At 40.7% G+C, this 72,089-nt stretch overlaps 3 protein-coding genes across 3 annotated transcripts; 1 reads left to right on the top strand and 2 right to left on the bottom strand.

Annotated features, from left to right (window-relative positions):
- Nucleotides 1-19,181: 19,181 nt before the first annotated feature.
- On the bottom strand, nucleotides 19,182-21,880 carry LOC147867219 (staphylococcal-like nuclease CAN1). The gene is made up of 9 exons (XM_087315009.1): nucleotides 21,643-21,880; nucleotides 21,483-21,538; nucleotides 21,206-21,320; nucleotides 20,986-21,108; nucleotides 20,645-20,835; nucleotides 20,485-20,544; nucleotides 20,244-20,403; nucleotides 20,045-20,113; nucleotides 19,182-19,553 (listed from the first exon to the last, which is right to left on the bottom strand). Exons 1-9 carry the CDS (start codon nucleotides 21,763-21,765, stop codon nucleotides 19,455-19,457), a joined length of 996 nt encoding a protein of 331 aa, XP_087171135.1. The 5' UTR covers nucleotides 21,766-21,880; the 3' UTR covers nucleotides 19,182-19,454.
- A 32,287-nt stretch (nucleotides 21,881-54,167) lies between these two features.
- LOC147867218 (uncharacterized) lies at nucleotides 54,168-57,676 on the top strand. Its single transcript, XM_087315008.1, has 4 exons — nucleotides 54,168-54,283; nucleotides 55,213-55,339; nucleotides 56,240-56,440; nucleotides 56,511-57,676. Exons 1-4 carry the CDS (start codon nucleotides 54,171-54,173, stop codon nucleotides 57,330-57,332), a joined length of 1,263 nt encoding a protein of 420 aa, XP_087171134.1. The 5' UTR covers nucleotides 54,168-54,170; the 3' UTR covers nucleotides 57,333-57,676.
- A 4,163-nt stretch (nucleotides 57,677-61,839) lies between these two features.
- LOC147867217 (protein TUNICAMYCIN INDUCED 1-like) lies at nucleotides 61,840-67,048 on the bottom strand. Its single transcript, XM_087315007.1, has 3 exons — nucleotides 66,821-67,048; nucleotides 63,326-63,667; nucleotides 61,840-62,888 (listed from the first exon to the last, which is right to left on the bottom strand). The coding sequence occupies exons 1-3, from the start codon at nucleotides 66,953-66,955 to the stop codon at nucleotides 62,091-62,093; spliced, it is 1,275 nt and encodes a 424-aa protein (XP_087171133.1). The 5' UTR covers nucleotides 66,956-67,048; the 3' UTR covers nucleotides 61,840-62,090.
- Nucleotides 67,049-72,089: the final 5,041 nt, after the last annotated feature.

The raw sequence follows: 72,089 nt of genomic DNA, 5'->3' as shown, positions 1-72,089 counted from the left end.
GTACTTAATCGACTCCATCTGATCCAGTGCATGCTTTCCTTCCCATCCGGAGGGACCAATTTCCTAACAAACTTCCCCTTCACTTTGGCATAGAGTGCTTCGTCAATCCAATTCGTTTTTTGCACGCAGCTTCTCTGTTGACAACACCTTTGTCAGCATGTCCGATCCATTTTATACTATGTGGATCTTTATTAGAGCAAAATCCTTCTCTTCTACCCTCTCCTGGAGCCAATGGTATCTCCTTTGGATGTGCTTCCTCCTCAAGTGGTAGGCAACATGCTTCGCAAGGTGGATGACAGTTTGATTGTCACAGTAGAGTTGTAATTCTTTTTGCCGAATCCCCAACTCTCCGATGAACTCCTTCATCCAAATTATCTCCTTGCTGGCTTCTACAACAACCATGTACTCTGCTTCTATGGTCGACAATGCCACAACCTTTTGCAACCTCGATTGCCACGAGACGGCTCCCCTTGCATACATCATTATGTATTTGGACGTGGACCGGTTGGTATATCCACATAAGCCGAAATGTCTAAATCAATATAACCTTCCAATATGGGATTTTCTAAATTGAATTGGAGACACACGCTCGAGGTGCCTCTTAGGTATCGAAGTATCTACTTCACTACAACCCAATGCTCTCTGAACTGATTGCTCATGAATCGGCTGACGACTCTAAGTGCATATGTGATGTCCGGCCTGGTGCAAACTAGTGCATACATCAGGCTTCCAACTACTGAGGCATATGGGATCTTGTTCATCTTGGCCTTCTCCACTTTTGATTTTGGACATTGACTTTTGGATAACTTGTTGTTTGTCGGTAATGTTGAACCAACCGGTTTCGCATTCTACATGTTGAATCTCTAGAGCACCTTTGTCACGTATTTTTCTTGTGACAACTAGAGCAACTTCTTTGTCCGATCCCAGACAATGTGCATCCCTAGAATCTACTTTGCAGGACCCATATCCTTCGTGGCACAAGATTTGTTCAAAGCCTTTTTCAAGCTTCTAATTTTCTTCAGGTCTTGTCCAACAATTAGCATGTCATCAACATACAATAGGAGGATGAGAAAGTCTCCTCCATCATATTTCTTGACAAATACACAGTGATCAGCTTTCATCTTGTTGAAACCGTGATCTACCATGAAGTATTCGAATTTCTAAGAGGAATAGCGCGGAATACTACTCGGCCACAACCGAGACTTGAATCACTTCTATGAGAATGAAACACAGAAATGGGAAATGGAGAGTACACAAGGAAAATACACAGGATGTTTACGTGGAAAACCCTAATAGGGAAAAACCACGGGAGCCCACAAACTTCAACTATCACTATATGAGAGGAAATACAAAATGGAGGCACAGAGGCAACAACCTTGTGCTCGCGATCTTCGCCAGACGGTGGTTACAACAGAGAGTGCTCATAGCTACTCTCTCTCTCTCTTTCTCTCTCTCTCTCTGTCGCTCTCTGTACAACAATATGACAATAACAACAACCTTACAAAGTGATTGCCCTAAGTCATATTTATACTTATATGAACTTAGCTCTATTTACAAATATAGCCTCAATAGGCTTACTCAAAACATATTTACAAATTTGTCTTCTCTTCCGGATCTCACCGGCTCTCTTCCAGTTCTAACCGGGTCTCCTCCGGTTTCCAGATCTCTTCCGGTTCTCACCGGGTCCTCTTTATTCATCACCAGATCCCATCCGGAGAGAACGATTTCCCAACAATCTCCCCCTTCACTCTGGCATGGGATGTCTTGTCAGCCCGATCCGCTTTCGGCACGCGTCCAACTTGCCGGTTGTCAGCACCTTGGTCAGCATATTCGACCCATTCTCCTCCGTGTGGATCTTCATTAGCACGAACTCTTGATCTTCTACTCTCTCCCGGATCCAGTGGTACCTCCATTGGATATGTTTCGTCCGGGAATGGTAGGCCGTATTCTTTGCAAGGTGGATGGCACTTTGACTGTCGCAGTAGAGCCAATATTGCTCCTATTGGACTCCTTGCTCTCCGATGAAGTCCTGTATCCAGATTATCTCCTTGCCGGCTTCTACAACTGCCATGTATTCCGCCTCCGTGGTTGACAACGCAACCGTCTTCTACAGACCCGACTACAGGAAACAACTCCCCCTGCATAGGTCATGACATATCCGGATGTAGACCAGCTGGTATCCGCATCGGCCGACATATCCGAATCCGTGAATCCATCAAGTTGGGGATTATCGGAGCCAAACCAAAGACATGTACTCGAAGTGCCTTTCAAATACTAGAGTATCCACTTGACCGCATTACAATGCTCTCTTCCGGGATTGCTAATGAACCAGCTCACCACTCCGACTACATATCCGATATCTGGCCAAGTACATACCATCGCATACATCAAGCTCTCGACGGCAGAAGCATATGGTATCTTCATCATATACATCTTCTCTGCCTTTTTCCTCGGGCTTTGTTTCCCCGAGAGCTTGCAGTTTGCCGGAAGTGTCGATCCGACCGGTTTCGCCTCCGACATGTTGAACCTTTGAAGCACATTTGTCATGTACTTCTCTTGTGACAACCACAATAGCTTCCTCGATCGGTCCTGGATGATGTGCATTCCCAATATCTGTCTTGCCGGACCCAAGTCTTTCATTGAGAAGGTCCGGTTTTGAGCCTTTTTCAACATCCAAATCTTGCCTTGGTCTCGTCCGACGATCAACATATCATCCACATATAGGAGGAGTATCAGGAAATCTTCTCTATCAAATTTCTTCACAGACACACAGTGATCAGCCTACGTCTTCTAGTACCCTTGGTCGATCATGAAGGAGTCGAACTTCCGGTACCATTGTTAGGGAGCTTGCTTTAGTCCGTATAGGCTCTTCTTCAACCGGCACACCAGGTGCTCCTTCCCTTCCTTCTCAAATCCTTCCAGTTGATGCATGTAGATCTCCTCTTCGAGGTCACCATGGAGGAATGTCGTATTCACGTCCAATTGCTCTACCTCGAGGTCCATGCTTGCCGCTATGCCCAATACCGTCTGGATGGATGTCATCTTTACTACTAGGGCAAATATCTCATCGAAATCCACTCCTTTCTTTTGCTGGAAGCCCTTCACCACCATTCGGGCCTTATACCTGGGTGGATTTCCAGCATCTCCCAATTTCAACTTGTACACCCACTTGTTCCGGAGTGCTCTCTTCCTTTTTGGCAACTCCGTCAGTTCATATGTGTGGTTCTCATGCAAGGAATCCATCTCATCCTGCATGGCACTCAGCCACTTGTGGCTGTGGGTGTCTCTACTTGGTTCTTCGAAGCTTTCCGGCTTCTCCTCATCGGTTAGCAACACATGCTCTACATCCGGAAATCTCCGGGGGGCTCTTCTCTCTCGAAGAGGATATCTCCGTCCATGGTTTCTGACTACCGATTCCTCTATTTGTTCCTCATTCGGATCTGTTTCAGGATCTGGTCTGGTTCCGGTGTCTTCTTCTTCTTCGGTCGGTTCAGTTTCTTGTCCATATCTGACCGGTTCATCGAGTGTTATCCGGTTACCGACTAACATCCGGTTTTCAACTGGGTATATCCTTGTGTCCTCAAGCCGGTTTTCATTGGATGATCAGGAGTTCATCATCTTCTTCTCCGACTCCCAGTCGGCAATGGTCTTGTCTTCCATGAAGACCGTGTCCCAACTCCGGAACACCTTCTTGTCAACTAGATCCCACACCCGGTAACCGAACTCATCGTCGCCATATCCAAGGAATATGCATGGTCAGGACTTCGGATCCAGCTTTTCTCTCTTGTCCTTTGCGACATGCACATATGCGAGACACCTAAACACCTTCAGATGCCAGTAAGACACGTCCTTACTTTCTAAGGTGAGTCTCCTCCCAAGGGTATTGAGGGTGATCTGTTTATCACGTAGGTCGCCATCGTCAGCGCCTCAGCCCAAAACGTCGTGGGTAACTTGGCATGTGCAAGCATGCTCCAGACTCTCTCCATTATGGTCTGGTTCATCCTTTCAGCCAGCTCATTTAGTTCTGGCGCCTTTGGCACAGTAAACTTGAGCCCAATTCCCTTCGACCGGCAGTACTCCTCGAACTGCCCCCAGTATTCTCCTCCGTTATCTGTTCGAACCGCCTTCAGCTTCCGACCGATTTCTCTTTCCACTCTCGCGTGGAGCTCCTTGAAGACGGATAACACCTGAACCTTCATCTTCAATGGTGAGACCCACCGGTTGTGGTCATCTATGAACGTCACGAAGTACTGTGATCCGACATGTGACTTCGTGTCCACTTGACACACATCGGTATGCACCACTGGAGTTGGTGCATTCCGTCTCATCGATGGTCTTGACTGGAAGTAGGTTTGGTTTTGCTTGCTAGCCAAGCAATTAGTGCTCTTCTAAAGTTGCACATCCTTCACCAGAATGAGGTTGTCTTCGGCAAGCCTCTTCATTTCCTTCTCACTCATGTGACACAGTCTTTTGAGATGCCACTTCATGACCATTAGACCATACATTGTAATACATAGAATATTATTTTCATTTATGTTTTATTATAGAAAATTGATATATATTCCAGATTTCTCTATAACATTCTAGAAACTTCAGGCGTACTCCTAAAAACACTATAAAAGGAGGCACAAGGCATTATTTCGAACCAAATCGGTTCAATGCTAGTCTTAAGCCTCCTAGCTACTATTGTATACTCTCTTCACATAATATATATCATATCATCATTCTCTCTCACCCATTCTCTCTCTCTATCTCTCTCCCTCGCTCACTCTTTCCTTCTCTCGAGAGTTCTACATCTCTCTTAGTACTAATCCTCATCTTTTAGTACTAATTCCTTCTCTATCTTAGTACTGATCCTGACAATTTGAACCGATTTTGCTCCTCTTTTGTCTCCCTCCCTTCATACTAATCTCTTATTCCTCTTTCCTCTCATCCCATGGCCACTATTAGCGATGTCGTGCCTTTCGGCGCCAGATCGTTGCGTGAGTCGGGTGGGAACCACTAAGGTTTTGGACTAGGAGAAAGAAGAATTTGAGACGAGTTTGGTTATGACTAGATTATAAGAAAGAGATATAGAAATTTCGTGAATCCCACGAGTGTATTGTATTTGATTAATCAATATTTAGATAAGAATATGTATTTAGATTGAAAGAAAGAGATTAAAAAGAACTTGTGAATCCCACAAGTATAGATTATGTCGTAAATCCCACGAATATATTTTATTAATTGGTCAATCCTTCAAAAATAATCAACCCTTATTACATTGTGCTCCTCACCCTTATATAGTGATGAGAGAGTCTTAACAATCCATACTTTTTCTATAAATAGACTATATGCTTTATCTAAAGTGATCATGCTTTTTCTAACTTGTGCGTGTTTTTTTTTTATCGACTATAGCGTTCATGCACGCTAGATGTGCATGCGTAACTTTTTCTTTTTCTTATGCGTTTTTCTTTTAACTAAAGTTTATCCTAGGTGAACTTAAATTTCTATGCGGGACATTTACTTTTAACACTAATGAAATGCTAGTGTAATGGTAAGGTTTCGCATTATTAACATGGAGGTACAAGGTTCAAATCTTGCCCTATGCATGTAATATATATTTTTATACTTTCTTCTATTTACAAATATGTCTCTTCATCCGGTGAGAAACTCTCACCGGCCTTCTTTATCCGGTTCTCACCGGGTCCTCCTTACCGGTTCCTCCTTGCCGATTCCTCCTTCATCTGATTCCTTCCAGTTATCCTTACCGGGTCCTCCTTACTGGTTCCTCCTTGCTGATTCCTCTTTCATCTGATTCCTTCCGGTTATCCTTTTCACGTAGTGTACGAAATACACTACAACACTCGCCCCCTCCAAACCCGCACATCCTCCGGTATGTGCCGAAGTTGTCGGTGATTGTTAGTCTTGTCCGTCCAGTCTCCGCCCGGTTGGTTTTGTCTCCGGTCGTGCTTGGTTGCCGGCTCCTCCCGGTTTCCGGTTTTGTTCGGTTGCCAACTCTATCCAGTTTTCGGTTTTCAGTTGCTTGCTCCGCCCGGTTACCGATTGTCGGCTCTCGTATTTCTCCTTTACTCGCAATCCCCTCCATTTGTCTTGCTATGTCGACTTTGGCTCTCCATTTTGAGCACATCCAATCTTTCCACCCGAACCATTGTTGCCATCTGATCCACCATATTCTTCTTTCATTCTTTGAATTGCCATGATCAGTTGTCATGGCTCCTTGTGCTCTTCTTGTGCAGGTGACATGCTTTCCACTTCGTCCACCTTTGTCGTATAATCTCGCGTTAGAGTTGACAATCTTCATGTTAAAGCCCTCCTTTGTCAATATCTCATCCTTGGTAACACCCTTCAAATTTGCTTGGCCTGCTAGGTCCTTGTCATCCTTTGTAGTGCACCTACTTCGCCTCTTCCTTGTCTTTATCATCCTCGATCTCTCCGACCTCCGGTTGAGTCAGATTAGCTTCTTTCTAGATTGGTCTCGTCTGATCATCTTTCGGTTAGATCGGCTTCCATTCCAATTCATATTTGACCGAATTGGAATTGGTTGATCGGTTTTTACCGATTCGGCCCCCTTTCGGGTCGGTTTCAACAGATTGGTTTCTATCCGGATTTTCTTTCTTTTCTTTGTTTTCACCGGTCTCGACCGGTTTGACTTCCGAAACTTCTTTCCGGATCGGTCTCGTTCGATCAGCTTCCGGTTGGAATGATTTCCGTCCGCGTTGAACTCTCAGATTTTTCCCGAATCCACTTCCGCTTGCTTTAGCTTTCTTTTAGGCTGAAATTCCGGCTGGATCATCTTCCGTCCGGACCCACTTCCGGTTTTACATTCTTTACTCCCACCTCCCGTCTCTCCGGTCTCACGTTGGTTCTCGGACACAACCGCCGAAGTCTCTAGAATTAGTGGGTAGGAATCCTCAGTATTATCGTCCTTCGTCGTTTCACCCATAGCCACCTTCTCGGCTATCTCTCCGTCGTATGCATCGGCTTCGACCTTTGTTTTCTCTCCACCACCTTCCGTCTCTTCGGTCTCACGTTGCCTTTCAGACGCTACCACCGGAGTCTCTTCAATTAGTGATGGGAAAGTCTCGATATGCTCATCCGACATTGATTCGTCCATAGCCACCTCCGATTCGATGTAATCTTTTGCGGCAACCTCCTCAATCAAGTCCGCCTCGCACTCTTTATCTCCCTCGATAATGCAAGCATCGATTATGCTTACCCCTTTTTCAGCCGATGTTTCGGATACTTGTGTTCCGAAACCTTCTTCTGTTCTTGAAGTGGTGTTAGCCACTCTCAAGTCATCGACCTTATCATTGGTCGTCGTTCTTTTGCAAGAAGAGAGGGTGCCTTGTTCCACACCCTCTCCCGTGGTGTTGTCGACTTGTACTTCGGCCTTCGTATCAGCCACATCGTTTATCGTTAATCGATCATCCCTCATAGGCCATGTTGTTGCCAACAATATTCTCATCTTCCTCTTATCATGTCTTCGGCATACTCTTTCGACTTCAGCCCAATCCTCGGTAAGGCCATTTGCACCGTCATCATCTTCGAGTTCAATCCCGATGTCCATCCTTTCTTTCTGATCAATCAATCTTACGAACATTAAGACTTTATCCTCCCCTACCAATCCTTGTTCCCGCTCCAAGAGTCGAGCAAAACAATGCTCAAACTCTAGGAATCCTTGTGTTGCACTTTGGTGGGTCTTCTTTGATGCCACCCATTCATCAAACTCTCGCCAAACTCGTCCCTTCGATCTCTCATAGTCATATGCCTCTCATAAAGCTTCTTCAAAGGACCCCCATGTTGGGTTTTGTTGCTGTATCTTGTAGATTCTCTCTTGTAACCCATCCGTGCCTACCTGGCTAAAGGATATCACTTGCAATCTTTCCAGTATCCCACATCGCATCATCTCCGCCTTGTATTCACGTAGATAGCGTGACACATCATTTCCGTTGAATTGCTCGTTTCGTTGCACAAGTCGTTCTACTACCGACTTCATCTTCGACATCGCACGTTGCTCTTGTTGCATCTGCTCAATCATCATCATCATTATGCTCATCGCCTTTTGTTGATTCTCCATCTCCTTGCCACCCGCTTTCACGTCGGGTTCACCACTTGTGTCGTGCCTTTCGGCGCCAGATCGTTGCGTGAGTCAGGTGGGAACCACTAAGGTTTTGGACTAGGAGAAAGAAGAATTTGAGATGAGTTTGGTTATGAATAGATTATAAGAAAGAGATATAGAAATTTCGTGAATCCCACGAGTGTATTGTACTCGATTAATCAATATTTAGATAAGAATATGTATTTAGATTGAAAGAAAGAGATTAAAAAGAACTTGTGAATCCCACAAGTATAGATTATGTCGTGAATCCCACGAATATATTTTATTAATTGGTCAATCCTCCAAAAATAATCAACCCTTATTACATTGTGCTCCTCATCCTTATATAGTGATGAGAGAGTCTTAACAATCCATACTTTTTCTATAGATAGACTATATGCTTTATCTAAAGTGATCATGCTTTTTCTAACTTGTGTTTTTTTTTTTTTATCGACTATAGCGTTCATGCACGCTAGATGTGCGTGCATAACTTTTTCTTTTTCTTATGCGTTTTTCTTTTATCTAAAGTTTATCCTAGGTGAACTTAAATTTCTATGTGGGACATCTACTTTTTAACGCTAATGAAATGCTAGTGTAATGGTAAGGTTTCGCATTATTAACATGGAGGTACAAGGTTCAAATCTTGCCCTATGCATGTAATATATATTTTTATACTTTCTTCTATTTACAAATATATCTCTTCATCCGGTGAGAAACTCTCACCAGCCTTCTTCATCCGGTTCTCACTGGGTCCTCCTTACCGATTCCTACTTGCCGATTCCTCCTTCATCCGATTCCTTCCGGTTATCCTTACCGGGTCCTCCTTACTGGTTCCTCCTTGCCGATTCCTCTTTCATCCAATTCCTTCCGGTTATCCTTTTCAGGTAGTGTACGAAATACACTATGACAGCGCTCAAGAATATCAATCTGTTTTCTCGAAGTTGCAATGCTTGAAAGAGAAGTTCCTTGCTTTGGAACAAGAAAATCATCGGTTGTTGGGGGATCTTCAACAAATCTCCTTTGAAAAGTAGCAAATGCAACAACAACATGGGGAACTTGCGTTACGCGTGCAACAACTCGAAGCAACCATCGTAGCGATGCAACAACAAGGACCCGGAACACAAGGGAATCATAAAGAACCCAAGATCGGCCTTCCCATGAAATTCGATGGAACACGATCATAGTTTAGACGGTTCCTTAATCAGGTACAACTAGTTATTCAAATGCATCCTTCCCAATATCCCACCGATGCATCACAAGTGGGTTTAGTAGGCACGTTATTAAGTGGCTCAACGTTGGCATGGTTCGCTCCGCTGTTAGAAAAAGAATCTCCATTACTAAACAATTTTGAAGAGTTTATAAGTGAGTTTAAAGCTTGTTTTGGAGATACTGGTAGCATAAGGACAACAATCAACAAAATCCGACGACTACGTCAAGGTGATCGTCCAGCCTCCGCATACGCTGCAGATTTTCGTCTACTCGCCTTTGATATCCCCTAGGATGATCAAGCATTAATGGAGCAATTTCGTTATGGTCTACGTAACGATGTCAAAGATTTACTCTTGACCTTTCCCGAAGAACCAAAGTCATTAACAGAAGCAATCAGTTGCGCAATGAGATGCGACAATCGCCTCTTCGAACGACGTTCGGAACGTCAATTCAAGAGGCCAAGGGCAAGATCTGAGCCTACCTACGCCTCAACGGTAGTGAAACCTTTTCCGAGGGATTCATATAATGACCCTCCAGTTAGTACTCTAACTCCAATGGAAATTGACACCACACATCGTTGTGGACCGTTATTGGAAGAAGAAAAGAAATGACGCTGAGCAAACCGACTATGTCTTTATTGCGGTGGACCGGGGCATATCACGGTAAACTGTCCCCATAGGCCAAGAAGGCAGGTAAACCAAATAGTTGCTAGTTTTGATTGTACTAAACCCGATTCTATTTCAGTAGGGATATCTGATAGTCCTAATAGTACTAATAGCCCAAATCTAGCGAACAAATTTGATGTCCTTAGTCAGTTAGAAGAAGAGTTAAACGACTAAGTCCAGCCAAAATAGGAGTTGTTTAGTTGGACAGCCCTAGATCTGTGCAGCCCTTTAGTGGTTTCATTCCCTCTAAGCAAGTTAGCAATGTGTTCGTAGGCCAAGTAACAGTTAGTACTAAAAGTACCCCTCAAGTACATGTCTTAGCACTTCTATATTCCGGAGCTAATTCTTGCTTCATGGATAGAAACTTTTCCCAAGCTCATCAGATATCACTCAAAAAACTCCTGTGTCCAGCCTCTATAGTAGTCATTGATGGTCGTCCCATTGCTTCCGGAAATATCATAGAAGAGTCGGAGCCCGTTAATATTGTCCTAGATAATCTAGCATGTGTAGTATCATTTAATATAATTAGCATCCTAGAACACCCCATTATTTTAGGATTACCATGGTTCGAATTACATAACCCAGATATAGATTGGAGAACAAGAGAAATCCAGTATCAAAAAGCCTGAGGGTCTACTCAGGAGATTGCAACCATTTCGCTACATCAGTTGCGAGAAGAAGGACACAAGGAAGAAATGTTTCTCTTCGCAATATCAATAAAGCCCTCAGACACCATTAAAGAGGAGTCCACCGTTCAACTTCCAAAGAAGTGTCATCATTATGCCGATGTGTTCGATAAAGTACAAGCCAATATGCTTCCTCACCATCGACCGTATGATTGCCCCATCGATTTACAACCGGGGAAAGAGCCACCATGGGGAATGATCTACAATTTGTCACCAACCGAGCTAGAAGTCCTGCGAGCCTATATAGAGGAGAATTTGGAAAATGGTTTCATTCGGCATTCGAAATCTCCAGCAAGCGCACCCATTTTATTCGTCAAGAAAAAGGATGAATCACTTCATCTCGTTGTAGATTACCGTCGCTTGAATAAGGTTACAATCAGAAATAGGTATGCACTTCCCCTTATCTCAAGCCTTTCAGAACGGATCAATGGTGCAAGGTTCTTCACGAAGATTGACTTACGAGGAGCCTATAACCTCATATGGATCCGACTAGGAGATGAATGGAAGACCGCGTTTTGCACCAGATATGGGCACTTCGAGTATACGGTCATGCCGTTCGGCCTCACTAATGCGGCATTAGTCTTCCAGCACATGGCAAATGATATATTCTGAGATCTCTTGGATGTTTGTTTGATCATCTATTTGGATGATCTACTGGTTTATTCGAAGACCCAAGAAGAGCATGATTCTCATATACTATTAGTACTAAAATGACTTCGAGAACATGGTCTTTATGCAAAGCTGGAAAAATGTAGTTTTGGGTGCAACCAAGTGGAATTTCTGGGCTATGTCATTTCCTCGGAAGGCATCTCCATGGACCCAACTGAGGTCAAAACTATGGTAGAGTGGCAGACTGCACGTTCGGTGCGAGATGTGCAATTCTTCTTAAGCTTTGCCAATTTTTACTGGAAGTTCATACAGGATTACTCAAAGCTCGTTTTGCCTCTCACACAACTTACCAAGAAGGGACAATCATTTGTTTGGTCTGAAGAAACAGACATGGCTATTGAGAGTCTTAAAAAGGCATTTACATCGGCTCCAATTCTAGCGCATGTCGATCTGGAAAAATGATTCATTATCGAAGCAGATGCATCGGATTTCACATTGGGGAGCAATCTATCATAACAAGGTAATGATGAGAGGCTACATCCTGTGGCTTTTCACTCACGCAGGTTTGACGCCGCCGAAATCAACTATGAAATTTATGATAAGGAGATATTGGCAATAGTGGACTCTTTTACGCAATGGAGGCATTTTCTAGAGGGATCCTCTCATCAAGTCACCGTATTCAGTGACCACAAAAACCTTGCCTACTTTCAGGACGCTCGTGTGTTAAATCGACGTCAAGCTCGGTGGGCCCACTTCCTCACATGTTGTCGTGAAGTACGAAAGCTTCACATTAAAAGTCTAGAATAAGATAAATACGTGATGAAAATAAAATAAACCTTTATAATGTTAATAACATACTATGATAATATTATACATTATATGTAAAGACAAAGAAATATATATCTATTATATTACATGGGCAAGAGAGGATTTGAGCCAATAATCCCCCACCTTATGACACTCTAACCTTAACATTTAGCCTATACTAACAATTTACAAGAGATTATGGAGAGACGGGAGATGATGACGAGGAAGGTAAAGTCGAAAGACAGTTCGGATGGAAGATGATCAGTCCAAAATTTCGATCTAAATGAAAACACGACAACGCGGAGGTCGGGTCTACGACGGGAGAAGCGCATAATACGGAGCACGCACTACGATAGAATACGAAGCATGCACTACGGCGTAATACGACACATGCACTACGGCGAGAAATGAACTGTGCATTATAGGCGCACGAGGACCTAAGAGCGAGTGCATATTCGGAGGTCGACATCGACGCGTGGGTAAAGCCTACGGAAGGCAAGCGTGGAGCAGAGAGAGACAGCATGTCGAGATGCTCAGGACAATGGGACAATCGAGCCAAAGGAGGACCGAAGGTGGCAAGCAAGGGGCAGAATCCAACATGCGATCGGAGTGACTGGGAGCCCAATCGGAGGACCTACGCGGCGGACAACGGAAAGAAATGCCGAAGGTCAAACCAGTTGAGGTCGGTGAACACGAGGAAAAGAAAGCTAAACCAAACTGAAACCGATCAATCGAACCCGACCCGAAAGGGAACCGACTCGGTCAAAACCGATCAACCGAGTCTTATTCGGTCAAATACGAATCAGAATGGAAGTCGATCCAACCGAAAGACAATTGGACGAGATCAAATCGGAAAGAAGCTAATCCGACTCAACCAGAGATCCGAAAAGAAGTCGAGGTTGATGAAGACAAGATCGCAAGAAAAGACACTACCATGAATGGCAAGGACCAAGCAGATCAAGCGAATTTGAAGGGTGTTATTGAGGATTTGATATCAACAAGAAGGAGGGCTCTAACATGAAGATTGTCAACTCTAACGCAAGATTGTACGACGAAGTGCACTCACGCAGGTTTGACGCCGCTGAAATCAACTATGAAATTTATGATAAGGAGATATTGGCAATAGTGGACTCTTTTACGCAATGGAGGCATTTTCTAGAGGGATCCTCTCATCAAGTCACTGTATTCAGTGACCACAAAAACCTTGCCTACTTTCAGGACGCTCGTGTGTTAAATCGACGTCAAGCTCAGTGGGCCCACTTCCTCAAATGTTGTCGTGAAGTACGAAAGCTTCACATTAAAAGTCTAGAATAAGATAAATACGTGATGAAAATAAAATAAACCTTTATAATGTTAATAACATACTATGATAATATTATACATTATATGTAAAGACAAAGAAATATATATCTATTATATTACATGGGCAAGAGAGGATTTGAGCCAATAATCCCCCACCTTATGACACTCTAACCTTAACATTTAGCCTATACTAACAATTTACAAGAGATTATTTGCGTTGTTTTATTTGAAGTAGTATTTTATATTCTAAACCATGTAATACACCATTACATGGGCAAAAGGGGACTTGAACCAACAACCCCAACCTTACAGGCATTCAACCCTTACCATTTAGCCTATACTTGTGATGTATATAAAATATATGTGTTTTAGTATTGTATGGTTTAAACCATGAAATGTACCACATGTGCACCATATAGCACACATGCAAGAGCCTCTCTGCATGTGCACCATTTAGTAAACATGCAAGAGCCTCTCTACATGTGCGCCACATGGCCCACATGTAGAACCATCTCTTCCCTATAAAAGGAGAAGGGAGTATGATCACAAGGGATATTCGGGAATCGATCAATATCAAAAGAACTATATCAAATAGAGTTATGTTGTAAGTGATATCACAATAGAGAAAGAAGAAAAGAAGAACTAGCTTGATGGTGGTGGTCCTCAACTCACAACGGAAGGGCGGCGGTTCGAGTCTTCTACTTGTCGAGAGATTGAAGGGAAGACTATGGTCTACCATCAAGAAAGAGAAGAGTGATTACCTTGTGAGACAAAGCTCGAAGGATCAACGATGCTCGCAATCTTTTTGTAACTCATTCATCAAATAATTATAAGTTTCTTTCATTCCTTCAAATATCATTCTATATCCCATCTTGTCATATCTTGTTGATCTTTATTTACTCTACCTCTACTCTTTCGTCTCTTCCGTCCATAATCCTGATGATTCCTTCCTCACTTTCACGATATCTTCTGTCAACACAACGCTACGCTTCTAGGCGAGCCACGCCACGACAACGCTACAACAGATGAGGAGCTATTTGGCAATGTAGCTGAGAGTAAGAGTCATGCCCAAAAATCTCCTTCAGATCCAAGTCACCCTATTCTTGTGGAAGATTGTAGTGAATTGGGCAAGTCTGTGAAAAATAATGAAATTGGCAACCTAGCATGTATTAAATCTAAGGTGCATAATCATAGTGTTTTTGAACACTTGATGCAACAATTCTTCGTGTCCTAGAACCTTGAATAAACCCCACCAAGCCCAAAACATGATGATGTCGCAGCAGATCCCACTCTTCTTGATCAACTAGCGCAAGAAGCTGCTAACGCGCGATTGGAGGAGGCGATGGATAGGTTGTGGGAGGAGGACACACATGCTCAATGGGTGAAAGAAGCAAGGCAAAATGGGCAACCATCTAGGAAAAGACTGAAGAAGGGTGCTCAATCGAGGACAAGACCAATTACTCGGTCAAGGGGCTAGGGACACAATGTTTAGTGGAATAGATATGCAACTATTTTTTCTCGCGAAAATTAATATATGAGTGATGTATGGACAAGTAAAACCATTTTTGGTTGTTGCTTGATCCCCATCATGTAATGGAACTCTATGATGAATATTGAGATAAGGATATGTTTTTGTTGCTAAAAATTTTATGTTCATAATTTTGTTTTGTAAGACTATTAGCTACTTTGTGAGAGTGAATATGCTGGTTTTTTCTGATGTTGCAGAGACTAAAGGCTAGAAATCTCTTGTAGCAAAGGCCAATGGTAGTATGGAAACTGATGATGTTGTTGCGTGTTTTGAGGGGCCCATCTTGAGAGTAGATGTAGCAATTGACACAGATGATCTGGTCAATAAAGTAGATCAAGCATGTTGCACAGATGATCTGATTTTGTAGGTAGATGCAACAACCGATACAATTGGGCCCATCTCGACCGCAGACATCTCTACAAGCACAGAGGTGACGCCAAGCCAAGAAACAAAATGCAAGCAAAGGGCCTTGATTGTGCTAGAGCCAAACTGGGTGAAGCTAGACCCAAAGACACAACCAACCAGGGGTGTCAAGAGGAAAAGGACACCAATTTTACCAACAGAACCTGAGCTGATTGAAATTGATCGAGTGCTACCTAAGGTTGGTGTAACAGAGGCTGACTTGTAGGAATGGAAACCAAAAACCGTTAGAAGAAGAAAAAAAGAGTTTTGATTTTGGAGCTTGATAAAGTACTCATGAGTGTGCGATTCATGACAGCAAGGAGAGACGTGAATCAATTTCTTTCATGGGTTGTGCAATGGTTTGATTTGTTTATTTGGAGTGATAAACCACATGATGAAGTCTGGAAGTGTGTGGAGAGTATATTCCCAAGATGGAAACACCATTTTAAGGGTCAATGGACAAGGGAAAATTTGTGAGCTAAAGGATATTGTAAGGTTCAAGCAACTTTCTGATTTTTGAGCGTTGTGGCCAAAATACAATACCTTAATTGTGGATACAATGGTTGAGAATGTGTACGTGCAAAAGCATGATATGAACAATTTTGTTAAAGTCAATCAAATGAGAGAGAAAGTGTGAAGGTATGTTACATAAGAGTCACTTCCAAGAGAGGGTACGGTGTATGGACAATATATACACAATAGTGAGGATTATTCACAATCATCCATGGTCTTCAAGAATGGCATCATTACCTGCATCATTTATTTATAAGTATGTGCTTCAATCTTCTATTTGTCAAGTGAATATTGTTTAACTCGAGTAGTTGGTTGGTTACAAGCATTGTGAATTTCCAATGCACACTACTAGAGTATTTTGGTGGGTGGTTTTATTGTTACAGCCATAAATTGACATATTCGCATTCGTGGAGGTTACCAAACGAATCCATACGCGTATACGAATGCATGAAAAAATATTCGTTGAAAAAAAGAGTTCATAAAGTCCTTACTTTTTAGTTTCTTAGATATATGATTATATCATATATCATATAACAAAGAGGACTTTGACAATAAAAAGAGGATATTTTACTTCACATGAAAAAGTAGACTTAGACTAATAATATGTTTATAATGGATGTAAAACTTAAAAGTATTTGTTTTATTTTTAATAAAAAAATTAAAAAAATAAAAGGTTCATTAATTCCCCACTTTTTACTCTCCCACAAAGTTTGATATTTTTATTTGTCATTAAAAAAGGAACCTCACACTAATAATATTTTTATAATAGATATAAAACTTAAAAGTATTTGTTTTATTTTTTCATAAAACAATAAATAAATAAAAAGTTCATTGATTTCCCACCTTTTACTCTCCCACAAAATTTGATATTTTTATCTTACATTAAAAATGGAACCTCACACTAATAATATTTTTATAATTAATGTAAAACTTATAAGTATTTATTTTATTTTTAATATAAATACAGTTGGGACCCTTTGCAATGGACATGGTGTGATCCTTACGCAGGTCAAGGAAGCAAACCTATCCCTTTCTTTCAATTCACAACTAGATTGGGTCGTCATATTATAGCCGCTCAATCTGCTCGAGATCCGGCTGCTGCAAAGGTCTGGAAAACATATCATGTTCCTTACACTATTATCACCAAGTTTTGGCAGAAACTCTAGAAACAACAACACGCGAGGCGAATCACCACTTTCCAATGGCTATTAATACATAGGTCACTACCGGTTGGTGTATGGCAGCGTGGGAACCTCAGCTCTCCTAATTGTGTAGTGTGTCCAATTGTAGTAGAATCAATATGACACGCTCTATGGGATTGCCCAGAGTCCCATCGAATATGGCAAGGGGTTGGCCATTTATTGCAATTACGCCAGGTGCAAGGCTCAATCAAGTGGGAGAATGTATGTTGGCTATCATGGCAGGCCCCAGTTGACAGATATGAGCATCAGGAAGAGGGGATGACTTTGGTTATAAAAGCACAAGAGGTTTTTTTCTCCACAAATCGGCAATGTCCACTCAACTCCTATTAGTGCCAAATCTCAAGATATGTTGGACTTGGTCAGCCCAATAACTCTTTGGATTTTATGGAAACAACGGTGTAGACGGGTCTTCTCCAACCAAAGCGTGCAACCAATAATGTTAACGCAAGAGATATGGAGTGAAGCTGTAGCCACTCTAAAGAGCCAATATGATGGCCTCAAGGGCGACTCCGATAGAGTTGAAAGACAACGACTAGCCTTTATCCAACATGGTCGTCCTCTCCCTTTCTTGAGGCAGTGAGCATCCACATAAGATGGACCTATCGTGTCCATATAGGGATTTGTATATAATAATCTCATCTGTAAAATCTTTATAACTAATGGAAGGAGTTTTTTTTGGAAAAAAAATATAAATATAAATAATAAATAAAAGGTTCATTAATCCCCTACTTTTTACTCTCCCACAAAATTTGATATTTTTATCTGACATTAAAAAGGGGACCTCACACTAATAATATTTTTACAATTGATTCAAAAATATTTGTTTTTTTAAATAATAAATAATAAATGAATGGTTCTGTAATATTCTTGGGGTCATTTTGTATTCTCAAATATTACGGATGGAGAATACCACAAATATCACGCATTGGTCAATCTATGGTTACAACCCACACATGTCATGACTTTAGTTTATTAGTAGTGAATAAACTTATCAGTAACTTTATTGTCACAAAAATCATACTTACATATCAATGGCATGTATTTTGTGGACAATTGTAACATTTGTACAATTTCTCACACTCGTTGCTAATTATCTTCGAAGTTTACAAGTCATTTTCGTTGAGGTTTCAAACCATTAGGCAAGAATTTGCTAAGTGCGTTAACCATGCATTAGAATATATATACATAGTGCATTCATAGGTTAATGCCAAACAAATGAACTAGGAGGATTATTTGTCCCTACTATAGTCATATATAACAATGCAAAATATGTCTTACAATGTTCATGCAAAGCAAATGAATTGGGTGGATCATTTCCAACCTCAATCACTAATAGCATAGAGTGGGAAAAGGAAATTTCCAAAACATTGGGAAAGTCATTGAAGTTCGTAAGTTGTCATCCCAATGTCCACCTAGATCAAGATCGATGTAAAAACAGCACCTAAGAGAAGCATAGGATTGTTGCCTTTAAGGAAGGTGAACCATCTATGATCTCAAAGTTCATTATCATTCTTGGACTCGTATGTTATGATTATGATGTCCAACTAGATCAAGATCAATGTTAAAAAGGCACCCGTGATAAGCATAGAATTGGTACATTTGAGGAAGGTGAATTACCTATGACCTCAAAGTTCCTTATAATTCTTGAACTTCAAAGTTTAGCAAGGATCCCAAAATTTAAATGTGTTGTTGTCAACCATTTTCCAAGGAGTTCATTTCCTTATACTCTCTTGAATTTGGAAGCTGGTTGAAGTTGTAAGCAACTCTTTATATGATATAGCAAAGGTGAATGGACCATTAAATAGTATTGTTAAAATACTGATCATCTTTTCTTTGGTTCCATTGTGGGTTAAGTAAGATCCGTTCCATTGTCGCCACCAAAACTGATCATGCAAGAATTTCAAGCTTCTCTTTTCAATATATTTGACTAAACATCTCCATTTTCTTTAACTCTAGAAAGGATGCTGAAGATTTTTATAGCAATTTGTGAGTTGGTCATGTTGTGAACAATGCTAGATAAGCAAAGCTTTTAAGCAATCAAGTGTTCATATGCCATATCATCGATAGTATAAGCAAGCAACCATTTTCACCTAATATGTTTAAAAACTCAAAAGTGAGAACCTCCCTATGTTGTTTACATTGATGCTTAAAATCCTGTTAAGAATTTGATAGTTATTAACTTCCTCATTTGCTTCAAATCTGATTTGTATGGAATTCCCACAAGGATTTTTCATATGAGAGGTGTTATCAGTCTTATAGGCAGGGCTGAATTCTTGAAGTTGCTACATAAAATTACAAACAATTCAATTTTCTGAATAAATAGGGATCAACGTCAAATTCCACAAGTTCAAATGAATGCATTATTAAAATATACTATCATCAATATGTTCTAAATAGGGTTAAGAATTTGTTGTTGCTAGTTGGTAGCACTTATAATTTACATTTGTTTTCTTTCCGATACTCCCAAGGTTTTTGAGGATTTGGCATTTCCCAAAGTCCCAATCCTTTCAAACGCGCTTCTTCTTCCCACTATCATACAAGATAAACATCATATTTAATTCTCTCTCTCTCTCTCTCTCTCTCTCTCTCTCTCTCACAGAAAAACACACACACATATGTCAATAGATATATGCACGCATGTACGTGTAGATGCAATACAAAATGATCCTTTCAACCCAACTTCAGCATGACTACTCAATTGTTATCTGTATGATTAACAATATCAACGAACTCCTGAAACAAAAATAAACCAAGAGACCTTGCAACAAATACTCATATACTGATTTTTGAGTTGAGCCAGGAATCAGGATTATTTAAGCCATTTCATGCCACTAATGAATATAAACAACCTTCAATAGGGCACAATTGAAGGCCATAGACAAACATAAAACCTTTTCATGCATGTACTACCCCATTCACACTATGACATGAAAATTCCTATTTTTTGTTGGTACACATCTTCACCTAGAAATCCCTTTATGAATCACAACATAGTAGCATCAGCATCAAAAACAAGGTACCTTGGCAAGGTCTTCTCGTTTATCATAAGCATCATAATGCCAGCATGCTCCATTCTTCAACAGAATTTCCTAAAACAGTATTGACACATCGCAACCGTAGTAAGTGTTCAACATTATCTCAAAACAGCCATCCAGACTCTATTGCCGATCGAAGATAAAACAAACAAAATGAAGGTCTTCATAAAAGTGCATTTCTAACCTGTACAAATCCCTTCTTGCAATGGACATCAGCTACAAGACGACCATACATATCCACAGTGTATACGAGAAGACGTAATGGCTGTTTTTCCACCAAGCTTTGAAGCATAGCTTTTGCTTCTGGACCAAAGGGCATGCTACGCTCTGGCGCATCTATCCCTCTTCACCATCAAAATGAAGTTTTTTTCAACCAAATCTTTATTGATAAATTCTTTATCATGATATCAGTTTAGAGTGCTAACCTCAGCCTAACCTTATATTGATGAGCAATATATCCCTTGGTGTTGTTCGAATCCAAGAGCCTAATAATACCAAAGTTTAAGTATGATAATCAATTAATTTTACAGAATCCTCAGCTGACATTGTACATTTTAATGTGCTCGATGAAAGATAAGCCAATACTTGTATCCTGCTTTTTGGATCTCTTTTTGTATTGCTTTCACTGTTCTATCATCATGTCGTTGTTGAGCTATTCGCCACTTTGATAATGCCTCTTGAACAGGTAACGGTATTGTTGCCGATTCCCTTGCATTATTTCTTACATCCACCAAGACTGTAAGGGTATCACCATCAGTAGCACCATTTCCCTCCACCTTCTCATAATCACCACATTTAAAAATAGAACGTGGTAATAGGTAAGCACATTATAAGCAGGAGAAAAAATGCTCCTATGGATGCACAAGGGTGTTAATGGTGTGCAAGTTATTCTTAAGATAAGAAGAGATTTTAATTTGAAGGCATACAGGAAGAGTGCATAATTCATATTGTACTCCATGGGGCCAATTCTCGGTGGTGATCTTTTGGGCAGAGGGAATTTCTAAAGCTGATGATGAAGATGATGATAGGCCATAGAAAGATAGAAGACCCTGAAAAGTTACAAAACATTTTCTCTGATGAGAAAAAGGAGAAATGTTTCGGAACTAAACGAATGTATTGATGAAGCCTCATGATCCTGCATGTTACCTCAACATCGACTTTTTTATGGCCTCGGAGAGTTTGAATCACAAATTGAGAGATTTCTTCACCTTTTATCGGGGGAGATGGGCTCGCTTTCCATGCTGCAAGAAGCTTACCATACCTATGCAGGCCAGCCAGCAGTTAATGCATAATATAGATGCCATTTCCATGACAGGATTCAAATGGGCAATGAAATCAAACAAATGACTAGGATTTTTTAAGATTCATAGCTTAAAATCTCTAATTCTGAATATCTTTAAGGTACAGTATCTTCGAAACGTACCAATTCCTTTGTGCTGCTCTAGAGGATTGAACAAACCCATCCAACTCATCTGGAACCTTCAGGTTTTCTTCGTTTGTTTACAGATCAGTGTCAAATGTGAAGATTTTCTACATAAATATAAGCTCTCATGCTTAACAAATTCAATGTGAATTTAACATACCTGACCCGTTTGTTCGAATTCGGAGAGGTGCCGAGAAAGAGCTGAAAATTTCTCCTCTGTGCCACCACCATCACCACCGCAGGGGAACACGGAGCTGCAGATCTTCACCAGAATGTTGCCCATCGTTTCTCTTCCACAGATCAGGAGTATCTCTCAAGGTGCAGGAGGATGCGTATTCTTGTTGCGTACAAGTTCACCCCAATTCATGGGTTCTCTCAAAACAGGCAAAAAACACGCAGACACAGATTCGAATCTCTCTCCCCTGTGTTGAAATTGAATTCATTTTTCTGCAGAGAGAGGAAGGAGAAAGGTAGCGTGTAATTTCGCCCACTTTTGAAGAATTACTCGACTGCCCTCCCCTGCCCCTAAAGCATGTAATTTCGCCCACTTTTGAAGAATTACTCGACTGCCCTCCCCTGCCCCTAAAGCATGTAATTTCGCCCACTTTTGAAGAATTACTCGGATGCCCTCCCCTGCCCCCTATGCTTGGAGTATCAGTCCACACACACACACACACACACACCAACCTAACGTATTCCTTCAAAATCACCATTGAAGTGGAATGAATGTATTCTTTCAATTCCAAATTCAAACAATTTATGAGATTTCCTTGAGAAACCAGTACAATTCCACTTCAATGGTGATTCAACATATTTGCTTCACACTTCCTCATATTTAGAAATTCATCATCAGGCATGACCTTATCTTGGTCCTAGGATTATATTTTATAGTGATCACGGATTGAGAAATTGTGGGATGTGTAGTGATCGTATGTTTTTATTCTCTCCTCTATATACTGCAACCAACAATTTAAGTGAATGATAATAATAAGGTTTGAACTAAGAGCCCAAGGAAAGAAATTATGAACACATATATGTACATATTTATGTATGTTGCTTATGCATACAAAAGTGAGAGTTGTTTCTGGGCAGATGAATCACACCTCCTTGAAAGGGAAGGCCCGTGGCATTGATCCCCATTTCAAGATATAAACTTCAAAATGATACTTCCCCATGCTCGTAACCAAAGTCTAACAATACTATTTTACTACATATTTTATATCCCTCACAAAATAGTGTCTTTGAACATTTCCAAGACATAACGTTACTCCTTTAATTGAAACCCTACATCTAATCATTTCAATCTCAAGGCACACATAGTGATAGATTTCGCCCACCTTTTTTGTCTTGATATGGTGCAAGAAAGTGGCGTGTGGGGTGCATCCTCTCATATAGCATGGGGAGGTCGAATGATTGTTGCCACATCAATCCTTTTCTTTTCTTTTCTTTTCCTGTTGGGCTGCTAGCAATTGTCTAGCTTTTGCTACCAACTCCCCCATCAATCCGTCTAACTTTATTGTAGCCGATAAGTAGCATTAATCATCTTTATCGGTATGAGTTGCACACCTATAAGAGCAATCCAATGCTTATTGGTAATTGCAAGTGTGTTTTTATTATATAAGATGTATTCTCATCTAATCTGACTTGTTCACAATCACCATTGAAGTGGAATGAATGTATTCTTTCAATTCCAAATTCAAACAATTTATGAGATTTCCTTGAGAAACCAGTACAATTCCACTTCAATGGTGATTCAACATATTTGCTTCACACTTCCTCATATTTAGAAATTCATCATCTTTTGCAAATCAATTTCAAAATGATTGTTCCCATTTTAACATAGGTTTCCTTTAGCTTGAATGTAAAAGATGGTTTTGTGACTATTTAGCAATACCAACATGTTAAGAATCAAACACAACTTCCCCAATGCAATGGCTTTCACAAGAGCAACGAACAATCTAGGTTTAGGCTAGTTTTGTAAATAGTAGAAAGGGCAGTTGCCCTAAGTTAGTTGGTATTTAAACTAACTCTTTTGTGACTAAGTTGTTGTTGGATGTATTTTTTGTCGTAACTACTCTTCTTGCCAATATACAACTTCTTGTTCTCTGTCTCTAAGTTCTCTCTCTCCCTCTCTCTATTTGTCTACTCACACAGTCCTACACAAGATCACCCACATTCTCCATTTCATTACATGGTATCAAAGCGTGTGGTAGTCTGATCAGAACTCACTCAACTGTGTTGTGATAAACGTCAACGATCAAACAAAACCGGCCCACAATAGAGAAGAAAAACAACATTATGAACACATAGATGGGAAGTGCTCTTCCTACCATGAAACTTGATAGGTCGACCTTTGCATATTGGGAATACAAGATGCACCAATATCTTGTCGGCCAAGGTTATTGGTGTTACATCGATGGAGCGCAAGAAACACAACCCAACCCAACACATGCTGACTACCTAACATGGGAGCAAGTGGCAAACCGTGTGTTATATTGCCTTGTATCATGCATCCATGATCACATGCTTGGCTATATTCGAGAGACCAAAACGCCAAAGGAGGCATGGGGAAATCTCAAAAAGATATTCACGGTCAACACAACTGCACGAAAACTTCAACTCCGTCAAGAGTTGAATAGTATCCAACAGAGGGATATATCAATTGGCCTCTACACCTTGAAGATCAGGGAGTTGTGCGACTCCCTCGGGTCGATCAATGTTAACATTGAAGATGATGAAATCATGCAAATATGCCTCAGCGGCCTTGCACCTCGGTTCGGCACAATAACGTTGGCCATCCTTGCAAGGGAGAATCCTCCCTCCTTCGATCTCCAAATAATCCTATTGGTTGAAGAGAATCATGTCCGACCAAGGAGCAATGCGCCAGATGGTCAGGTGCTCTACTCCCAGTCAGACGAGGCCGGCATGGTAGGCCGACCCAAGAGCACAACATCTACTGCCAACAAGAGGCCCGAAACACCCCAAGGGAGTTCGGTAGAAGGGGGAGCCATCATGCCGGACCAAGTCACCAAAATAGCCTGATCAAATGCAAGTACTATCACGAAAAATTCAGCCACTACGAAGAGGAGTGCCAAAAGAAGAAATAAGAGTTGACTTCGACCAGCCGACAACTCATGAACTATGCCACAAATTCTTATTATGATGAGTATGGCGGAATGTTCGTGATGAGCCATAAAGCACATTCAATGTCGACATTAAATCCGACTAGCACCCCCGCTTCAAACGATGTGTAGTTTGCCAATTCTAGTGCGTCCAATCACACGACGTCCCATGAAGATTGGTTTCGTGAATAATGAAAGCCCGACAGACTCGGTTATGTAGAAACTATGGACGACACAATTCACCCCAATCAACATGTTGACAATGTCCCATTTGGGAATGACGGGAAACAAAACTACATCAAGAACGTATTGTATGTCTCGACCATCACAAAAAATATGGTTTTGGTCAGCCAGATTGTAGAACAAGGCATGCAAATACGATTCAATCTTGATGGGTGCTTTATTGAAAAAAGGTCGATTCATTGCTCGGAATCGAAGAGAAGGCCAAATGTTCATCCTTGAGTCGAACAAGGTAAATTCAGCCATGTTTGCAAGAAGTTCTAAAGCTGACATCGACTTAGAGTTGTAGCACAAGTGAATTGGTCACATCAATCTCTAGAAGCTCAAGGGCATGCAATCGAAAGGAGTCGTCATCAGACTCCTGACTTAGTCTTGGATGTAATACATTCAAATGTATGGGAACCAACCCAAACAACAACTTTCGGTAGATGTCGATACTATGTAACGAACGTTCATCGACAACTTCTCCAAGCACACCTAGATTTACCCAATGCAACAAAAGAGCGAAGTGTTCGGACACTTCCAAACTTTTAAAAATGATGTCGAAAAAGCAACAAGTTGGCATGTCCGGTGTCTTCGATCAAATGGTGGAAAAGAGTATTTCTCAAACAAATTTACAGCATATCTCCGAAAAAAAGGAATTCGACGGGAGTTTACCTGCTGACACACACCTCAACATAATGGAGTCGTTGAACAAAAGAATCGGCACATACTAGAGGTGGAAAGAACGATGATGAACGAAAAGAACCTACCAAAGTCTTACCAGGCAAAAGCAGTAAACACACCCGTCCACCTCATGAACGAGGACACAACATCCGGGGTACACGACGTTGTTGTGAAGATTTTCGACAACGGTGTGAAAATTGTGTGCAACGAATGAAATCAAGAGGTGCAATGTGCACGTGGCAAAGGGGTGAAGGCCACACACATATGCTAGCATGTTGTAAATAGGGATGAGAATTGTAAAGGAAAGCTGGATGTAAAGTTTATTGAGAGACAAGCTCAACATCGGCCGGATCGGCCGAAGAAGCCGAGGACCGGATCGGTTGGGACCGATCGGTTAGGCCGAATGCGTAAACCGGTACGCAGATCGGTGCGTAGGTAGGGCCGGATCGGTGCGTAAACCAGGAGGCCGTTAGGAAAGATATTCCGTGAGGAATATATTTGGGAGTTAGTGTAGGAGCTCTTAATGAGCATTGAAGTACTGTCAGTACTTCGGTCAGTCCTTCTAGGACTTGTATAAAAGTGTTCATTGAACACACATATGTATATAGTATGGTGAATAGAGATTGAGTATTGTTGTTGAATATAGTTCTTGTGTTTTCTCTCTCTCTCACTCTCTCTGTCTCTCCCGCGTATACTGTGTAAGCTCAAGCTCTCCATTAAACCTGAGTTTTCTTCCTTCTATTCCGTCTTTATACTTGCTTCCGCACTTTACTTTTTACATGGTATTAGAGCGCGAGGGTTGAGAACCTCTCTGCAGCCGACACAGTTTGACGAAGAAGAACAAGAAGAACGATGGATAGAGGCATGGCGAGCTCGCTTCCAACATAGAAGCTCGACAGAACCAACTACGCGTCTTGGTCCTACAAGATGCACCAGTACCTGCTCGGGCACGGCGACTGGAGTTATGTCGAAGGAGCTAATCATGCGGCACCCGAATCGACACACAGAGACTTCCCGTCGTGGGAGCAATCGGCGAGCAGGGTATTATACTGCTTTGCATCGTGTGTGGGCGAACAACTATTGAGCTATGTTCGGGATGCAAAGACGCCGAAGGGTGCGTGGGAAAATCTGAAGAAGATTTTCGCCGCGAGCACCATAGCCAAGAAGCTTCAGCTCCGACAGGAGTTGAGCAACCTACGACAACGCGACTTGTCGGTGGTGGACTATACCTCGAAGATCAAGGATATTTGCGACTCCCTCGCCTCCATAGAGGTGAACATCAAGGAGAGCGAGATGGTCTAGATCTGTCTCAGAGGTTTGGCGTCGAAGTTCGGAGCGTTCCGAACGGCTGTGTGTACCCGGGAGAATACGCCGTCCTTTTTCGACTTACAGTCAATGCTCCTGGTAGAGGAGAACCACGCAAGTGCATCTACAAGCACGCACAACGACAGCAGAATGTTGTACACGGAGGGAGATAGGCCCCGTGGACGTGGAGGACGAGGCGAATCGGCGCACAATGGAGGCGGCCGACGAGATCAAGGAAGAAGGCACCGAAGTGATGCCGACAGCAACTCCGGATCCTCCGGAAACAGGGGGAGTTGAAGCGACGAGAACCGGGAAGGGAAGGCCGTCGCGGAGTGTTGGTACTGTGGCAAGAAAGGCCACAAGGAAAGTGAGTGCTGGAAGAAGCGTGCCGATTCGGAGAGAACCGGTTCCGGAAACGGCTGCGGACATACCGACAAGGGAAATCGGCAGCGATCGCACTATGCCGAAGACTCCGGGAGAGCCGGAGAAGGGTCTGCCTTCGTGACGAGACATGAAGCAAACTCAATGAAACGGACCACCCCGAGATCGGACGAGGTGTGGTACGTAGACTCCGGCGCGTCAAACCACATGACGAGCCATAAGGAGTGGTTCTCGTACCTTGAAAAACCAATACAAGCTAGAGGAGTCGCAATTGTAGATGACACTCCGCATCCGATCGCAAATGTCGGAGAAGTTCCCCTTAGCCATGTCAGGCAGAAAGGGAAGCTCATGAACGTGCTGCACGTTCCGACAATCACGAAGAACTTGGTCTCGGTCGGACAGATCGTCGACCAAGGGATGGAGGTTCGGTTTACACACCTCGAGTGCTTCATTTAGGAAGAAGGCCGTGTGATTGCGCAAGGGCGCAAAGACGGGAGGATGTTCATCCTCAACTCCACTGACGGCGGCACCGCAATGTTCGTGAAGGGAGGAAAAACCGAGTCGGACATCGACTTGTGGCACAAGCGGATAGGCCACGTCAACTACCAGCGGCTTCAAGATCTGCAATCGAAACAGGTAGTGTTCGGATTGCCCAAATTTAGTGGCCGAAAGGCACAAATTTGTGAAGCCTGCCAGCTAGGGAAGCAACACCGACTTCCTTTCCCCAACGAGCGAAACCGGAGCCGGAACAAGCTCGACCTTATACACTCCGATGTATGGGGGCCGGCACAAAACGTTAGTCTTGGCGGGAGCCGATATTTCATCTCCTTCATCGACGACCACACTCGGCACACGTGGATCTACCTCATTGAGAGGAAGAGCGAAGTCTTCGACTATTTCCAGGACCTCAAAGGGTTCGTGGAAACGGAAACGGGACGAAAGATCAAGTGCCTGCGGTCGGATGGCGGGAAAGAGTACTTTTCTGGTCAATTTAACGGTTATCTACAACAAATGGGAATTCGGCGCGAATTCAGTTGTAGATACACACCGGAGCAGAACGGCGTGGCCGAGAGGAAGAATCGGTCAGTTATGGAAGCGGCACGGGCAATGCTGGAGGAGAAGAGCTTGCCCAAGTTCTACTGGGCCAAGGCGGTAAGAACCGCGGTATATATCCAGAACCGGATCGGAGACAAAGTGTAAGTCCGTCTCGACTCCTCTGGACAGAACCGTCAAGCTTCGTCCATGCATGGACCAAGCACATTGAGGTGCACTACCATTTCGTCCGTGAGCGTGTCCTTTTCGGTGAAATCGAACTTCAGTACGTGCCGACGGATCGGCAGACTGCCAACATCTTCACTAAGCCTCTTGGTCTAGACAAGTTGCGGCAATTCTCCGGTGCGCTCGGATTGCGTCACCTCAACGTGCCAAACTTGAGGGGGAGAACAGTCCCGAACCACCAAGCAAAGCAGCAGGAAAGGAGCGGAGACCGCGACACCGAGTCGGTTGTCGAGTTTGACTTTGGATCGGTTGAAGAAGCCGAGGGCGGACCCGCAGAAAAGTCCGGAAGCGGACAGAAGGGGAACAGCCGAAGGAGAGAGCCGAAGCCAACCACGCATGGGGAAGACAAGTTGGAGACAGCCAACTCGGACGAGAGCGAAAACCGATCGGAGGTAGCCGAGTCGGTTCGGATGTTTGATTCAGATACGCTGAATCAACCGAGGCCCAAGCGGAAGAAAAGGCAGCAGGAGAAGCGTCAACACCGCAACAACAGAAGAGCTGATAAGGGCCCCATGAGCAGACAAGCCGACCGGAAGGGTCGAAGCGCGCGGAGTCGAATAGGTCGAGGAGTGCGAGCGAGGCGGGAAGCCAGGAGGAACCGGAGCTGTGAGCCCAAAGATCCCGAAGAGCCTCAAGTTGAGCTTGAGGGGGAGTGTTGAGAGACAAGCTCAACATCGGCCGGATCGGTTGAAGAAGCCGAGGACCGGATCGGTTAGGCCGAATGCGTAAACCGGTACGCAGACCGGTGCGTAGGTAGGGCCGGATCGGTGCGTAAACCAGGAGGCCGTTAGGAAAGATATTCCGTGAGGAATATATTTGGGAGTTAGTGTAGGAGCTCTTAATGAGCATTGAAGTATTGTCAGTACTTCGGTCAGTCCTTCTCGGACTTGTATAAAAGTGTTCATTGAACACACATATGTATATAGTATGGTGAATAGAGATTGAGTACTGTTGTTGAATATAGTTCTTGTGTTTTCTCTCTCTCTCACTCTCTCTGTCTCTCCCGCGTATATTGTGTAAGCTCAAGCTCTCCATTAAACCTGAGTTTTCTTCCTTCTATTCCGTCTTCATACTTGCTTCCGCACTTTACTTTTTACAAAGTTAAACATGTGCACGTGTGATGTGCACTCAATTGTAAATATAAAAATAAGACTAAAGCCTAGTAACATTTAAGTGCAAACATAAGGGTGAAAGCAAGGCTTGAACCTTGCACCTCCAAGATAAGAGACAAATTAACTTACCACTAAAGCCACTACGAAATGCTTTAAAATTTCTATATTTTCTTTTCATATTCAGTATTTCGTAGGAAGCAAACATATAGAAACCGTGGGCACAAAACCATGGTTTCGGCTCGTGGTTTTAACCTATGGTTTTAGCCCGTCAGTTTAGGCCATGGTTTTTGCATGGAGAGACCTATAAAAGCCTATAGTTGGGCTTGTGTAAGGGAGGCAAGTGATGTAAGTAAAAAAGAAACTTTTAATTAAAGATCCGAGTTATCCTAATGGTGATGTATCTTGTCTCGTAAAACTAAAGCCAAGGGTTCAATCTCTATCTCAATCTCTCTCTCTCTTTATCTATCTTCAATACTTTCTCGTTTACGCTGCTAAAAACATCGAATCCTTCTGGTCTAGGACCTCGGTGGTCCCGCTTCATTTCGCGAACACGCGAGGATTTCCTTGACATCTTACTTGGTGAACTCGACGTGAAGAAGCGCTAGGAAGGATCAAGATGAGGATCGACCAATACTTGGAGATGGCATCCTCAAGCAATCAAGAGGGAGAGTTCAAAAGAATGATGATAATCTTCAAACAAATGATGAGATCTCGGGACAACGATGTGAGCGTGGAGAAGGCTATCAACTATGTCGTGGAGGTCAAGGGTCAGTTTGATGGAAGGAACATTATGAAGTTCCTGGATGTATACAAAAGGGAGATGAATCAAAGGGACGTGTCTGAAGCACATCAAATCTCTAGTTTCAAGTGAGTTGCCACCAACAATGTCCAAAGGCGGGTCATCGAGCTTCAAGAAAGGATGACAACGTGGTCCGATTTCGAGAAAGCAACATTAGCGGAGTTCGCGACGGAAGATTTGTCGAGGATGACTTGACATGTCTTGATGAAGTGGATAGAAAAGAAAAATAAGAAGATGAGCGCCTCAAGGGTATACGACGAGTTCGACCAAATTTTTAGTCGTCTCCCTGCCACGGACCAAGTGTTGCTTGAGGAGGACAAGACTTTGTACTTCCTGAAAGCTATGGATATGAAGGATAGATGAGAATTGGGGGCTCTCCTCGAAGATGATACCCAAGTGAACAGGCTTGTGTCAGACTGGGCTGCGGTGAAGAGAGCGTGCAACAAGATCGATAGGCGTCATCAATGGCTTGAAGATATTGACTTGGTAAGGTCAAATGTAGAAAAAACAAGACCACCTAAAGAGGTCGAGCCGCCTAAAGAAAGCAACCTACATGAAACGAAGATTGATGATGACTTGAGGACGGAGAAGGCCACTTTGAGGGAGGACGAAGGAGCAAGCTTAATCAAAGCTTGCATCAAGGGAGATAAAGAGTGTGAGGTCGACATGATGGAGGATCTAGCCACTAAAATCGACATCAAAGAGGTGGCTATGAACAAGACAACAAGTGTTGACAACGACCACGACCAGATTTTCTCCGAACTTCTTCTAGAGACTTGGGCATTTGCGTCCAAGAACTAACGTGAGACACAAGAGATGGAAGGTGTCGGCGAGGAGCCGAAGGTCGAAACTAATACATGCAACAAGGAGGGAAGAATAATCGAGGCTTGCTCGATCAAGAGGGTTAATGGGTACATTCGCATTCACAAGTGGAAGGATCGCGCACAAATGGAAGGATAAGGAATATTACATATGATTTTGGGGCTTTTTTTGCCATTTCACAAAACATCTTGATACCAGTATCACATGTTCTCAAAAACTTGATGAAAAAGCTAAAATTTTCACCATTTGGTAAAATTGAAAAATGCCAAATTTTGGCCAAATACAAAAAATAACTTTGTGTATTTTTAAGAAGAAATTACAACTAGCAGTATTTTAGATCATAACAAAATCATAAGCGAAAGATTTCAAAACAGTCAACTTTTTTATTTCATTTGATAAAATATTGTCTAAATTTCTTACATATCGTTGCACAAAAAATACATTTAAGAGTTATTTGCATCATTATCATCATTCGTTTCCTGAGAATCACTACTATAACTAATATACAATTGTGACTCTTCCTCCTCATTTTTAAATGTACCAATCAAATCATTGTCTTCACTAAATGGTGTCTCCAAATTGTGTGCACTAAATCTTGTTCGCCTTCAATTTGAGATATCTTCTAGTCTTTGTAATATCTTTTTTATTATGTCTATCATTGTCGTCCTTAAACATCTAACTTTTGTCAGTGTAAAGTCATACACAATAATATCCACCTCACTAATATCAATGATAGATGTATTACAAAAGTTTAATCCATCACCACGTCCAAAACTTTACCAATGCAGAATTAGTGCCCTAGTTGATGGCCATCTACATGTGTAGCTATTAATATCCCCACCTTGAGTTCTTGCAAGTTTCATTGTCACCTGAGTTATGCTCGTGTTGTCATCCTTAGTTCCACATAAATGTTTCTCTGTTGTAGATGAACCAAACTATGAAGATCAACATTAAGTGCTTGACGTGGTGATTAAGAACCACAAGAATATTTTATACACCACGTAAATGGCATTTGCAAGGTTTAATTACCATCAACACAATTCTTAATGGTTTTTTTTTAATCAATGAAGCCCATGTTCACCATAAGGTGTCTTGTTGTGCAACATACTTCTTTGTAGTATCGATATGCATCTTTTTCTCTTGTAAAAACAAAGATTTTAGTACAATTCGAGTTCATGTAAAAACCCTAAACCTCTTTTATTTGAATAAAAAGATGATTTCTAAACATGAACTCCATACATTATATCGAGTTGATGTAAAAAACAAAGTTTTGATCACAATGACATACAATGTATCAAATTCATCTTCAAAGTTTTTTTCTCAGATTTAAAAAAATAAAAAAATAAAACAATTGAGCTTGACTTGGTGAAAAAACCAGTTTTTTCACCACAATTCAATACAATGTATAGAGTTCATGTTTAAAGTAATTTTTCCAAAATTTTTCAATTTTTTTTCAAACTTTTTTGATATTTTATTTATTTATTTATAATTATTTTTTGGGAAAAAAAACTTTAAACATGAATTCGATACATTGTATCGACTTGTGATGAAAAATCCAGTTTTTTCCTCACTTAAAAAAAAATTAAAAATAAATAAATAAAGACCCAAAATAGATAGAAAAAATTTTAAAAATAAAAAAATAAAAAAAACTTTAAACATGAACTCGATACGCCGTATGGAGTTCGTGTTGAAAAACTCAGTTTTTTTACATGAACTCGATACAATGTATCGAGTTTGTGTTTAAAACATTTAAACATGAACTCGATACACCGTATCAAATTCATGTTGAAAAGTCAACTTTTTGACACGAACTCGATACATTGAGTTCATGTTTAAAAGTTTTTTTGGGGGCTTTTAAAAAAAACAATTTTGGTTTTTTTCTATTTATTTTGGGTCCTTTTGGTTATTTTAAAAAAGAAATGAAATGATGAAAAAACCAGAGTTCTTATCACAAGTCAATACAATGTATCGAATTCATGTTTAAAGTTTTTTTTCCAAAAAAAATCAAAAAAAAAATTGAAAAAAATTACTTTAAACATAAACTAGGTACATTGTACTGAATTGTGGTGAAAAATCTGGTTTTTTCATCAAGTCAAGTTCGATTTATTTTTTATTTTTTATTTTTTTTAATTGGGGAAAAAAAACTTTGAACATAAATTGGATACATTGTATGAAATTGTGATGAAAACTCTGTTTTGTACATCAATTCAATACAATGTATGGAGTTCATGTTTAGAAATCTTTTTTTTTTCAAATAAAAGAGGTTTAGGGTTTACATGAACTCGAATTGTACTAAAATATCTGTTTTGACAAGAGTAAAAGATGCATATCGATGTTGTAAAGAATTATGTTGCACAACAAGATACCTTACGGTGAACATGTGCTTCCTTGATTAACAAAAAACCATTAATAATTGTGTTGATGGTAATTGAACCTTGTAAATGCCATTTACTTCACAAATTTTGTAGGGGAGCTCTCAAAATGAAGAAGATGAGAGCATTGTGGATACCTTGATAAGTATGTGATATGTTCAAATTGATATATTAATGTTTACATCTAAGTTTGGTAGTTTTGACAGTTTATGAATATCATCTACAATTTAGGAGTTATGGATTTATCAAAACTGTTTATAAATAGTGTATACATTTCTTGAGTTGTGAATGTATAGATGTTAATGAGCACTAAATTTATAGATGATGGCATTAAGGATTACAATGTTACCTCTTATACTTAAAACATTTTCAAGTCTAACAATAGATGTAACTTCCACTTCTGGAACCTACATCTTCTCAAGATAGTGAAACCATTAATCTTAACTTGTGTGTTAAATTAACCATTGTGATTTTTTTAAAGTTAACTACATTTCATATTTTCAAACCATCAATGTTTAAGCATTTATTGAAAAACTATTCAATTTTAAAAATTATCATTTTGAAACTTGTTAAATCTCAAAAAATTAACAAATTTTACATGCTATTTAAAACATGTGATATTGGTGTATCAAGTTTCTGAAAATCGCCTAAATTCGCAAGATTATAAAAGGAATGTATAAGTCAAATGCGTGATCCTTCCACTTGTGAATGCAAACATGAGAATTTCCCACCACTAATTCTAGAGAATTCGGCGGTTGCATTCGAAAGGCAACGTGAGACCGAAGAGACAAAAGGTGGCGGAGAGAAAACAAAGGTCAAAGTCAATGCATACGACGAAGAGATAGCCGAGAAGGTGGCTATGGGCGAAATGACGGAGGACGGTAATACCAAGGATTCTTGCCCACTAGTTCTAGAGACTTCGGCGGTTGTGTCCGAGAACCAACGTGAGACCGGAGAGATGGGAGGTGGCAACAAGGAACGTAGAGCTAGAAGTGAGTTCGGACGGAAGATGATCCGGTCGGAATTCCGGCCTAAACAAAAGACAAACCAAATGGAAGTGGATTCGGCCGAAATCCAATCGGTCGAGCCTGACCCAGATGGAAATCATTCCAGCCGGAAGCCGATCAAACAAGATTGAGCCGGAAAGACGCTAATCCGACTCAACCGGAGGAAATGGAAGCCAACCCGGACTGAAATCAATCGGTCAAACTCGACCCGGAAGGGGACCGACTCGGTCGAAACCAGCCAACCGAGTCTGATTCAACCGAATACAAATCCAAACGGAAGCCGATCGGACGAGACCAATCCGGAAAGAAGTCAAGGTTGATGAAGACAAGGAAGAGGCCAAGCAGGCGCACTACCATGGACAACAAGGGCCAAATGAGCCAAGCAGATTTGAAGGGTGTTACAAAGGATGAGATCTCGACTAAAGAGGGCTCTAACATGAAGATCATCAACTCTAACGCGAGATTGTACGACGAGGGTGGACGAAGTGCGGAGTGCCTTGACCAAGGAGATGGTTAGAACGAGGGTAGAAAATGCATAAAGCCTAAACGGTTATGCTTGGAAGGAGAACAAGGAGCCATGACAATTGGTCATGGTAAAGCAAAGAATGAGAGAATGATATGGTGGATTCGGTGGCGACAGTGGTTCGAGTGAAGGGAATGGACATGCTCGAAATGGAGGAATCGTACTAATCACCGTAGCTGAAATCTCACTCTCTCTCTTCTTGGCACGTACCGGAGGACGTGCGGTTTGGTGAGGGTGGATGTCGTGAAGATTTTCGCCAACGGTATGAAAATTGTGTGCAACGAACGAAATCAAGAAGGTGCAATGTGCACGTGTGAAAGGGGTGAAGGCCACACACATATGTTAGCATGTTGTAAATAGGACTGAAATGAGAATCGTAAAAGGAAAGCTGGATGTAAAGTTAAACATGTGCACGTGTGATGTGCGCTCAATTGTAAATATAAAAATAAGACTAAAGCCTAGTAACATTTAAGTGCATACATAAGGGTGGAAGTGTTGAGAGATCAAGCTCAACTAGAGTTAGTTATTTAGTCAACCATGTAACTTCGTAGTTACCTAGATAGAATCTAGTTAGAAGTGTTGACTATAACGCATTAAATAGGACCTTGTACTTAAGTGGGATATTCTAGATCCTCCACTCCTAAGTACATTTAATATAGGACTTACACCTTTGTACCTATATTATCCTCACACATGGGCACAATTGCACATGAAATCTATATTTACCTCATTGTAGGTATTTTTGTATTTGATGATGATAATGCTAATTTAATATAGTTACTCATCCCCCATCTTGTGTTGTTCATAAGTGTTATCTTCCTCTCTCTCTTCCTCTCACACACATACACACACATATCACTTAATCTTCCGCTTATCAACTAATCACATAATTAGGTACTAATTAACCCTTGCTTAATTACTTACCTAATTCTTAACATGGCATTAGAGCATGTGGTTTAGCACATCCACTAAGGCCATCCGCCTCTTCATAATTGTGTGTTCGAAACACCAACGACAAATTCCGACTATTCGCTACCGTAGTGCCGCTACGTAGCATGAGTACGTGAACGAAGGAAGAAAAGCAAAAGAAGAGAACACACTACATCAAAATGAACACAAAAATGGGTAGCTCGCTCCCTAGTGAAAAGCTAGACCGGATCAATTATTCATCTTGGGAGTACAAGATGACCCAATACCTCGTCGGCCAAGGGTATTGGAGCTACATGAATGGCGCTCAAGAAAATCGACCCGACTCAAAGAACGCCGACTACGCAACATGGGAGCAAGCGGTGAGTCGAGTCATGTATTCCTTGCCAACATGTGTCCACGACCACATGGTTAGCCACATTCGAGATGCCAAGATGCCCAAAGAGGCGTGGGAGAATTTAAAGAAATTGTTCACCACCAACACGACTGCCTGAAAGCTTCAACTCCGACAAGAGTTGAGCAATATTCGGCAAAAAGACATGTTTGTGTCCTACTACACCGCCAAGATCAAGAGCATTTGTGACTCGCTTGGCTCCATCAAAATAAACGTCGACGAAGACGAGATGGTTCAAGAATGCTTGAGTGGCCTTGCACAACGATTCGATCCATTACGGATGGCAATCTTGGCAAGAGAAAACCCTCCTTCATTCTTCGACCTCCAATCAATGCTATTGGGCGAAGAGAACCACGTCCAAACCAAAAGCAAAACATCGGAAGGACAAATGTTCTTCTCGAATTCGGACAGTGGACGAGGACAAGGTCGCGGTGGTAGAAGAGATCAATTTGACCCATCACACGAAGGGAATTGAAACCTTCACGGTGTCGTAGTTTAATTTGCACACTACGTGAAATATGTAAATATATATATATATATATATATATTCGAATTAAGTACGCATAAATAAATAAAAGAAAATATTAAAAACATTGTTACATGCATAGTGCAAGATTCAAACCTTATACCTCCATGTAAACAAACCCAAACTTTACCATTGTACTAACTTATCATAAGTGATCTAAATATAGATTTAGTAAGTATAAGAGTTATATTTACGCCTATTTTTACAAAAAAATAAATCATGCACTTTTAGAGTGCGTGAAAACTTTATTCAAAAGAAAAACGCAAGCCAATTACTCGTGCACATCTAGTGTGCATGAGCACTATATTTAGGAAATAAAAAAGCATGGTTGAAAAAGGCAACCCATGCACATCTAGTGTGCATGAACACTTTAGGAAAGAATATGATGCAATGTTTAGTCTCTTCCATCACTATATAAGGAACAGAGAAAAGATGTACATGGTTGTTGATTTTTATAAGGTTTGATTAATATAAAATATTCGTGGGATTCACGCATTTGCCATCTATTTCTCTCTTACAATCTAAGTATCAATTAATACACATACTCGTGGGATTCACGATTTTCATATCTTCTTCTTGCAATCTTTTCCTAACTAACATTATCTCATATTCTTCTTTCTCCTAGTCCAAAACCTCAGGGGTTCCCACCCGACTCACGCAAACGATCCGGCGCCGAAAGGCACAACACAAGTGGTGAACCCGATGTGAAACTCGGGTGGCAAGGAGATGGAAAATCAACCAGAAACTAACAACATGATGGCGATGTTCCCAACAGTTTTTACAAATGCTAGAATCAGTTCAGATATACTGGTGGAGATGAAACAATATTATGTACTATTTGTATACTGCCTCCGGGCTTTTTATTAATACCAATGGAGCATATGTTTTATGGTAAAAAAAAAAAAACATGATGGCGATGTTCGAGCGGATGCTACAAGAACAACGCGCGATGTCGGAGATTGCGACAGCAGTAGAGCGGCTCGTGCAACGGAACAGGCAATTCAACGGGAAGGATGTTTCACAATATTTGCGGGATTACAAGGTGGAAATGCTACGGTGTGGAATATCGGAAGGATTACAGGTGACATCCTTCAATCGGGTGGCTATGGACGGGCTTCAAGGGAGTATCCACGGGATACAACAACAAAATCCGACGTGGGAAGCATTTGAAGAAGCGCTTAAGACCATGTTCACCATCGAGGACTCCTCCAAGGCAACGCGGAGGGGATTCGAAGATTGGGTGGAAACGCCAGACAAGGGGTTGAAGGTCCTCGATGTGTTTTCGGCATTCAAAAGTCGGTTCGGGAGGTTGTCCGCAAGAGATCAAGCTATCCTCGCATCGGACAAAGTGATCATGTTCTTACGAGCCGTGGGTCTGGGAACGGAAAGATCTTGGAATGATTCTAGAGGACACCACTACTGAGATTGGCCTCACCAATACATGTGAAAACGTGCAGGATATCGTCGCGCAATACACAAAGAGGGGGCAATGGCTTGGTAGTGAAGAAAAGAGGGTTTCGGAACCAATTCCGAAACCAAGATCCGGATTGGAAGACCATCAACCGTGGGCTCGGGAGACTATGACCGAGAAGGGAATCGATGCAACCACGGTGGAGCTATTGTTGAAGGAGACGGAGAATCTAAAAATCGTGATGGTGAAGAAGTCGGATGACTGTCCCACAAGTTCGAAGTATATGGACCGTTGATGCATATGGTGCGATAGCACCGAACATGATCGGAGGGATTGCGACGAGCACAAGGAGGCGCTACGACGGGACCTTATCTACTACGAGGGAAATCAGATTCATTCGATGGACTCTCAGAAGCCACTTCGACTGAACTTCCGAAAAGGCGGCATGAAGAAGGTCCTAGAGGAGGAAATAGCGGCGAAAAGCAATTATGTGACAACCGCGGGGATATGTGTGGGTGAGACATCTAGAGCAAAGACATCTTTTTGGCCGGAAGTGCTAGAAAACCATGAGAAAACTGACTCTAATGAAATCCGAAGCACCCCAGAAGGCATCCGAGAAGCTACGAGATGGGAGCGCCCCGTCGATAAGAATAGCGTGTAGGCCCTATGCCAATTACATGAGGTGTATGTAAATGAGAAACGACGGCACACGGATCATGCGGTCGGACCATCAAAGATGCCGGAGAGCTGGAACTCCGAAGGGAAGGGGAAAGGAAAAACAATTCCGGCATTCAAACTTGCTTCGGACATCGAGCAACGAATGGACTTAAAAAAGGTGTTCGAGGAGAGAATCCCCGATAGTCAAGTAGATTTTTCGCTTTGGGAATTACTCGGAATAGCGAAGAAGGAGTTCCATGATCTTCTTGTGGATCTCGTGAAGAGAAAAGACAAAATACGGAGGAAAATGCTCCAAGGGTGAATGCAAATACCGTTCTAATGATTGACACCGAAATGGAGGATGAAATTCCGAACTCCCACTACACAAGGCCACACTAGGCATGCGCAACTACGGAGACTCTGGTCCAAATCGGAAACATCAAGGAGCCCGTAATAGCATTGATTGATCACGGATCGGAGATCAATTTGATGTCCAAGGAGTTCTACCGAAAGGGGAAGTGGCCTATTAACACTAATCATGGATGGAAGATCCGGGCAGCCACTAAAACAACGGAAGATTTATTTGTGGCTTGTTCGGATGTGACGGTAAAGATCGGAGATGTGGAGATTGACCAAAATTTCTTCGTGCAAGATGAGGTCTCACACTCCGTGATCCTTAGAAAACCCTTTATCACGGCTTCACGAATGGAGACAAAGGTCCTCGATAGTGGAGCAGCTTTTGTACGAATTCAGAGCCAAAGCGGAGGGAAAACTGTCCAATTCCTAACCGTGCCATCAAATCACGAAAGGAACAAGAGAGAGCTCTTGTCCCAAACAAAAATGGATTTTTAAAGTGGACTATTATGGAGTGGGGAAGTAATAATCCGAGAAGCCCTGATACCCCACACAGGAAGAAAACTCTCGGAGCAAACCAAGTACGAATCGGTTTGGATGGAGCATCTACATACACAGTCGTAACCGGAGTAATGAAGAAAGAATTCCGAAAGGTGCAAGATGAGTTACGGTTTGCATCAATAATAAAAGAAGACGAAGAAATCGTGGGAGTAGTCGAAGAAGTGTTCTACGGGAGCACGCTACAATGGCTTGAAGAACTAGCAGAAGAGAATAGGCAGGGAGACCGGGTAGTTCTAGTGGAATCGGCCGAGATGTATGAGATCATTGCGAAAATGGGTCCGGATGCACTCCGCAAAGAAGAAGCAATGGTATTTACGAAATATAAGACCGTGGAAAAGAAGGTGAAACCGGTCACGGGACCGCTGCCCGCCGATAGTGAACAAAAGAGGAAAGAAGTCTTGGGAGATCTTACACTTCGGAAGTCCGTGGATGTCAGACATGCCTTCACGGATGAGACCGGGAAGAAACTTTGGATCGGTGGAGGTGGGTTCCTCTCACAAAATGAAGAAGAACAGTTTCGTGAGATGTTGGAGCAGCATGGAATAGCATTTGCATTCACATCGAAAGAGATAGGGTGTGTTGACCCGAAGATAGTGGAACCGATGGTGATCCTCACAATTGATCATGTGTCGTGGAACCTGAAGACGATTCTGGTGCCACGGGCACTTATTCTGAAAATCATTGACTTGCTCAAGGAGAAGGTGGCGATGGGGATTCTAGAGCCATCCAACACTCCATACTCAAATTGATGGTTTATGGTTCTGAAGAACAATGGGTCACTCCGATTTATTCAAGATTTGCAACTGGTGAACAAGGTCACGATCCGGAACTCCAGAGTCGATCCGATAGTGAACGAATTTGCGGAAGCGTTTGTCGGTCGTGCGATATACTCCATCGGAGACCTATACTCCAGGTATGACCAATTCCAACTAGTCGTGGAGAGCCGAGACATCACTACCATGCAAACACCGATAGGATTGGTCCAGATGTGCACGCTACCATAAGGCGCGACAAACTCGGACGCACATATGATGAATGCGATGAACAAGGTGCTTCAGGTCTGCATTCCAAAGATAACGATGCCATTCCTAGATGACATTCCGATAAAAGGATGTGCGGTGGAAGAAAAAGATGAGACTATGGATGATCGAGGATGCTGAAAGTTCGTAGTCGACCATATTCGTGATTGCGAGAAAGTGTTACGGAAGTTAGAAGATGTGCACCTAACACTCTCCGGAGAGAAATCGGCATTCAGACAAGAAGAGATATTGGTAGTCGGACATCTATGTGGGCCCTACAACCGAAGACCGTTGCCAGTCAAGATCGATGCGATTCAAGCTATGAAAGAAATATGCGAGTCACAATCCGAAGTCCGTAGATTTCTTGGGGCATGTGCATTCTACCACATATGGATTCCGCACTATGCACACATTGCGGACCCACTCTATCACTTGTTGCAGAAGGGAAAGAAGTTTGAATGGAAACCGGAACATACCAAAGCAAAGCCGTGAAGAAGCTCAAGAAATCACTACAGAGGGTAGAAGCACTTAAGAAGCCGAACTATGACCGACCGATTATAGTAACGGTTGATACAAGTCCAACCGGGATCAGATGGGTCATCAATCAAGCCAATTTGGATGGTTCACGATATCCGATCCGATTCGGAGCAAAGGTTCTCAATGAAAGGCAACGCAAGTATGCACAAGTTAAAAGAGAATTATGGGGAGTCGTGTTGGCAATAAAATCAGATCGAGATTACTTGATTGGAGCCGAAGTGGTGATTGAAATGAATTGTCTTCCGATACCCGGGATGATGCAGTGTTGCACGATACCGGATGTGGCTATGCTCAGATGGATTGCATATGTAAAGTCACTTAATCCGGAGATATGACACATCTTCGGAAAAGACAACGTGGTAGCGGATATGTTATCAAGGGCACAGTTCGGAGACGACATAGCCGAATCCGATAATGAAGAAGTTTCCGAAAACTACTTTACTTCGGAGCACATATGCCGGGTGAACGTAATCCGAGAATTCCGGGAAGAAGAATACGAGGGAGAAAGTTTGTTGATCGGGAAAGTGCCACAAGAAATCGAGGAATCATCGGGTAATAAAGAAAAGAGAGTTGAGATCCAAAGTAAGAAGCGGCAAATCCAAAAGTTTTTCTTGAACAACGGATTAATCTGGAGGAAGCCGAAAAGACCGAAAGGTATACCACTACAGGTAGTCGGAACAAAAGAGCAACAAAACCGGATAATGTCCGAATTTCACGAATCTGATTGGGCTGGACATCGGGGAACATGGGCAACATTTGTGAAGATCAAACAAAAATATTGGTGGAAGAATATGTACAAAAATGTAGCGGAGTTCACGGAAAGCTGTGAGAAATGTCAAATCTACTCCGGAGTTCAACACCGAGATGAATTACATCCGACATTCTCACCGACAATCAACTTCAAATGGATGGTCGACATTGTGGCCATGCCAACCGGGATCAAACAAAAGAAGTACTTGGTGTTAGCTCGGGAAGATCTAACAAACCAAGTAGAAGGACGGGCACTACGGAGGAAAACATGTTCCGCGGTATGCCAATTTCTCTTGGAAGAAGTGTTCTGCAGGTACGGGTACTTTAGACAAGTGATTGCGGATCGGGGAGAACTTGACACTGATAAAGCTAGGGAATTCTTCGTAAGACATGGAGTACAGTTAACACTAACCACGGCATACAATCTGGAAGCCAACGGGAAGGTCGAACAAGGACATAGTCCAATGATCGTCAAAGCACTTGCAAAAGCATGCGATGGAAGGGTGAAGTATTGGCCGTAGATGCTTCCATATGCACTATGGGCGGATCACACGACGCATAGTTTCGTGACCAGTTATATGCCAACCGAACTTATGACCGGACAAGCACCGGTAATGTAGACAAAAATTGCAATTGCAACATGGACAGTGCTACTATGGAAGGAAGAAATGAGTCGGGAAGAACTGCTAGCGGTCCGGATACGACAACTAGAGGGAAGACTAGAAGACATAGCAGAAGCAACACGCCAACAACAGGAAGCGCGATTATGGAACAAAAGTCGATTCGACACAAAGCATCAACTACGACCACGGAAGATTGAAGAAGGAGATTGGGTGATTGTCTATGACAGTAGTTTAGATCATCAACATACAACGATATGGAAGTTTGCTAAAAGGTGGTTCGGGCCATACGAGGTTCAGAAAGTTTTCGACAACGGAACTTACCGACTATGCGAGTTGGATGGAACAGTACTACGGGTGCCTATAGCGGGGAAACGAGTGAAGATGTTCAAGAAGCGGACTAACGAAGAACCTTATGTAAGCTTAGACAAGACCGACAACAAGGAACAATCGGACAAAGATCGCGATGTTGCAGAAAGTGAAGAAAGTGGACTACAATTGATAATCAACATAAGGGGAGAATTGGAGAGTGCTACTGATGAAGGCGAATAACAAGCATCGAGAACTTCGGCACATACCGGAGGATGTGCGGGTTCGGAGGGGGTGAGTGTCGTAGTGTAATTCACACACTACGTGAAATATGTAAATAAATATATATATATATATATATATCCGGATTAAGTACGCATAAATAAATAAAAGAAAATATTAAAAATATTGTTAGATGCATAGGGCAAGATTCAAACCCTATACCTCCATGTAAACAAACCCAAACTTTACCATTGTACTAACTTATCATAAGTGATCTAAATATAGATGTAATAGATATCATAGTTATATTTATGCCTATTTTTACAAAAAAGTAAATCATGCACTTTTAGAGTGCGTGAAAACTTTATTCAGAAGAAAAACGCAAGCCAATTACTCGTGCACATCTAGTGTGCATGAGCACTATATTTAGGAAATAAAAAAGCATGGTTGAAAAAGGAAACTCATGCACATCTAGTGTGCATGAACACTTTAGGAAAGAATATGATGCAATGTTTAGTCTCTTCCATCACTATATAACGAACAGAGAAAAGATGTACATGGTTGTTGATTTTTATAAGGTTTGATTAATATAAAATATTCGTGGGATTCACGATTTTGCCATCTATTTCTCTCTTACAATCTAAGTATCAATTAATACACATACTCGTGGGATTCACGATTTTCATATCTTCTTCTTGCAATCTTTTCCTAACTAACATTATCTCATATTCTTCTTTCTCCTAGTCCAAAACCTCAGGGGTTCCCACCCGACTCACGCAAACGATCCGGCACCGAAAGGCACGACAACGGAAGCCATCAAGGAACCTTCGGAAGAAGGGGGAGCTTCCACGCCGAACATGGTCGGCAAACGAGACCCGCAACTTGCAATTATTGCGGTAAAATCGGTCACTACGAGGCGGAGTGTCAGAAAAAGAGAAGTGAGTCGGCTTCAACAAGTCGACAACTCACAAACTACGCCACCAACTCCGAATACGACGACTACGGAGGACAATTCGTAATGAGGCATAGAGCGAACTCTATGACAGCCTCCGACTCCGCAAGCACCTCCAATTCGGAAGACGTGTGGTTCGTCGATTCCGGCGCCTCATATCACATGACATCCCACAAAGAGTGGTTCAATGACTTGCGTACACCGGATCGACCCGACTTCATAGAGACAAGAGACGACACCACACATCCCATTCGGCACATCGGCAATGTCCCATTCGAGAAAGAAGGTGAGCAAACTTGCATCAAGAATGTCTTGCACGTGCCCACAATAACGAAGAATTTGGTCTCGGTTGGCCCAATCGTGGAGCAAGGCATGCAAGTCCGCTTCAATAACGAAGTTTGTTTCATCGAGAAAGATGGCCGACTCATATCCAAGGGACGGAGAGACGGTCGCATGTTCATCCTCGATTCGAACAAGGTGAAATCGGCCATGTATGTCAAAGGCCTCAAAACCGAGACAAGCATCGAGTTATGGCACAAGAGAATCGGCCACATAAACCTCCAACGGCTTCGAGCCATGCAAACCAAGGGAGTTGTCATCGGACTTCCGGCATTCAAGTCGAAATGAGTCGACCGAGTATGCGAAGCGTGTCAACTCAGCAAACAACATCGACTCCCATTCCCGAAGGAGAGCCATGCGAGCAAAGGCCTCCTCGACATCATATACTCAGATGTATGGGGACCGGCTCAAATGCCGACGATCGGCGGATGCCGATACTATGTAACCTTCATCGGCGACTACTTGCGCTACGCGTGGATCTACCCGATGAAGAAGAAAAGCGAAGTGTTCTCCCACTTCCAAAAGCTCAAGGGGCAAGTCGAAAAAGAAACCGGTCGGCACATTCAATGCCTACAATCGGATGGAGGGAAGGAGTACTTCTTCGACGAATTCATCTCCTACCTCCAAAGTGACGGCATTCGGAGAGAATTCGAATGCCGACACACACCCCAACAAAATGGAGTAGCCAAAAGGAAGATTCAGCAAATACTCGAGGTAGCACGCACCATGATGCATGAGAAGCACATGCCGAACTTCTATTGGGCCGACGCAGCATCCATGGCCGACTATCTCATGAACCGGTGCACCACTAATGGAGTGCATGAGCTAACTCCATACTGACATGAATACACGCTCCCTAAGCACAACGCTTGGCCACAACCAAGTCTAGGATCAAACACAGAAAACGGGTAAGGTACGCACGACACAGTGAAGAGAAGAGTACACAAGATGTTAACGTGGAAAACCCAAACTAGGGAAAAACCACGGCAGCCCACAAACTGCAAACTATCACTATATCACAATGTACAATAGTAAAGCACCGAGGCAATGACCTCGAGCTTGCTATCTTTGCCACAGGCGGCGGTTACAACAGAGGCAACGACCTCTTCCTCTCTCTCTCTCTCTCTCTCTCTTTCTCTCTCTCTCTCTCTCTCTGTGTGTGTACACAGTTACGCACTCAAATCTTGCACCAACAAGAAATGACAACTGCAATACCACTAAGTTTGCCCTAAGTCATATTTATACTAATATGACTTTTCGGCTATTTACAAATATAGCCCCGATGGACTCTCAGAAAACATATTTACGAATATGTCCCTTCATCCGGTGAGCACTTCTCACCGGGCCTTCACCATCCGGCTCTTGACGGGTACTCGTCATCCAGTTCTCACCGGGTCTTCCGTAGCCGGGTACTCCACATCCGGTTTCGGCCGAGGCCGATCGGCCTCGGCTGAGTTTGCTCATCAACACTATTCTTCTCACTTCCCATCCGGAGGGACCTGTTTCCCAACACATACAAGCTCCTCATCAGAAAGAAGCCGATCTTGTTGCACCTCATGGTGTTCGAAAGGATTGCAAATGTACGCATCCCGAACGAAAATTGACAGAAGCCCGACGCGAAGTCGGAGGAATGTATCCTCATAGGATACTCGTCCGAGAAGAAGGCATACAAGTGCTACAACCCTTCTACCTGCGCGGTTTGGGTAAGTCGAAATGTAGTCTTCGACGAGTCTACATCCTGGTATGCACTAGAGACAACTTCGACTCCAACTCCGCTTGACCCGGAATCCGCCGAACAAGAGGTAGAAGATGGAGATCGCTTCGAACATATGTTCGAAGAAAGCCCGATTATGGCAAGGCCTAATGGGCCACTTGAGCCCCCACGCGACCCAAGCACGTCACGGCCAAGTACGAACTTGGACAAAGGCAAAGATAAGATGCCCGAATACGAAGTCGACCACCCCGACGACAATGATTCAGATGTGTTGGCTCCCTCACTAGACAATGAGGTCAGTGTACCCATCATGCGTACACCCGAAGTAAAGAAGGCGCTCACATTGGCGAGCAAAAAACTTTGACGCTCTTCTAGAGAGAAGAATCCCGTCGCTCGGCTCGGCTACAACGAGTATATGGCCCATCATTACGCTTTCGTGATGAAGGTAGCGGCCGAACAAGAGCCCAAGAGCTTTACAAAAGTGGCTTGTAACCCACGATGGGTGAAAGCAGTCAGCCGATTTCGCACGACAAGCCTTCATCACAGGCTTGAGGGGGAGGAACCGAAATTGCCACAAAAAAGTCGACGCCAAAAGAAACAATACCGGCCATCCAAAGCCGAAGCCGATTCAACCTAATCGAAGATTCAAATGTCGAAAGCCAAAGCGGACATCAGATGCCCTGTACTTGAGCTTGATGGGGTGTGTTGAGAGATCAAGCTCAACTAGAGTTAGTTATTTAGTCAACCATGTAACTTCGTAGTTACCTAGATAGAATCTAGTCAGAAGTGTTGACTATAACGCATTAAATAGGACCTTGTACTTAAGTGCGATACTCTAGATCCTCCACTCCTAACTACATTTAATATAGAACTTACACCTTTGTACCTATATTATCCTCACACATGTGCACCCTTGCACATGAAATCTATATTTACCTCATTGTAGGTATTTTTGTATTTGATGATGATAATGCTAATTTAATATAGTTACTCATCCCCCATCTTGTGTTGTTCATAAGTGTTATCTTCCTCTCTCACACATACAGACACATATCACTTAATCTTCCGCTTGTCAACTAATCACATAATTAGGTACTAATTAACCCTTGCTTAATTACTTACCTAATTCTTAACAGGAAGCAAGGCTTCAACCTTGCACCTCCAAGATAGGAGACAAATTAACTTACCACTAAAGCCACTACTAAGTGCTTTAAAATTTCTATATTTTCTTTTCATATTCAGTATTTCGTAGGAAGCAAACATATAGAAACCATGGTCACAAAACCATGGTTTTAGCCCATGGTTTCGGCTTGTGGTTTTAACCCATGGTTTTAGCCCGTGGGTTTAGGCCATGGTTTTTGCATGGAGAGACCTATAAAAGCCTATAGTTGGGCTTGCGTAAGGGAGGCAAGTGATGTAAGTAAAAACGAAACTTTTAATCAAAGATCCGAGTTATCCTAGTGGTGATGTATCTTGTCTCGTAAAACTAAAGTCAAGGGTTCAATCTCTATCTCTATCTCTATCTCTCTCTTCATCCATCTATTTATCTTCAATACTTTCTCACTTACGTTGCTAAAAACATCGAATCCTTCCGGTCCAGGACTCCGGTGGTCCCGCTTCATTTCGTGAAATCCTAAGCCAGAGAAATGTATCCTTGTAGGGTACTCACTCGAACAAAAGGGTACAGGTGGTATAATCCATCCACCCAAAAAGTTCGAGTGATATGAGACGTCGTCTTCGATGAGTCGGCATCATGGTATGAACCAGAGACGACTCAAACTCCAGTCGAACCGAACTTGGCCAACCAGGAGATAGAAGAGGACAATCAATTGAGGTGCACATGTTCAAAGAAAGTCCAACTACGACCAAGTTGAGTGAACTAAAGAGCCTCAAAGCGATCAAAGCACATCTCGGCCGAGTCCAAAGATTGATAAAGGAAAGGCCAAAATGTTGAAGTACAAAGATCCGGATGACAACGAATTGACTCACTCACTCGATATTGAGTTCGATGTCGTTGATGCGCCGATTATCCAAACGAATGGAGTAAAGAAAGTCATAGCCACCGCAAACAAGAAACTCTGTCGCTCCACACGAGAGAAAAATCCAGTTAGCCGATTCGGCTACGATGATTACATGGCATATCACTATGCCTTTATGATGAAGGTGATGATAGTCCGAGAATCAGAAACCTTTTCTGAAGTAGCCAAGGATCCACGATGGGTGGAAGCCATGAACGAGGAAATGCAGGCACTATGCAAAAACAAGACGTGGGATCTCATCCCCCACTCACCACACAAGAAAGTGATTAGTTGCAGATGGATCTACTAGGTAAAATATTATGCCAACGGTTCGGTAAATCGCTACAAGGCACGACTCGTAGAAAAAGGATACGCGTAAACATACGGAGTCAACTACGAGGAGACCTTTGCCCCGGTGGCAAAGATTATGACTGTGCGGATAATCATTGCACTCATTGTTGGTAAAGGGTGGCACCTCCATCAAATGGACATGAAGAATGCCTTTCTTCAAGGCGAATTAGAAGAGGAGATCTTCATTATTCAACCACCTGGTTTTGAATCGACCAACCATCCGACTACAATCTGATGACTCAAGAAGTCGTTTTACGGACTCAAGCAAGCACCACATGCTTGGCACTCGAAGATTGCTTAGTATCTTCACCAAATCAGCTTCTAAATGTTGAAATCAGACAACTCCCTCTACGTAAGAAGACATTCTGATAGCCCAATCGTCATCATCCTATACTTAGATGATTTGTTCATCGGAGGAAAGATTTAGCCGGCGTCAATAAAGTCAAAACACTCCTATTTGGTAGATTTGAAATGAAAGATATGCAGGAGCTTCATTACTTCCTCGATATATAGAAGTAATTCGGACTCTAGTCGGGATCATGATCTCCCAAAGGCACTATCTCCTCAACTTGTTGTACAAGTTCGAGATGATTGAGTGCAAACCTGTGTTAAACCCTCTCGATCGAAACCTAAAACTCGATGCCGACTCTAGAACAGAAGAGTGGGAGCTGACTCAGTATGGTCAGCTAATCGGTAAATTAATCTATCTTATCATCACACGACCCAACCTCAACTATTTGGTTGGTCTACTTAGACAATTCATGCAGAAACCTCAGGATATTCTGGATTGCGCTATTTAGTGGGACGAGGGATTACAACATCCTGTATAAGTCAGACACGATCGTTTGATTGGAAGGGTACACAGATGCAGATTGGGCCGGTTATAATGCCAATACACGACCGACCTCAGGGTTTATCTTCTCCCTTGGCAGCGGAGCTATCTCATGGAGTAGCAAGAAGCAATCGATAGTCCCTCTATTGACCACAAAAGCTGAATATAGGGGCACGACCATGGCTACACGTGAAGTCATTTGGTTAAAAAGAATATCGAAGGATCTGGGTGTTCCCATCAAGGATCCGATTTTGCTTTACTGTGACAACATGAGCAATATTTATCTAGCTTGGAACTTGGTGTTCCACGCGCACATGACGCATATCAAAGTGCACTATCACTTCATCTGATAGCGCGTTCAGGCTAGAGATGTCGACCTACACCACATCAACACCTTTAGGTAGCCGACATCTTCACGAAAGCCTTAGGAGTCGACAAGCTCTAGCAATTCATGTTAGACCTTGGTCTAACGATAGCCACATTGTCAAGCTTGAGGGGGAGTACAACACCACCGATGACACCACCAACAAGTACAACATAGGAGCCAACTGATCATTCGATCGAAGTAGGAAGCCGATCCAACAAGGGGAGTTGAAGACGAATGAGAACAGTCGAAGTCGATTCGACAAACCATCCAGACACAAACCCAAGGAACTCAGAAAGTCGAAATGAACCAAACAGCAAGACAACTTTCTGACTACTAAAAGTTGTGTTTGAAGGGGCGTGTTGAGAATCAAACCCAACTTCCCCAATGCAATGGTTTTCACACTAGCAATGAACAATCTAGATTTAGGCTAGTTTTGTAAATATTAGAAAGGGCAGTTGCCCTAAGTTAGTTGGTATTTAAACCAACTCTTTAAATGTAACTAAGTTGTCGTTGGATGTATTTTTGGTTGTAACTACTCTTCTTGCTAATATACAACTTCTTGTTCTCTGTCTCTAAGTTCTCTCTCTCCCTCTCTATGTTTGTCTACACACACACACACAGTCCTTCCTCCGCTACACAAGTTCACCCACATTCTCCATTTCGTTACACAACATTATCAAGCTATTTTTGAAGCAAAGTATATGCAATGAGGCATACAATAACATAGATATAGATGTGACGATATTGTTGTGGAGGATGATATAGTGGACCATATGTTGAGTGAAATAAGATAATGCTAAATCATGGCTAAAATGAGATCGTGTGTTTAATTGCCCTTGTTTTCTTGCCAATTTTGAACATTGTAGTTCCATCCTCTTTTCATTCATGTTTATCTCATGCTTTTTCATATTTTCCAAGATATTTAAGTTTAGATGAATTGTCATGCTTCATATTTAATTAGTGGTTTAAATATCAATATAAAGTATCTTATTGATTTCTTAATCAAAAATTTGAAGAATTTAAGTGGCTTTAACAATATAAATTAAATGCGTAATAATTGAAAATAAATATATCTGAAAAAATAAGTGTACAATCAATGAGTTGCCAATAATTTGGTCGGCATTGAAATCTCTAGAACTATTTGTTTTGTGCTTGGAAATTCCTATAATGGTTTAATTTGAATGATATTGGTTTAAACGATTTCGTGATTTAGTTTGGTTTAAGTTGCAAGTATTGGTTGATGTCACATCTCGACGACTGACAAGGTGACACATTCAAAATTTTGAAATATCACAGAAAATATGGATGGATCTACAAAATGAATTGAAACCAAAAACCAATAGAAATCAAGTTATTACACCAAATACACTTTTAGCATTAAAAATGATAAATGTCAATGGAAATGATTGAACATATTAATACATAGAAAAGGAAACTATATAGTTATCTTACCCAAAGGATTAACATTCATAAAAAAAACTCTAATGATTGTTGGGTGCTCTACTCAATTCTTTGAGTAATTTTGTCATCACACAAATTCTAATCAAACTCTCAACCTTAATGACTTAATAAACTACATACAAGAAGAAGATGCAATGTAAAAAGGAAGGCAAACATACCCGTGATGTGTTGGTGTAATGGTAATGGGGGGACACTCCAACTGCTAGGTTGGAGGTTCGAATCTCCCCGCACCAACATACATGTGGTACCTAAAAAGGGCGGTTTGTGCTCGTAAGTGACGACGACGAAGATGGTGACGGTGACAACAATGATGGTTTCAACGATGAAGAAGGTAATATGTTGCATGATGGAACGTGGTGCGAGTCTCATCATATCCTAGAGGTCATCCTGTGCATGTATCTTACTCATACCATTCGGTACACCCCCTGATGGACTATGTACTGATAATAAAACATGAGTTCGTGTGAGTTGTAGCCTTCGGGCGAGCCAAAGATAAAAAAATACTAAAGTAGTATAAACAAATAAGAAAAAGAAAAGAAAAAAGGAAGGCAAACATACACAACCCAAAACATATCAGCAATAATTGCATACAAAATCATGCCAACATTTCATCGTCCACAACCCAACCATAACTCATGATTCCCTCTAGTATGGGGGATCTTATTGTTTGTGCGGTTCAATATGACATTTGGTCTCATCTCATATGTTGTGTTGTAAATTATAGGGCAACCATCGAACCAAAAGCAATTAATTAGAACCTCAAATTAATTGGTGTCGTGTTCTTGCCAATTCTCCTCTGTGATAGGCCACAATGAGCTCTGATTGAAGAATGTCATCACAACATGCTATTTTTGAGAATAAGTAATGCAAAAATCGAGTCTGAGGGAGACGAATAATCCATGACCAAAGTAGGTGTAGGGCCCCTTCTAGTTCATGCCCAAGGGCCAATGTGTGATCCATCCACCCACACAAGACGATGATCTCCTGCCCCTTTTAATTTTTCATATAAATAGAAGAAAAAAGGTTTCACAATGGATGCCTTAATGGTTTCATATTCTCTTGCTATGTAAGTTACAGGTTGGGGAATCAAATCTTACAAATTGACCTTTTTGCCAATGTTGTGGATTGACTTAGCTAGATATTCCCAAACAGGGTATGGAACAAAAACAAGTTTTCGGACTTCAATAGAAATCACTCACATTAGTTGAATTTCCCCATTATAGGAAACATGCAATGGAATTTTAAAAGGAATCACTCAGGCAACCAACCAACAAATGTTCCCTAAAGCAACCAATTGAGGGAAGAAAACACTTTTGATGAAAACAACCAATTTCCAAATAGGATTATGAGAAGGAAAAGCATGGCATGTTTCAAAAGAGAGAACAATCATGCAAGAGGGGCACATGTGTGCATTTTGCACATGCAAGTCGAAATGAATAAAATAAGATAACAGAAAAAATAGAATGGGCATGGGACATGTGGTTAACGAATAATGTGAGACACTCACCCTAGACTCTCTCGTTGGAATTGACATTGCCACGGGAGTGGAAGGCGAGGATGTTCACATGTAACACACCACATGGAGGAGTTGACTCCTCAACATGTGGCTAACTATGCGCCTGGTTTGGTATAGTTTCTTTGCCTCGAAACCAAACTGAACCAAACCAATTGTAAAAAACAATAACTAGACCAAACAGTTTATGAATGCGAAAGTCACTTAAACCAAACTAATTAAGGAAAAGGTAAACCAAACCATAGTATGAACCATACGTACCATACGTGCATTCGCATTCGTGTAAGAAAAACACCCTCAAAGAATGATAAATACCATACTTTTGGATTACGTATTTATTATGAAGTAAATAAGCCTAAAAAATGGAAAAAAACAAAAACATTAAAAAAATGGGAAAAAAACAAAAAAAAAACACAAGAATGTTTGAATAACATTCGCATTCATTTTCGAACATAGGAAAACGAATGTTATGCTAGACGAACATGAAAGTTACATACTATGAACCAAACCATTTAGGTCAAAAATTTAAACCTAATTATATAAGCCAAATTAATTAAAAAATTAAATAAATAAAAATACATTAAATTTAAACAATCATTTAAGTCAAATAAATAAAAATATATGAACTTAAAAAACCATTAAGTTTAATAAGCGTTTTAGGTTAAATGAATTAAATAAATGAAAAACACATTAGCTAAAGTTCCATAGTATGAACCATACTTACCATACGTGCATTCTCATTCGCGAATGTTTCAATCATTCGTGCAAGAAAAACACCCTCAAAGAATGATAAATACCATACTTATGGATTACCTATTTATTATGAGGTAAATAAGCCTAAAAAATGGAAAAAAAAACAAAAAAAAACACACAAGAATGTTTGAATAACATTCCCATTCATTTTCCAACGTAGAAAAACGAATGTTATGCTAGACGAACACGGATTTTACATACTATGACCTAAACGATAAAATTTGGTAAACCATCAAGGAAGGAAAAAAGAAAAAAGTTAACCAAAAGCCATTAAACCGAACCACTTAAATCTATAAACCAATAAAACTGATAAACCCAAGTTTTAGAACCGCAACTGAATCGGAAAAGAAATATTGGCAACGATAAAGAGTTAAACCATGGCTTAATGGTTCGGTTCGGGGGTGAACGAAGAAGAAAACGAAATGAAGAGAAGAAGAAGAAGAAGAAGAAGAAGAAGAAAAGAAACTGCTTTATATGTACATATATATAACTGTATCTCTCTGCTCTGCTCTGCTCTGCTGTCTGTTCTTCTTGGTGACCATGGGCCGATCTGTTCTCGTCATCAACTCCGGCAGCTCTTCCCTCAAGTTAAGTACCTTTCCTTTTCCCTTCCCTTCTTTTCTAAGCCTTTTTGATTCCCTCCTTTCGTCTTGCTGTGTTGTTCGTCTCTGCTCTTGATCCCCCTTGGATCTCAACGTTAGGGTTTTGGGTTGAGAGAAGGAAATGATTCGACAGAGGAAGTCATGGTTTTGTTTTCTTTCTTTCTTTCTTTCTTTCTTGCAATGTAAGAAACGGATTTAAGATGAGCGGGGTTTACCTTTGGCATGAATGACCCTGCCGAAATGGAAGATTTTTGTCAAAAAGCTTCAATCATGTCGATGCTTTAGCTTCGTGCATTGGATGATTGCGCTGAGGAACTGCAAGGTCACCCCTCCTTTATACCCAGGGTTTCAACTCCCAGGAAAAAAAAATAACTTCAGACGTATCAACCATTCCCAAGACAATTTGGTCTCAGGTCATCCAAGTTACAACAGTAATAGATCCATTGCCAAACATCAAGATGCTGTTCATCCAGTATCAGAAAGGCTGGCTCTTACCTAATCCTGTGGGCACTCAATTTCTTTCGTACCGTCTCGTCTATGAAAAATTTAGATATAGATATGTATGAATTTTCTGGCGTGGAGCATTCAACAATCCTTAATGGGGTACATATATTTGCACTTGGGGTAGTACAAACTTGACAAAAAAAATCCTGCCCTCCAGTCATAGATATTTTCCAAAGAACTATCTAAATCTAAATGTTTAAAGAGTCACCCAAAACCAGGAGATTAGATCTGATTCTTCATTGGGTAATTTGTAGAAGGGGCCAATTTTTGTGCGCATAATGTATCAAAATGAGACTAACTCCTTTTTCTCCATGTCACAACAAATTTTCCCTTTTATCAAAGTGCCTATATGAAATGAAATTGTGTGAATCTTTTTTTAGCTGATTGTGTGAATTTTTTATGCTGTACAGATATGCTCTTTACAGCATCAAACAAGCAGCTGATTGTATATCAAAAGGGGCAATTGAAGGTATTGGCACCTCGAAATGCTCTGTCTCTCACAAGAACTTACAAGTCGGGCAGGAAGTGAAGATGCAGGTAGGCTCGTTGCAACATTCTTATGAGAGAGAGAATTGAAGTTCGAGGGTATGTGGGTGATGAATTTGAAGTTCATCAAATATTCATGCTTGTTGACTAGAATTTTCATATTCACTGTCAATAGAAAAATACTGGTAAGGGTGTAGCTCTTTTTTCTGTGCTCCAGCAACATATAGCACAACCTTGCAGATATCTAGTCATAAAACATATGAAGATGAGGACGTATAATGCAATCTCTTCCATATATGGGATATCTTGGGAGGTACAAGCTTCACATAGAAGGATTATTCGACCAAATAGCTGAGTAATATCTCAAGAATCAAATTAGCATCTGCAAAGAGCCGTAAATCTATGAAACATCTAGATGCATCCTCTGATTGTATTTTGGAAACATGAAATCCATGCATAAATCAGAGGATGCAGAAATTGGTCATGTTTCACATATTTGCATGTGACTGTTATTGATTGATAGACTAGTGTGCAACGAACTGCCATAGCAGCAGCCCAAGACACAAATACACTGAAACCATGGAAGTTCTTGATGACTCTGGAACTGACCTGTTAGTTACTACCCCCATGAGGAATAAAGTTTCTCAATATCTCTGGATTTTTCAAATTGGATGGACTCTAGTAAGACCAGTATAAACAGATAAAAAAAACCCACCTTGGCTATGAAAGCCCATGTCATTGGTTTTGGCCTTTGTGATGAACAGGATTTCTTGGGGACTCTGGACTTTCGCATTGTTATACCCCTTTTCTTTTTAGTTATGTTAGTAGAGTCTGGTAGTGACACTGTAGACTCGTAGAGTTAAGCCTGAGACCTAGTATGTTAATTTTGTAAAACGATAGCTCTTTGTGGTTAGTGCTACCCAGGGTAAAGCGTGAGAAAAAACACTGCAGGGAAGCGCAATTTCTGATCATTCAACCGGGTTGAAGAAAGTGCTAGATCTACTCCATTTAGATGGTCTCTGTGCAGTTGGCCACAGGGTCGTACATGGAGGAGAGAAGCTCACAAAGCCAGTGCTCGTCACAGATGATATAAAGCAAGAAATTGAAAAAGCAATTCCGCTTGCTCCTCTTCATAACCCGGCAAATCTGGAGGTACATAGATGTCCTTTATCATACACAAACTACTCCACATTTTTTTGTCTGAATCTCTCTATTTATGCAGGGTATTCGAGTTGCTGAACAATTATTCAAATGTCCTCAAGTGGCTGTGTTTGATACTGCATTTCACTCAACAATCCCACGCCATGCTTACACATACGCAATTCCTTATGAATACTATAAAGAACTTGGGTTAAGAAGGTATGGGTTCCATGGAACAAGTTATGAGTATATTCTCAATCAAGCAGCTTTGCACCTAGGAAAGCCTAAGGAGAGTTTAAATATCATTGCATGTCATCTTGGGGCTGGTTCGAGTATGGCAGCAATAAAAGGCGGTCTGTGTATCGACACAACCATGGGTATTACCCCCCTAGAGGGTTTGGTTATGGCGACTCGATCTGGTGACATTGATCCAGCCATCTATGAAATTCTGGAATCTCAAAAGGGTCTAACAGCAACAAAGATAAACAATATCTTGAACAAGGAGAGTGGGTTATATGGCATTTGTGGCGAGAAAGACATGAAGTCTATAATAGAACTATCGGAAGCCGGTAGTGAAATGCATAAATTGGCACTTCAGGTTTTCATTCATCGTGTTCGCAAGTACCTGGGAGCCTATTACCTAAATCTGGGTGGAAAAGTAGATGCTGTATTATTTAGTGCTGGGATTGGGGAGAGGTCCTCGATTGTCCGACAAATGGTTTGCTCTAACCTCGAAATGCTTGGTTTGGTTGTTGATGCACACAAGAATGATGCCGATGAGAAAGGCATACGCGAGATACAAGCACAAAATTCCAAGATTAAAGTGATGGTGGTACCAACAGATGAGGAGCTTTGTATTGCTGAACAGACTCTGAGAATTGTAGAAAAGTCTCCATCAAGGTAATATGTTGTTAGGATGCACACAGCCAGTTTCTTGCGAATTTGGATTACAGTCAAGAAAACATAGCTCAAATATGTAAGTGGTCATTGGAGAATCGTGTCGGAAAAGGGATGCGGATGGCATTATGTTCTACCTTCCTCTTATTGTTAAAACCCTCAATAAATTTGTTAGTATTTGAATATCTAGGGTACTCACCCATGACAAACTACCATCAATAAACTTCACTAAAAATAGGTGAAGTTTTCTTGTTTTACTGTACATTTCTCTTATGAGTGCTGAACATTGATTTATCTGTCGATCTAAAGCAAACCTTCAACATTGGTAATACAATTGTTATGACTTTGGAAGCTGGAGAATTTAGATCAAACTCGATAAACAATACTTGGTATAATAGTAACTACTGCTAATTATGCCATGCAACTTAACAAACAAGGAAGAGCATGTTTGGTAGTGTCACAATTGTTGTACATTGATGGCCCATAAAGGCACAAAACATGTTGAGCCACATATCTATGTTCCTCTAATGAACTTATCATGTCCTTAAAGGAAGCAAATATCTACATCTTTGTTGTATGAAATTTGCATGCTAAGAGGGAACATAGGGATCTCAAACTGAAATTTGCAAAGAAATTTAGTCAAACATATTGTCACACCCATCATTAAGAGACTTGAACTTAACAACTTGGATTGTATTCAAAACAAGTTTGAATACAACATCATGATGTTTATAGAAAATTTATAAAGATAATTAATGTCTTGTTTTATTTGCATATGTTCTCTTCTCCGAGTAGATTCATTTTGATGGACTTTATTTATACTACATATTTTGATTTATTATTGTGCTTGAGTCTTATGAGAAACTTACTAGGAAGTACTCCTAGTTCCAGTGGATTTGGGTTAAAATCAATTTGTATTTTAGTAGAATGATTCAATTTTAAGCATCACAATTGAAGTCTCCTCATCTAACATGATTTTAGTAAAGTCATATTAGCATTTCAATGCTCAAATGACCAACACCAACACCACTTCAAACCGCTAAAGTTGCTATATTATAACATTCTTGGATATATTTATGTAGGCTATTTAGAGTGGATTTCACATTAGAGCAAAGGCTTTTCCTATACACCAACAAACACCAATTCAATCCACGAAAAGCTAAAGTATTTACTCATTTGAATTGACAACACCATCTCATAATCCATGAGTGCAAAAATAGAGAAAAAAGAAACACTTGATGCAAATGAATTTAGAGGTCACACCAATGTCCTTCTCTATTCCACTCCCATACATATACATGTGGTACGCTGCGTGAATCCCTTTGTTACACCAAGAGTGTGACAACATATGATCTATGTGCAAACACAATCGTTGTAACAAAAATTATGGATATATCGTGGGCATTATCAATTGTTGTTGGGAAAGAAAAAATCAATTTAATGGTGCATTTGTAGATTAAAGCAGTAATAGTCAGATGTGCTCATTTATGTTACAATGTCTCCTACTAGAAATATGTCTTGGTGAAGTAATTCTGGTTATCAAGCTCTAATCTAAATTGTCCTTTTGAGCTGTCATGATTTCTTTAATGTTGAGGACTAATATCATGAACAATACATGAGAGTAAACATCTTATTGTGAAGACAGTATGTACACGAGAATCCTATCAAGAATGAAAGGATACGAGATCAACATAAAAATGCTATATATGGATGATAAAATATCAATTGGCATGAGTTTGCTATGATTGCTCATTACAAGTTTGGTGTGTCATTCTATTTCTAGTTTGTTTAAGATTGGCATAACCTAAGTCACAAAGTCTAGTTGACATGCATAGTCTAATAGTTGGATTCTACCATATCATGGTATGAACTGAGAAGAAAATTGGATATATTCATGAAATTCTTGCTCTTTCAAGAATTAAGATTTACATACTTGATCATCTCATCATTCATGCTAAACTTTCATTGACATGTTCAAATTTGTATTTCTTAGGTGAGGGGGTCTGTGCACGAACTTGTGTGTTGCATTTGTTTTAGTAGGTCAGAATTTGAAAGCTTGTGAGCTCGATAAGACTCATAGAGTATACTAGACAAGGATAGTCGATGTCATGGCTAGCAATGGGCCCGATTTTGGCTCAAATCGAACCAAACCGTTAAACCGTGGCTTAACGGTTTATTGGTTCAAAAATAAATAAACCGTTTGGTTTGGTTTCAAACGTTATGATCTGGTTTGGTTTCGGTTCGTGTTGGTTTTGAATTTCATGGTTTAGCGGTTTTGGTTTATGTGATTTGGTTTAAAGGTTTATAGGTTAAAAATATTCCTAAATTTTCACCTCTAGGTTAACTTTGAACTTTTAATTTTAAACCTCTAGGCTCTAACTTATTAAATTTTATATACATTATAAGTAGAGTGTCCTTTTGATGTATGATTATCAAATTTATGATAAGTATGATGACCAAAATTATAATATGTATGATGACTAAATTTATGACAGGTATGATGACCAAATTTATAATAAGTGTGATAACTAAATTTATGATAAGTATGATGACCAAATTTATGATGATTTTCTCACATAGATTCATAATATGTATGATAATCAATATCTCAAAAAAATGATTTGGTTTGGTTTTGATTTATGATAAACCAGTTTGGTTAGGTTCTAAAATTTCCGTAAACGGTTTGGTTTGGTTTCAAGGCCAAGAAACCGAACCGAACTGGGCCCATTACTAGTCATGGCTCTAGTTGCCGCCTCTAATACAAAATTGGACATGAACGTGGTTTTTCAAAAGGTAGAATGTCATTATTTGCTCTGATATGTTTGCATTGCTAGGAAGACTAAGGATCCCACCAAGCAAGTACTATTGCAATTACTCGAAATGTGTTTTGATAATATTATTTTTCACTTGGGTACAATTGTGAACATTCTTGTAGCTAGACAATCAGTCGATCAATCACCGTTTTCCCAAAACATTAGCCAAAGTGCAATGCCTAAATCATACTGACCATTTTTTCCTAAATCATTAACTAAAGTGCAACCCCAAAAATCATATACCTTTTTTTTCTTGAGAAGGCATTGATACTATTGCAGATGTAGCCAATGTTGATTGCAATGTACAAGACACCATAATCTTAGTATGAATCAATGATCTCTTCACCATGAAATTCAAAAACTTTACACCACGCCATTCTCCTGTAGCTCTTAGAATTTTGCACTTACAAAAAGCCCTTAGGATTTTGTGAAATGGAAGGTTATGATGGTGAATGGAAAATAAGTGTTGCTCAATGAACAAATTTTCATTTAGCTCCTAAAGTATTTTGCAACAATGCATTTAGGTCTACCCAAATAACTAATTGTGATATATCTACTAAGATTAGATTCTTATCTAATATTTTTCTTGCAATACATCTGTCATCACTAATTGTCTTTAGTTTATTACATCATGCTCTATATGTAGAGTTCATCTCCACAAACTACTGTTTTATTCACCTAAGCAAAATTTAAGTATTTCCTAGTTGTCTAGTTTTGTAAAATGTTTTGGCTTTCTGATATCCTACGAAGGGAATGCAATAGTTTTTGCATAAGCATGCCGAATGTAAGGTATTGAATATTGTGGTTTACTGCAGTCAACCAACATTTTGTGCTTAATTAGATGAGAGGACCTTGGATTGGGCTTGTGGAGATGTTTTAAAATGCAATAAAGCTCTCAGTAGGACATCAAAACTATTTCAATGGACCATGTTATTTTATGTGAGAGGTAAAGGCTAAAACATTTTAAGCGATACTTGGCCAATATGCATACATGAACATGATGGATCACATGCTCAAAGATTGCACATTGTGGAATACAATTTGCGATGCCTATTCTTGATGTGTGAATCATATGGTGTATGTACAAAATTTAGGATTTGAGCACAATCTCATGAGAGGATTGACTTGGACTTGAAGGTTAATGGTGTTGGTTATTTATGGGTTTATAGATACAAGCTCATGTACATCACATACATACAACCATATGATTATGTTGCTAGTGGTTGGCTAGTATTGTAGTCTTGGTTGTGTTGTAGATCGAACCTACACCAAATATCACGTAAGTGATGTTGGACATCTACAAAGAAGTCCAAGAGCATGGCATGCAACTTCACGGATGAATACAAAGACCATTAAGCGACAATGCATAGAATTCTATCAACATGAGTTGATTCGTCTTGTGATGTAGAGTGATTCAAATGCTTGATCAGTAGACTGGTGATATTTCATAGCTCAAGAACAAAATTTCAAGGTGTATATACAATTCAACAATTGGACCCTAATGATAAGGATTCAGCATGCAGAAGTGTTTTGTGTACCACTAGAATGTTGAGAAATAGACATAGAGAGGCTATATTCTGTGTCAGCCTTCAGGCATATAATTAGCTCACACTGCAGGTAAGAATTTAGGTTGCAACAAGAAAAACGAAAGTGTAAAAATATATCATTTTTAATTACATAAACAAAAGGAAGAAACCAGGAGATTTGCAGAGCCTTCTAATTCATAGGACATCAAGAAATTGTTCGGTGTTTCACAAATGATTTAGGATATATGTAGATTCTCCAACAAGACCCAAACTTTTTCCATATTAAATGTATTACATATGAAGATATCCTGTGAAATTAGGATGTCTTCTAAGAACTCTTCTAAAAAATGTTTGGAATCATGTTTCTGCCAGAAACTATCCAGAATGCCTTAATATACAGAAAATACACATTTACATAAACAATTCTCAATCTACATCTAGTGTCATAGCATTAGAGGGTGCAAGATATGAAGAAAAACTTGTGTATGATACATTAGAAACATCGTCCCTCCATATATACGTGTCAACATTTTTGTATTGCTTCAAAGGTTGAACTGAAATAGGTGAGATCTTGTTGTCTCTAATTTTGGCAAGAACTTGATATCTATGTCTTTCCACATTTGGCCTTATCCTCCAATGTGGCCAAACTTCAGGATCAAAATCTTCTTGGCTAAGCTTCCTCTCAATTTCAAATTCAAAGAGTACAAAAGTCGAGGCAGCAACTTTAGCGCGCAGAATAGAGACAGATTTATTGAGGCTACTAGATCTCAGATAAACCTTCATTATTTCATCCAACACCAAAAACCTCGGATTTGATAAGTTTAGCAAAGGAAAAGGCCACACTGAAGATTTATCAAAAACCTTACTGGAATGAAATGTAGACTTAGATTCTTCATGGTCATCATTATAGAGAAGCTTCACAAAGTCGGACTCGGGCATTATTGGTGGTGCTATATCTAGGGGTTCAAGGCCCATATTGATACTAGCAATCATTGTAGATCCTTTGATGTGTAAAGAAAGGAAATTGCTATCATTTTCATCTACTGCATGGTATCTATGCTTTGTGACTAGAGACAAAATGCCTGTTGCCAAGCTTCTGATTGGTGAGCTCTGGTTGATGGGTAATGGCAACTCCACAGGGTGTGTAAGGCTAATTTCTTGAGCCCCCTCCACTTCAACTGAGCTTCCAATGGTTAAGTTCAAGTTTGTAATTTGTTTTTCTTCCTAAAATCGAAAAGAAGATAATGTTGTTAAGTTTTACTAAATTGAGAAGCACTATCAACCATAGACATGAACTTTTTTTTATCACTCCAGCCTATTCCATTTTTACCCTAACAATACCAGATGTCAATATAGGCTGTTACTAGAAGTTAAGTGGATGTGAGTGAATGAAGAAAATGTAAGCAAGTGAGCAAAAGTTCATATTCTAGTCTACAGAGATGAGTGGTATATCCATCCATGTCCCCTGACTATTGATATGGTAAAATTGACCACATTTTCACATCAATTCAATGGATGTGGTTAACCAACAGAAAACGGTTGTAAGTTCATTTGACTAAACATTCCATTCATAGAGCTCTACAAAATATATAATAATTATAATTCCAACCAGAAAAGTCAGATTAACTAGACTACATAGAGCAAAACGAAGGGATGAGTACCTGGGAAGAATTTTGAAGAGCCTTTGAACTCTTGAATGATAAACCAACAGGTCCATTCAACTGAAATGGGTTCAATACAGATCTCAATGCCTTCGAACTCCATGAAACCTTTAAAACCTTCCCTTGGCAATCCTGTTCTTGGGAGGTCGTTTCCAAATTACCAAGATGCTGCCATTTTGCTACTTCATCTATAAACTTTGCTGGAAGGATATGATCACCAATTCTTATGTCTAGTTCATAAACTGTAGCCTTTGTAAATCTCACAGTTTCAGAATCAATATTGGAGATTTGAACATCATCTATGTTCCAATCTTTGATCAAACTTATACGCTGGACTATATCCTGCACATGAAATCTCTCTCTCTCTCTCTCTCTCTCTCTCTCTCTCTCTCTCTCTAACCAACTCACAAAACGCATTTAAGAAATTTTCATTGGGATGAAAGCTTCAAATATCTTGGCCTTGAAGTTCCTTCAAATCATAGATGGAATGAATGTGCTACCTGCTGTGTAGAGGTGGGAAAGAAAGCATATTATGGATTTGAGAACAAATACAATCATGGAGAAATTAAGTGTTGGGTCCTCCCGAAATACCTTTTTGACACTTTGGTGCTATCGGCACTTCCCTATGGGGTGGTGACATCCCTAAATCTACTTAGAAAGAGTTCAAAAATGTCCAAAAGCATTTTCTTACAAAGTTTCTACAAGTTAAGAAACAAATTACATACACCCTCCTATTTGAGACGGGATCACTTCCCATTGAGATCATGGCCATGGAAAGGGTTGTTGAATACATGCTTAAGGTTCAAAAAAGTCCCTCACATTGACTTCCTAGAATCACAAGCAAAAAGATCCAAAAGATGCATAAAAGCAAACTTTTGTGTTCCCGTTGGATGCAAGATATGCAAAAATGGTTTGAAAGATGAGATGCAACACATTTGCTGCATGACGTATCAATAGATTCCTTTGTGAATGATGCCTTTTTGTAACACCAATGTATCATGACATGGGAAGAATGTGGAGGCTCATGCTTCACACAATATACTACATATATTGCACCAAATTACAAAACCATATTCTTCACTTAAGAAGGAAACCGCACACATCAATGCATGTTAGAGCAGCCCATCCTGTCGTCTTCCATCCAAACCATTGCTTCCATGTGACTTAGCTTAGACTAACTACACTACGAGATGGGGCGTTTTGGCACAAGTGATGAGAGTAGTTGATTGTGCGCACTTTGCCCTAAACAAGTTTGGGAGTCTGAGTATCACACTTTGACACAATGCTCTGACTTTTATCACATTTAACTATGTTTTCCACACATCTTCAACCAAACCCAATCCTTCCATGAATTTTCCTCACAAAGACAGTGCAACATTCATTAGTAAAGTTTTTGAACATCAAGAGTCACTACTCACTTTCACATGCATTACGTGAAAAAATTTACATTTTTGGTCTTCCATGGGTCATATTTGACCTTCGAAGACAATAATGAAATCTATCTCTCTGTCATAAAAGGGCATTTCTCTCTATATATATCTTGCTTGTCTAATGCACGCATAGTGCAAACTCTACATTATGGATCTGAGATTTGGTGAGAGGTGAAATAGTATTTCAGTGAGCACACCCGATGCTTACACAGAGAAACCACAAAAGCAAATTTCTTTCATCCAGCTGGGTCCAAGACGTCCAGAAATAGTCTGCAAGATGGCATATTGAAGAGGAAAAGAAAGGGAGATTAGAATATGAGGCGAGGTTTTACTCAGTCAGATTGGAAGTCCTCCACACAAAATGGAGAATAGCCCAACATAGATCCAAGTTTGAGTACTATTGCAACTGCATTGATATTGAATATTGGGAAATTCACCAAGGGCAGCTGGCCAATGCCCAAGCGCACACCTGAACACCCATGCCAAAGAGATGACATGTGCCATTACACTGATGCATGCAAACGTTGCAACATTGAAAATAGAAACTGGCGGTTGGCTGAATATTAGGAAGAAAAGGAATATACTTGGCCTGTGTTATCTTGATGTACCAGAAACAGAACAGCATATCACATAGGACTACCTTGAACATAAGGAATTAAAGCATGATTTTTTTTCAAAAAATCCTAGCAAGGATAAAATGACAGCCAATAACACTAGATTTCTCTTTGCTCATTTATTTGACCACAGAACCTAACTCATGGAAAATCCAAACTGTGAAATTTAGGAAAGAAGCTTCGTCTTTCATTGCAGTGTTTTTGTTCTACCATTTTAAAATTCTCAACTTACCCGGACAGTTGCATTCTCTGTAACAATTGTTGTGGTTCCCAATGTTCACTTTAAATATATCATCATTATTATTCTCTTTGTTGGATTGGTGGTTTATGTCATAGCATCAAAGTCATAAATAGAGAGAACCAAAGTTCAATACTTGCAATTTGCAAATGTGCTCAGCTCCCATCTCCTATGTACATAATCCTCTATCAATCCAACTATCTACCTCTTCTTTCATAAAGTGTATTGTACTATGAATACATTAAATATATCTCTCCCTCCCTCTCTCTCCTTCTCCCTCTCAACAGCTCATCAACAAAGAACCATCACAACTTTCTTTGCATCCATCACTCCTCATGCTACAAGTCAATCAAGTGATACAAAAGTAGGGTCTCAACCAGGACATTGATAGATTGGGCAATAGCAATTTGTCATGTACATAAGCCCTGAACATCTCAACCAAAAGCCTGCCGCCCTTTTCATTAAAAAATAAAGGCTATTATCACCTGGTATCCAAGTTGCTTCCCTCACTTTGGAGACCTTCCCACCTTGGATCGGCCATTGTTGGAATCTTTCAAAGGCAGAAGTTACCGTTTATTTAAGTTCAGAATCGTAAGTACTTAGATGAAGAGACTCTCTGGTACCTTCTTTTATTTACATACTTAGATTTATTTTGGTTCATTATACTCAAAGACGTTGCTATCTTTTAAGAGATCTTATCACTAAAGCCTTCTTCTGTTCCATGTACATTAACCCACTATTAACCATTAATTGTCTACCCAAAATGATATTTCTTTCTTTCTTTTGTACATTTAAGAGTTCTTATCATCAAAACCCTCTGCCATATTTACTTTAGAACATTATTATCCCTTTATTGCCTACCCAAATCCTCTGCCTTAACATTTGCTTTAACCTGTTATTAATCCCTTTATTGGCTACCCAAATATTCTTTTCTTCTTTCTTTCTTCCTCTCTGACGCCCACTCACAATCATTCGATATCACCCAAATCCTCTACTATTACATCTATTTTAACCAATTATTATCCCGTTATTGGGTATCCAAATGACCTTTCTTTCTTTCTCCCTCTCTAAAAACATCAGCCTACTTTTCTCCCTTCTTCAATTTCCAAAAGAAAGGATTTGATAGAGAGAAAAATCGGCATACACATACATACATACATACATACATATATATTCAAATGGGCGAAAAATAGAAGAAATAAAAAGAGCATACCGAGACTGCCTCCAAGGCAGAGATGTCCTCGTCGTTAAGAGAAGACGATGAAACAAATCCTGTGTCGATTCCAACGAGAAGAAGTAGAAGAAGAAGAAGAAGAAAAAGAAGACATCCCGACACCATCATAATCATCCTCTTGTTCCTCTTCTACCCGTGTTCTGCTGCTGCAGCTGCGGCTTCTCCATTCCTTTAACCATCTCGATTTATGCGTGTTACTGGCCATGCTCTTCTTTTGTTGTTCACCAACTGTTCATTCATTTCTTTGCATTCTATCGATCCTTTGCTTACAAGTTACCACACACAAAGAGAGGGGCCTATTTCGGAGGTTTATGGCCATTGTGCTACTATTGTTGAGTGGGGGCGGGCGCGAGGGCAGGCAGGCAGGCGAACATTTCTCGTGCATGCTAACTACTCTTGAGTGGGGTTGGGCGGGCGGACATTTCCGGCACGAGAACACGCAGCGTGTGTGAGTGAGTCGGTCCAACGTAAGCAGACGCCCACCATTTATGTCCGTTGGTTGCATCGGGGCCTTTGCTTACCATTAGAGGGGGCCTATTTCGAAGGACTGATGGCCACGGTGCTACTACTATTGAGTGGGGGTGGGCATACATTTTCGGCACGAGAACATGTCGTGCGTGTGAATGAGTTGGTCCAATGTAAGCACAAGCCCACCATTTATGTCCATCTTTTGCAATGGCTCGGCTCTCAACAAGGACGAGGCGTTTCAATGTCCTTTCGCCATTTACTACTACTGTAATGGGAATGAACCTTGCATTGTCCATTCTTGGGAGGAAAGGTTGTAATTAACACACAATCACTCATATACATAGACATTTTATGTTATCTCGATGCTCCATCGCAATGCCATGATTGCAAGTGAAACAAAATTATGGGTTACGTATCTTCAATATGTGAAATGCACCCTTTTGTTGGAAACATGTTATAGAGAGGGATTTGATGAGCGCTTCTCTTTTATCATTATCACTAGTATGATGCGATAAATTGAACAGTTACTCTTTGTTGCGAGAGCCATACATGATTCGAAATAAGATAGCACGATGAACATGACAAAATTCTATTAATTTATATACCCTTCTTATCAACCATGTAGCTTGTATCCAAGTAACCCTTCCTCTCATCTACTTGAACGTGAAGAACTAGATCTCCTTGAAACTATTTCTTGTCTCCTTTAGAATATCCACATTCAACGTTTTGATAAAAGAGTGTGAAACAAGCCATCCTTGTTTTCTTCTCCATCTTTATCCTCCAAGTTTCTTCCTTGATAGTTACTGACACAATTCTAAATTGTTGTATGCGACATAGGTAGGAGCAATTACCAATCACTCGTAATCTACTAAAGATTGCACTAATCACCAAGAAAAACTTGGCCTTGCTCTTCACAATGATTAACTTAACAAAAAAATTAGTTTATTAATTTATTTATTTTAAAGTCAAGATTCACCGTGGTATTAATGAAAAGATGTCGAAAGGCTACAAAGAATCCATAGAATAAATTACAACCCTCCTACCCACATGAATCAACATGTCTAGTAACGGAAACCCTCATGCATGGTCCTTTCAAGATAGGGGGCAGAAAAAGCCATTTTGGTGGAGCATATCTCCATTTTATTCTGTCCCCAAAATAGGTGAAGACCTTTGTTGTTACGGGCATGACCATATAATATCCCGTGGTGAGAATTTACCGTAGTATTCTATACACGTGGATAAGTGTGAAGGTTAAACGAGAGTGTAAAGAAGGAGAGGATTACTTTTAATCCTCAGGATTGAGACAACCCATTAGGCCAACTGTGAACTTGCATGGGGGCCTTGGGTATCACTATAAATAAGAGGCCTAGCTACCCTCATTGGATCATCTTGTTGACTACGTCGAGACTCTGTCTTGTGGTGGGTCAACTCTTGTAGCGAGCGCGCCAGCACCAGGTACGACTCGACGCCACGACGGTGGTATGGGACGCCAATCGAGGCTTGAGTCCGTCTCGATCCCTTCGCTCAGGGGTGGTCGGGTGGATCGACACCCTTCTTTCTCTCTCTCCTTTCTATCTAGATCTATCTTTTATCCTTATTTTATGCTTACTTTAGTTCATGTCTCTAATAGTTGGTTTCAGAGCCTATGTTCTAATGTTCTAATGTTTCTTTTGTTGTCTTTTGTTTTGTTGATTGATGGTGATCGATCGATGTGCAGTCGGCCTTGATCTAGACAACGATAAACAAAGGAACTTCGGTAACTCTTTCCTTATTTTTTTCTATTTTTTCTTCTCCCATCTAATCATGTCTATAGTTGATATGTAATTATTTTCATTAATTCAATGATGTTGTAGTGGTAATTAATTGTTTGTATAAAACGTTTACATATGTGTATGAGGTCAATACCTCATTTTCACATATATTGAATATGTGATTAGTGTCGTATGCGCATGAGGTTAATACCTCAATTGCGTATTACGCTCACATACATATGTGTATGAGGTCAATACCTTGATTTCGTTGTAAATGTTATGTGTTTGGTCTCGTATGCGTAAGAGGTCAATACCTCAATTGCGTATTATGATGAACCCTTATTTTTGGATGTTTCGTTTACGTAGAGGTATATGACTCGATTACGTATCTCGATTATATTATATATGGCTATTTGATGTAACGATTTGTTTAATATACACATATGTGGTCACGTGTATACGTATTGATCATATATATGTGATAATATACATATGTGTATATAAGCTATTACATGATTTTAATATCGAATGTTTTCATTTTTGGGGAAAGGATCTTGGTGGCCATCCTCACATTTTTGTGAAAATGGTGTTGTCACCATCCCTTTTTTCAACAATTTTTTATTGGTTGGTGACTTCGATTTTATTACATAAATAAATGCCTATAGCCACAATGATGTTGAGAACGTAGGGCTTGACCCACTTCATGTGAGGTCGCTCCTATGACACACATATCCAACATCCCTCCCTCATTGCATGGAAACGATGTCACCATGAGATCATTCTTATGAGAGGCATTCGTAATGACGTAACCATGTGATGGGCCACGTGGGCCTACTACGAAAAGAGGGCTCATTTGGCTTGACCATTAGGTTGCACTTTGGCGTATGCCATCGTAATTACGAGACTTGAGGTTAGGTAACGTACCAACATATTTTGTAGTAAACGAGGGGGAAATAAGGACTCTTGACATATATGTTTCTTTTTAAAAAACATATATGGGCAAATGCCTCGCATATCACTTATACGCATGAAACATTAATCATTCAAGAAGAACAACCTACTTGGTTGGCTCCAATGTTTAATGCATTTGTTCTCGAGGTCTCGAGTTCAAATATAACCAAGACCATACAACATCGTTGATACATATGACTATAACACATGTTTAGACTTGAGGTCTAAGTGCACTTCGGGGTCCTCGTAATAGGACTTAAAGAGCCGAAACCACATATGTGGGCACAGAAACATAGTTTATTGTCAACATTTTTTTCGTGTATAAACTACTCATGACGCGAACATGTTGAGCCTCGGGGAGCTGCCATGAAAAAATCAATATAGAGATCAGGGAAAGACATTAATTTGTCACCCCCATGGTTTTTAAAACACCTTTGTGTTACCATAGTAACCTGATCTTGAACCTCATCTCATACGTCTAAAGGGGTATTGACGTGAGATCATGATAACTATTAATGTTTGTCCATGATATGTTTACATCACGACATGATGTTATGACTATTTGTCTGACCTTATCCTATTTCTTTGCCAGAAATAATCATTTAATGGCTCAAAATAACAACCCGATGTCATCCGCTCAAGTGGAAGGAACTCAAGGAGGTAAGGCCGCCGCTTGGTGGCATGGGTGTCACTCCCGTTCGTGTTCTTGTTCCTGGTGAGGGCCGCATGGTCGCTCACTCCCGTTCGTGTTCTAGTCTCAGGTGAGGACCGCACATGGTCGCTCACTCCCGTTGGTGTTTGTGTTCGAGTTCCCGGTGAGGGCTGCATGGTCACTCACTTCCGTTCGTGTTCCTGGGGAATCCAACCCACCGTAAGTGATCACACTTATACGGTGCACTTGGCTAATGGAAGAGTACAATACATCAATGGGGTGATTCATTCATTAGGAATTTCTATTTATACTTATATAGAGGAAGTAGACTTCCATGTAATGAATCTTTGTACCATTGATGTAATATTGGGTTATCCATAATTCTATAATAAAAACTCTTCTTTATCTATTGATTGGGGTCATCATTCAATAACATTTGTACTGGACGATTGTACTCATTTTATTCAATGTGCAAAAAAACAATCCCTCTCGATTGTTTCCTCTCCATCAATATCTGAGTTGTCTTGTTCTACTCTATTTTATTGTGTACTCTACAATATCGATAATGTCTCGGTTCAATTAACATATTTTGAACAACAACAACTTGATGAAATCTTAAATGATTTTCGTGATGTTTTTCCGAGTGAACTACCAGATGGGTTACCTCCTAAACATAATATAGAGCATCGTATAGATATTGTAGTTGGCGTTGCACCAATAAGTATACCTCCTTATCACTTAAGTCGATCCGAAGAGGATGAGGTATCTAAGCAACTCAAGGACTATTTACGAATGGGTTATATACGTTATAGTAAATCTCCATGGGGTGCACCAATTCTCTTGGTTAAAAAGAAAGAGGGCACATGGCGTATGTGTATTAATTACCGACGCGTGAATAAAGTGAGGATCAAGAATTCGTAACCATTGCCCCGAGCTGACGATCTAATTGACCGTCTCCAGGCATCTCGGTATTTTACGAAACTTGATCTCCGTACTGGCTACCATCAAATTCGTATAAGTGAGGACGATGTTCCTAAAACGGCATTTCGTATGCATTGTGGCCATTATGAGTTTTTGGTTATGCCTTTTGGTTTGACCAATGCTCCGGCTACATTTCAATAAGAAATGAATGACATTTTCCTAGAACAACTTGGAAAATTTGTCGTTATTTTCTTGGATGATATTTTAGTTTATAGTCGTACATTACAAGAACATGTTAAACATGTTCGCTTTGTTTTACAAACATTGCGTGAGAAACAATTTTATGCGAAGATCTCAAAATGTGAGTTCTTCAAGAAATCAATTACTTATCTTAGACATCTCATAACCGAACGAGGAGTTGAAATTGATCCTTCTCACATTGAGAAAATCAAGCTTTGGCCCATTATTTGGAACATTTGAGAAGTTCGATCATTCCTTGGTTTTG

Source organism: Azolla caroliniana, unplaced genomic scaffold (genome assembly GCF_043228905.1).
Source record: "Azolla caroliniana isolate FFs.n. ecotype wild unplaced genomic scaffold, voAzoCaro1.0.p SCAF_2, whole genome shotgun sequence".
Taxonomy (NCBI): Eukaryota; Viridiplantae; Streptophyta; class Polypodiopsida; order Salviniales; family Salviniaceae; genus Azolla; species Azolla caroliniana.
Note: the sequence above shows the minus strand (reverse complement) of the source record. Positions and strands in the feature narration are given on the sequence as shown.

What these genes read in the sequence shown, in the direction of transcription:
- LOC147867219 (XM_087315009.1), bottom strand. Translation starts at nt 21,765, where the DNA reads ATGGGCAACATTCTGGTGAAGATCTGCAGCTCCGTGTTCCCCTGCGGT. An exon ending in AATTCGAACAAACGGGTCAG is followed by an intron (nt 21,539 to 21,642) that starts GTATGTTAAATT and finishes GAAAACCTGAAG; the next exon opens with GTTCCAGATGAGTTGGATGG. An exon ending in ATGAATTATGCACTCTTCCT is followed by an intron (nt 20,836 to 20,985) that starts GTATGCCTTCAA and finishes GATTATGAGAAG; the next exon opens with GTGGAGGGAAATGGTGCTAC.
- LOC147867218 (XM_087315008.1), top strand. Translation starts at nt 54,171, where the DNA reads ATGTACATATATATAACTGTATCTCTCTGCTCTGCTCTGCTCTGCTGT. An exon ending in TCCGGCAGCTCTTCCCTCAA is followed by an intron (nt 54,284 to 55,212) that starts GTTAAGTACCTT and finishes TATGCTGTACAG; the next exon opens with ATATGCTCTTTACAGCATCA. An exon ending in ATAACCCGGCAAATCTGGAG is followed by an intron (nt 56,441 to 56,510) that starts GTACATAGATGT and finishes CTATTTATGCAG; the next exon opens with GGTATTCGAGTTGCTGAACA.
- LOC147867217 (XM_087315007.1), bottom strand. Translation starts at nt 66,955, where the DNA reads ATGATTATGATGGTGTCGGGATGTCTTCTTTTTCTTCTTCTTCTTCTT. An exon ending in CTGCCTTGGAGGCAGTCTCG is followed by an intron (nt 63,668 to 66,820) that starts GTATGCTCTTTT and finishes TTTCATGTGCAG; the next exon opens with GATATAGTCCAGCGTATAAG. An exon ending in CTCTTCAAAATTCTTCCCAG is followed by an intron (nt 62,889 to 63,325) that starts GTACTCATCCCT and finishes TTTCGATTTTAG; the next exon opens with GAAGAAAAACAAATTACAAA.